The sequence below is a fragment of the Oncorhynchus gorbuscha genome, linkage group LG05 (assembly GCF_021184085.1).
Source record: "Oncorhynchus gorbuscha isolate QuinsamMale2020 ecotype Even-year linkage group LG05, OgorEven_v1.0, whole genome shotgun sequence".
Taxonomy (NCBI): Eukaryota; Metazoa; Chordata; class Actinopteri; order Salmoniformes; family Salmonidae; genus Oncorhynchus; species Oncorhynchus gorbuscha.
The window spans coordinates 53232550-53293497 of NC_060177.1; the positions used below are offsets into that span (position 1 = coordinate 53232550).

Below are 60948 nucleotides of genomic sequence, written 5' to 3' on the forward strand. Positions count from 1 at the left end.
TTTTAAAAACCTTATTTTTGTCTCTGCTCCATGGTATTTACAGGACAAAAACACTTGGCCTTTCTCAGAAGTAATGAGGGCTATGGAATAGGAAAGGGGACTTGGGGGTGGGGGACTAAGGGCTTTGTGTCAATTACATCCAATGGATTATCTTTTTAAAATGTTTAAATGAGAGTTGAGAATCAAAGGATTTCTGCCTTCCAAAGAAGGAGAAAAAAACCAACCAACAAAAGCTGGGAAAAAACCTTTGGACCAAGTGTTGGTGTTGAGAATGCAAAACAGATTGGTGGAATTTTTCCCACTCTGCTTTCTTAAATGTGCCGCTGTTTTGTCGTTCCCCTGTTCCATTTGCACAGGGTGAGGGTGGTGTGGTGGTTTACGGGCCCGCTGGCCGACGCCTCCGTACTATGTGCTCTGTAGCAGTCATTAGCTTCTGTCTATAGACTACCATTGCATAATCAGAGGGCTCTGCTTCAAAGCCCCATGAGACCCACAGAGCCCTCGTTTCAATAGAGCTAACAGCTAACTTTATCTTTTTCTGCTGATTTCACACCTCCGCTGGGTAACCAAGGACCCCTCTGCAACTTGACTTAAATATACAATATGGAGGTGTAGTTGCTAATTGTTTACATTAAATGTTGGCTGTATGGTTATACAGTACACATGATATACATATGATATAATATTAATCAATTTCCTATCTCATGAAAGCACACAAATCCTTAGTTTTAGGCAAACAATACATGATTTTGCTCATGGATTGGAGAGGTGTGCCTCGTTCTGTCCAATTAATTTATGGACAATATTAAAGTTTTGTATAGCATCTTCTATTCATCCTTCTTATCCATCCACTTTTGTTTGGATGCCTGTAAAAAAATCACATAGATCTACATAACTACATAAAAACATCCATAAAATGCATTCATAAGCAGTACAATAATACATTTATGAAACGCTTATCTTCTTCATTCTTCCAGTCCTTATGTAGGTACCTTTCAAATCAAATGTTATTGCCGTGTGCTTGCCTGCAGGGGTGTGCCCGGGGTCAGCTGGACATGGAGGGGGCTCTGACCGCACGGGACCGTGTGGGGATCCAGGACTTTGTCCTGCTGGACTCCCACACAAGCGAGACTGCTTTCCTCGACAACCTGAAGAAACGCTTCAGTGAGGACCTAATCTATGTGAGTTTGGTCGACTTAGTATCAACATTTAAAAACATACATTGCATGATGTATAATGACACCACTTGCAGACCCTGTTTGTTGCAATAGTTGAAGGAAAGATATATTATAAGTAACATTCTGGGAAACATTTAGAGAATATACAGCTATCAACTTACAGATACTAACCACAGATATTAACCAGGTTTTTCTTCACATGAAGACCTATATAGGCACTCTGCTAGTGTCTGTGAACCCCTACAAAGAGTTGGATATCTACAGTAAAAAACAGATGGATATATACATGGGCGTCAACTTTTTTGAGCTTCCACCGCATATGTGAGTGTCATATAATTAACACGCCAATGTGTGTGTGTGTGTGTTTTCGCATGTCTGTTTGCAAATTTTTTTGATTGTCAGTTGTGAGAGGATATGCCATACCACGGGATAATCCCATACATGGTATACTGGTCATTCTACAGAAGTGGTACAAAAAAATCCAGAAAATCACATTGTAGGATTTTTAATGAATTTATTTGAAAATTATGCTGGAAAATAAGTATTTGGTCACCTACAAACAAGCAAAATTTCTGTCTCTCACAGACCTGTAGCTTCTTCTTTAAGAGGCTTCTCTGTCCTCCACTCGTTACCTGTATTAATGGCACCTGTTTGAACTTGTTATCAGTATAAAAGACACCTATCCACAACCTCAAACTGTCACACTCCAAACTCCACTATGGCCAAGACCAAAGAGCTGTCAAAGGACACCAGAAACAAAATTGTAGACCTGCACCAGGCTGGGAAGACTGAATCTGCAATAGCTAAGCAGCTTGGTTTGAAGAAATCAACTGTGGGAGCAATTATTAGGAAATGAAAGACATACAAGACCACTGATAATCTCCCTCGATCTGGGGCTCCACGCAAGATCTCACCCCGTGGGGTCAAAATGATCACAAGAACGGAGAGCAAAAATCCTAGAACCACACGGGGGGACCTAGTGGAATGACCTGCAGAGAGCTGGGACCAAAGTAACAAAGCCTACCATCAGCAAGGGCATTGAAGATGAAACGTGGCTGGGTCTTCCAGCATGACAATGATCCCAAACACACCACCCGAGCAACGAAGGAGTGGCTTCGTAAGAAGCATTTCAAGGTCCTGGAGTGGCCTAGCCAGTCCCCAGATCTCAACCCCATAGAAAATCTTTGGAGGGAGTTGAAAGTCCGTGTTGCCCAGCAACAGCCCCAAAACATCACTGCTCTGGAGGAGATCTGCATGGAGGAATGGGCCAAAATACCAGCAACAGTGTGTGAAAACCTTGTGAAGACTTACTAAAAACGTTTGACCTCTGTCATTGCCAACACAGGGTATATAACAAAGTATTGAGATAAACTTTTGTTATTGACCAAATACTTATTTTCCACCATAATTTGCAAATATATTCATTAAAAATCCTACAATGTGATTTTCTGGATTTTTCTTTCTCATTTTGTCTGTCATAGTTGAAGTGTACCTATAATGAAAATTACAGGCCTCTCTCGTCTTTTTAAGTGGGAGAACTTGCACAATTGGTGGCTGACTAAATACTTTTTTTGCCCCACTGTATATACTACTCACACACTTTGTTTGTATTGCATATTTGAAATATTTACTTGAATTCCATACTACCCCACTAAATTTGTCACTACCGAAACATAATGAAAAATATGCAATGAAGGAGGGAATCATGCACAGCAGCCCCATGACCTTCTATTACAGAGACATTTTTAGAAATGTTATTTACTTAACAAATTTACAAAATAGTGAAAACATAATTTCACAGATTTTCAAAACCTTTAAATAGAATTGATAGAAATATGATTTCTATTGTCGTCTTAAAATGTTCAATGTTGTTTTTATGAATCTGAAACTTGTTGATTGATTGAATTACTTATACATCTAATTAATTATGTTGTTAGATGTTTATCTGTCTTTATTTTGGCAAAATAACATGTGTTTCAGTGTCAAGTGTCAATCAGATAAATGGAGGACTGTAGATGGATATAACACATTTTAGTATAGACATTGTAAATTGAGGGCTTTCACCACTTAAAAGTTATCTACTGGGAGGGAATTCCTATGGCTTGGGAGTGATCAGCCAATGATCAGAGAGCATTGTCTTCTTCAAATTGGGATGCCTATGGTTTGTAAACCAAAGACTAAAGTAATATCCAGAAGCAAAGACCAAGATTTATACCAAAACATTCGTCCCAGATCCAGACCCAGTGAGTTGAGACCATTACAAGTTTTTCTTAAATGTATGTGGTCTCGAGTGGTTTTAAGACGAAGACCAGTAAATCAAGAGTCCATGGGCACTTTCTTCAATTGTAAGAAAGTAAATTAGAGTAAACTCACGTACAGTACAGTAGAGCACAGTACAGTAGAGTAGGGTACAGTACAGTAGAGAAGAACACAGTACAGTAAAGTAGAGTCGAGTACAGTAGATTAGGGTACAGTACAGAACAGTATAGTAGAGCATGCTACAGTAGAGTAGAGTACAGTAGAGAAGGGTACAGTACAGTAGAGTACAGTAGAGTAGGATACAGTACAGTATAGTAGAGTACAGTAAAGTGGAGTACAGTAGAGTAGAGCATGGTACAGTAGAGTACAGTACAGTACATTAGAGTAGGGTACAGTAGAGCATGGTACAGTAGACTACAATACAGTAGAGTACAGTACAGTAGAGCATGGTACAGTAGACTACAATACAGTAGAGTACAGTAGAGTTCAGTACAGTAGAGAAGGGTATAGTACAGTAGAGCACAGTACAGTAGAGTATAGTAGGATACAGTACAGTATAGTAGAACACAGTACAGTAAAGTGGAGTACAGTAGAGTAGAGCATGGTACAGTAGAGTACAGTACAGTACATTAGAGTAGGGTACAGTAGAGCATGGTACAGTAGACTACAATACAGTAGAGTACAGTACAGTAGAGCATGGTACAGTAGACTACAATACAGTAGAGTACAGTAGAGTTCAGTACAGTAGAGAAGGGTATAGTACAGTAGAGCACAGTACAGTAGAGTATAGTAGGATACAGTACAGTATAGTAGAACACAGTACAGTAAAGTGGAGTACAGTAGAGTAGAGCATGGTACAGTAGAGTACAGTACAGTACATTAGAGTAGGGTACAGTAGAGCATGGTACAGTAGACTACAATACAATAGAGTACAGTATAGTACAGTACAGTAGAGTACAGTAGACTAGAGTACAATACAGTAGGGTACAGTAGAGCATGGTACAGTAGAGTACAGTACAATAGAGTAGGGTACAGTAGAGCATGATATAGTACAGTAGAGTACAGTACAGTGGAGTACAGTACAATAGAGTAGGGTACAGTAGAGCATGATATAGTACAGTAGAGTACAGTACAGTGGAGTACAGTAGAGTACAGTAGAGTACAGTACAGTTGAGTACATTAGAGCACAGTACAGTATACCCCATAATATATATCAATGTTTGGGCTCTTGGAAGGCTAGAATCCCCCTGCTGGCTATGCATCTCAAGCCTTGACACTTTTTCCTGAAGTGTACACTTGCCCACTACCCACATGGTGGTCCTCTTTTTTAAATGTATTTTGTAATACCTGTAGCTGAAGAAACAGGAAAAATTATTTGCACACTTCCAGTCAGATGCTAATTTATTAAAATTATAGCTGAGCTTTAATTAAAAGATAGTGGGACAGATAAGGCCACACAGCAAGCTAGATGTAATTGCAGACACCTGTTGTATTCTAAAGTACCCAAAAGGGCCACTGGATGTCATAATATCAGATGAATTACAAGATAGTACAGTACATGTTATAGATTTATTTCTACTATAACAAAACATATTTACACAGGGAATACCCATAGCTAACATATGGCTGACTATCTGGTGGTGGGCATGCTGGAGAGGGGTGCAATCCCGTCACCTGGGGATATTTGAAGGGGTGTGGCTTAAGGTACATTCATTTTACAGTTGAAGTCGGAAGGTTACATACACTTAGGTTGGAGTCATTAAAACTCGTTTTTCAACCACTCCCCAAATTTTTGCAAGTCGGTTAGGACATATACTTTGTGCATGGCACAAGTAATTTTTCCAACAATTGTTTCCAGACAGATTATTTCACTTATAATTCACTGTATCACAATTCCAGTGGGTTAGAAGTTTACATACACTAAGTTGACTGTGCCTTTAAACAGCTTGGAAAATTCCAGAAAATGATGTGATGTCTTTAGAAGCTTCTGATAGGCTAATTGATATAATTTGAGTCAATTGGAGGTGTACCTGTGGATGTATTTCAAGGCCTACCTTCAAACTCAGTGCCTCTTTGCTTGACATCATGGGAAATTCAAAAGAAATCAGCCAAGACCTCAGAAAAAGGTACCATGGGACCACGCAGCTGTCATACCACTCAGGAAGGAGACGCATTCTGTCTCCTAGAGATGAACGTACTTAGGTGCAAAAAAGTGCAAATCAATCCCAGAACAACAGCAAAGGACCTTTTGAACATGCTAGAGGAAACAGGTACAAAAGTATCTATATCCACAGTAAAATGAGTCCTATATCAACATAACCTGAAAGGCCGCTCAGCAAGGAAGAAGCTACCGCTCCAAATCTGCCATAAAAAATACAGACTACGGTTTGCAGCTGCACATGGGGACGAAGATCGTACTTTTTGGAGAAATGTCCTCTGGTCTGATGAAACAAAAATAATATGTTTGGATGAAAAAGGGGGAGGCTTGCAAGCCAAAGAACACCATCCCAACTGTGAAGCACAGGGGTGGCAGCATCATGCTGTGGGGGTGCTTTGCTGCAGAAGGGACTGGTGCACTTCACAAAATAGATAGCATCATCACATTCTTCAAATCAAATGGTGATCCTAACTGAACTAAAATATTTTACTGGGATTAAATGTCAGGAATTGTGAAAAACTGAGTTTAAATGTATTTGGCTAAGGTGTATGTTAACTTCTGACTTCAACTGTACACTATTTTCACGTGTGTTTCGTTAGTGACATTAAAAGGTGGGACGGCATTTTTTGAGAATGATGTTTAAAAATGAACAAAACGACTTATTAGATCAGTATGTTTCAATGTAATAAAATAACAACTCCATATGTTCTACTGAATTAAAAGTGTTAATGTAATTTTTAAATCATTAATAGCTTTATCTTCAAACATGAAGTTTAGGAGCAAGGGATTGGAACAACCTCAACTCATTTGAAATATGTGTATAAACAGTGACTTTGCAATATATTAATTTAATAATATGTTTATTATTGCCTTGGATTGAATTAGAACGTATCGTCATGTAAATACATGTCTGACATTTGGAGACTTAACTGTTGTGTTAAATTTTGCACCACTTCTGCAATTTGCACCACTTCTGTAGAATCATCCATATACAACATGTATACAGTGTTTATACGGCTGTCTGACAAAATACCATAGGTGGGTCCAGGCCTAAAGCATGGGAGCAGCATATACCATCATTATCATCACTGCATCGTTGAAGAAATTTGAAATCTGGAATGTGAATATACATTTCACTTGACACACTATATTTCTGTAGTTTTGCCCTGGCAGACAATGCCTACCACACCATGCTGGCTGAGGCCAACAACCACTTCATCCTCATCTCTGGGGAGAGTGGTGCTGGCAAGACAGAGGCTTCCAAAAAGATCCTGCAGTACTACGCTGTGAGCTGCCCCAGTACCACCCTACTGGACAATGTCAGGGACCGGATGCTGTTGTCCAATCCTGTGCTGGAGGTCTGATCAGACAGTTCCCGTCATTCACTGTTATCACACATCTGGTCAGATCTTGTCCCAGATCTGTTTGTGTTGTCTCGCCATTGTGCTGTGCTATGGTCATTGCCATCATGACTATATCGTATGAACAGATCTGGGACCAGGCTATCACACACCATGGATCACATAGTTTATTTTGGGGTGGCAGGTAGCCTAGTGGTTAACCTCTTAGTGATTAACACCTTTGTGCTTCCTCCACAGGCTTTCGGCAACTCCAAAACACTGAAGAATGACAACTCTAGCCGCTTCGGGAAGTACATGGATATCCAGTTTGACATCCAGGTAAGGATGGATGGGTTTATGTTCTTAAAGTAAGCAGAAGGCATACCAGGGTATTGTTTCTTTCACATATTTTTGCTGTGCTTGATTGCGCATTGAAGAAAAATTGCATCCCCACCCACCTGGCACTCACAGGCTCAAAAGATTAAGAAGAATACCACCCCTATTTCAACCCAGGGCCCATATTCACAAAGCTTGTTAGAGTAGCAGTACTGATCTAGGATTGGTTGGGCCTTTTTATTGAATAAGAGGGGTGACCTGATCCTCGATCAGCACTCCTACTCTGAGACGATTTGTGAATACAGGTCCAGGTCGGGTAAGCAGTTTGTTGAGGCTAATTGGATCATTGATCATTGTCACATGTCTGGCACTCTCAGGGGGATGCCGTGGGGGGGCACATCCTGGGCTACCTGCTGGAGAAGTCCAGAGTGGTCCATCAGAACCACGGAGAGAGGAACTTCCACATCTTCTACCAGCTGGTGAAGGGAGGAGAGGAGGACCTGCTGCATCAGCTAGGCCTCGAGAGCAACTGCCAGCACTACAGCTACCTGGTGCAAGTATGGGCTACCACTGTGGTCAACTGATGTGCTAGCTCGGACTAGGCTAACTGGTGCATGCATGGGCAACCACTGTAGTCCGCTGACGGGCTAGCTAGAGCTAGGCCAACTGGTGGGAGCCATGCATGGGTGCCACTGTAATGTTGACTCCCTCTCTCAAAAAGGGTGAGTGTGCCAACGTGGCCTCAATCAATGACAAGAATGACTGGAAGACAGTGAGAAACGCCCTGTCCGTCATCGACTTTGACGAGAGAGACATACAAGTGAGTTGCTGTCACACTGCTTGTGGACACAGCTTTTGTGATGACATTCATTCAATTGCTTATTGTGCTATACTGTGCCCTACTACGCCGCACATCATTTTAGCTTTACTACTACTCTGGCCACCACCTCAAACCTAACCTTATCCCCCACGTCTCCATTCTCCACAGCACCTGTTAGGGGTCATCGCAAGCGTCCTCCACTTAGGGAACGTGCAGTTTGAGCCTGACAGCAAAGGCTACGCCACGTTGAACAACAGCGCTGAGCTCCTCTGGGTGTCAACAGTAAGCCTTGTTAGTCCTTAGACACTCCACAACAACACCATGCCAATGCCTTGTTAGTCCTTAGACACTCCACAACAACACCATGCCAATGCCTTGCTAGTCTTTAGACACTCCACAACAACACCATGCCAATGCCTTGTTAGTCCTTAGACACTCCACAACAACACCATGCCAATGCCTTGCTAGTCTTTAGACACTCCACAACAACACCATGCCAATGCCTTGTTAGTCCTTAGACACTCCACAACAACACCATGCCAATGCCTTGTTAGTCCTTAGACACTCCACAACAACACCATGCCAATGCCTTGTTAGTCCTTAGACACTCCACAACAACACCATGCCAATGCCTTGCTAGTCTTTAGACACTCCACAACAACACCATGCCAATGTCTTGCTAGTCCTTAGACACTCCACAACAATGCTTTGCAGACCACGGTCCCTGTACTTTGCTGACTTTGTGTTGTGTGTGATCATCTGTAGTTGCTGGGCGTCAATGTTCAAGTGCTGCAGGAGGGGCTGACATCCAGGAAGATTGAGGCCAAAACAGATGAGGTGAGAAGGAGAAGAGGGGTGGTGAATGACTAAATGAATGAATGAATGAATGAATGTCGAGAGAGAAGGCAGGGACTACACTCACTAATAATGGGCATTTCTAACTTAACTCACTCGTCAGGTCAGGTAGTTGTTAATGTGTGCCTTCTTTTTCATCACCATCCAGGTGCTCAGCCCGTTCACAGTAGACCATGCCATCTATGCCAGAGATGCCCTCGCCAAAGCCATCTATGGACGCACCTTCACCTGGCTGGTCAATAAAATCAACGACTCCATGGAAAATAAGGTTAGCAGATACAGTAAGTGAAAAGTACATGTCAAGATAAAACAGGAGCATTGGTGATCCGTGTGAATGACCACAGTTTCCTGACATTTTTTCGACAGGACTCTTCATGTAAGACAGTAATTGGTCTCCTAGACATATATGGCTTTGAAGTTTTCTATGTCAACAGGTAGGTAGACCTAAGTTGTGCAGTACATTGTAGAAAACTATTGCGCTACATTTTAATGTGCACTTCAATTGAAATATGTTGTCTGTCAATTCCAGTTTTGAACAGTTCTGTATAAATTACTGCAACGAGAAACTGCAGCAGCTTTTTATCCAGCTGACCTTGAAGTCGGAGCAGGAGGAGTATGAAGCAGAGAATATTGGGGTAAACGTAATTGATCTATTCTATTCTTTTGGGTTCTATTTGGTTAAGTGTCATGCAGGTGAAAGAGGACCCAAAAGCGACTTGGCGAAAACAGAGTCTTTAATCCAGTAAAGTGAATACAATCAAAAAAACACAACTTTCACTCGAAATGACGAGGACAAACTGGAGACTCGATCTTGAACAGCAGGTGAACAGCAGGTTGCCTCGGGAAGGCACTTGAACCAGACAGACTCAGACACCTGCTCACCACGCAGCATCTGAGGAAAACACGACACGACAGGGCGATACACAAACACAGCACGGTGAAATCTAGACAAGGAACCGACAGGGCAGAAACGAATAACAAGGAGAGAAATAGGGACTCTAATCAGGGAAAAGGATCGGGAACAGGTGTGGGAAGGCTAAATGATGATTAGGGGAATAGGAACAGCTGGGAGCAGGAACGGAACGATAGAGAGAAGAGAGAGCGAGAGAGTGAGAGAGGGAGGGGGAGAGAGAGGGATAGAAAGAGGGAAAGAACCTAATAAGACCAGCAGAGGGAAACGAATAGAATGGGGAGCACAGGGACAAGACATGATAATAAATGACAAAACATGACAGTACCCCCACTCACCGAGCGCCTCCTGGCGCACTCGAGGAGGAATCCTGGCGGCAACGGAGGAAATCATCAATGAGTGAACGGTCCAGCACGTCCCGAGACGGAACCCAACTCCTCTCCTCAGGACCGTAACCCTCCCAATCCACTAAGTATTGGTGACCCCGTCCCCGAGAACGCATGTCCATGATCTTATGTACCTTGTAAATAGGTGCGCTCTCGACAAGGACGGGAGGGGGAGGGAAGACGAACGGGAGTGCGAAGAAAGGGCTTGACACAGGAGACATGAGACAGGATGGACGCGACGAAGATGTCGCGGAAGAAGCAGTTGCACAGCGACAGGATTGACGACCTGGGAGACACGGAACGGACCAATGAACCGCGGAGTCAACTTACGAGAAGCTGTCGTAAGAGGAAGGTTGCGAGTGGAAAGCCACACTCTCTGGCCGCAACAATACCTTGGACTCTTAATCCTGCGTTTATTGGCGGCTCTCACAGTCTGTGCCCTGTAACGGCAAAGTGCAGACCTCACCCTCCTCCAGGTGCGCTCACAACGTTGGACAAACGCTTGAGCGGAGGGAACGCTGGACTCGGCAAGCTGGGATGAGAACAGAGGAGGCTGGTAACCCAGACTACTCTGAAACGGAGATAACCCGGTAGCAGACGAAGGAAGCGAATTGTGAGCGTATTCTGCCCAGGGGAGCTGTTCTGCCCAAGACGCAGGGTTTCTGAAAGAAAGGCTGTGTAGTATGCGACCAATCGTCTGATTGGCCCTCTCTGCTTGACCGTTAGACTGGGGATGAAACCCGGAAGAGAGACTGACGGACGCACCAATCAAACGACAGAACTCCCTCCAAAACTGTGACGTGAATTGCGGACCTCTGTCTGAAACGGCGTCTAACGGGAGGCCATGAATTCTGAATACATTCTCGATAATGATTTGTGCCGTCTCCTTAGCGGAAGGAAGTTTAGCGAGGGGAATGAAATGTGCCGCCTTAGAGAACCTATCGACAACCGTAAGAATCACAGTCTTCCCCGCAGACAAAGGCAGACCGGTAATGAAGTCTAGGGCGATGTGAGACCATGGTCGAGAAGGAATGGGGAGCGGTCTGAGACGACCGGCAGGAGGAGAGTTACCCGACTTAGTCTGCGCGCAGTCCGAACAAGCAGCCACGAAACGGCGCGTGTCACGCTCCTGAGTCGGCCACCAAAAGCGCTGGCGAATAGACGCAAGAGTGCCTCGAACACCGGGATGACCAGCTAACTTGGCAGAGTGAGCCCACTGAAGAACAGCCAGACGAGTGGAAACAGGGACGAAAAGGAGGTTACTAGGACAAGCGCGCGGCGCAGTGTGCGTGAGTGCTTGCTTAACCTGTCTTTCAATTCCCAGACTGTTAACCCGACAACATGCCCATAAGGAAGAATCCCTCGGGATCAGTAGAAGCCACAGAAGAACTAAACAGACGGGATAAGGCATCAGGCTTGGTGTTCTTGCTACCCGGACGGTAAGAAATCACAAACTCGAAACGAGCGAAAAACAACGCCCAACGAGCTTGACGGGCATTAAGTCGTTTGGCAGAACGGATGTACTCAAGGTTCTTATGGTCTGTCCAAACGACAAAAGGAACGGTCGCCCCCTCCAACCACTGTCGCCATTCGCCTAGGGCTAAGCGGATGGCGAGCAGTTCACGGTTACCCACATCATAGTTGCGCTCAGATGGCGACAGGCGATGAGAAAAATAAGCGCAAGGATGAACCTTATCGTCAGACTGGAAGCGCTGGGATAGAATGGCTCCCACGCCTACCTCTGAAGCGTCAACCTCGACAATGAATTGTCTAGTGACGTCAGGAGTAACGAGGATAGGAGCGGACGTAAAACGTTCTTTTAGAAGATCAAAAGCTCCCTGGGCGGAACCGGACCACTTAAAACACGTCTTGACAGAAGTAAGAGCTGTGAGAGGGGCAGCAACTTGACCGAAATTACGAATGAAACGCCGATAGAAATTAGCGAAACCTAAAAAGCGCTGCAACTCGACACGTGACCTTGGAACGGGCCAATCACTGACAGCTTGGACCTTAGCGGAATCCATCTGAATGCCTTCAGCGGAAATAACGGAACCGAGAAAAGTAACGGAGGAGACATGAAAAGAGCACTTCTCAGCCTTTACGTAGAGACAATTCTCTAAAAGGCGCTGTAGAACACGTCGAACGTGCTGAACATGAATCTCGAGTGACGGAGAAAAAATCAGGATATCGTCAAGATAGACAAAAACAAAGATGTTCAGCATGTCTCTCAGAACATCATTAACTAAAGCCTGAAAAACAGCTGGCGCATTGGCGAGACCGAACGGCAGAACCCGGTACTCAAAATGCCCTAACGGAGTGTTAAACGCCGTTTTCCACTCGTCCCCCTCTCTGATGCGCACGAGATGGTAAGCGTTACGAAGGTCCAACTTAGTAAAGCACCTGGCTCCCTGCAGAATCTCGAAGGCTGATGACATAAGGGGGAAGCGGATAACGATTCTTAACCGTTATGTCATTCAGCCCTCGATATCCACGCAGGGGCGCAGAGTACCGTCCTTCTTCTTAACAAAAAAGGACCCCGCCCCGGCCGGAGAGGAAGAAGGCACTATGGTACCGCGTCAAGAGACACAGACAAATAATCCTCGAGAGCCTTACGTTCGGGAGCCGACAGAGAGTATAGTCTACCCCGAGGAGGAGTGGTCCCCGGAAGGAGATCAATACTACAATCATACGACCGGTGAGGAGGAAGGGAGTTGGCTCGGGACCGACTGAAGACCGTGCGCAGATCATGATATTCCTCCGGCACTCCTGTCAAATCGCCAGGTTCCTCCTGAGAAGTAGGGACAGAAGAAATGGGAGGGATGGCAGACATTAAACACTTCACATGACAAGAAACGTTCCAGGATAGGATAGAATTACTAGACCAATTAATAGAAGGATTATGACATACTAGCCAGGGATGACCCAAAACAACAGGTGTAAACGGTCAACGAAAAATCAAAAAAGAAATAGTCTCACTGTGGTTACCAGATACTGTGAGGGTTAAAGGTAGTGTCTCAAATCTGATACTGGGAAGATGACTACCATCTAAGGCGAACATGGGCGTAGGCTTCTCTAACTCTCTGAAAGGAATGTCATGTTTCCGAACCCATGCTTCGTCCATGAAACAACCCTCAGCCCCAGAGTCTATCAAGGCACTACATGTAGCACCCGAACCGGTCCAGCGTAGATGGACCGACAAAGTAGTGCAGGATTTTGATGGAGAGACTTGAGTAGTTGCGCTCACCTGTAGCCCTCCGCTTACAGATGAGCTCTGGCTTTTACTGGACATGAATTAACAAAATGTCCAGCAACTCCGCAATAGAGGCACAGGCGGTTGGTGATCCTCCGTTCCCTCTCCTTAGTCGAGATGCGAATCCCTCCCAGCTGCATGGGCTCAGTCTCTGAGCCAGAGGAGGGAGATGGTTGCGATGCGGAGCAGGGAAACACCGTTGATGCGAGCTCTCTTCCACGAGCCCGGTGACGAAGATCTACCCGTCGTTCTATGCGGATGGCGAGAGCAATCAAAGAGTCCACATCTGAAGGAACCTCCCGGGAGAGAATCTCATCCTTAACCACTGCGTGGAGTCCCTCCAGAAAACGAGCGAGCAGCGCCGGCTCGTTCCACTCACTAGAGGCAGCAAGAGTGCGAAACTCAATAGAATAATCCGTTATGGACCGTTCACCTTGGCATAAGGAAGCCAGGGCCCTAGAAGCCTCCCTACCAAAACTGAACGGTCAAAAACCCGAATCATCTCCTCTTTAAAGTTCTGGAACTTGTTAGAGCAATCAGCCCTTGCCTCCCAGATAGCTGTGCCCCATTCTCGAGCCCGGCCAGTAAGGAGTGAAATGACGTAAGCAACCCGAGCTCTCTCACTAGAGTATGTGTTGGGTTGGAGAGAGAACACAATCTCACACTGCGTGAGAAAGGAGCGGCACTCAGTGGGCTGCCCGGAGTAGCAAGGTGGGTTATTAACCCTAGGTTCTGGAGGCTCGGCAGGCCAGGAAGTAACAGGTGGCACGAGACGTAGACTCTGGAACTGTCCAGAGAGGTCGGAAACCTGAGCGGCCAGGTTCTCCACGGCATGGCGAGCAGCAGACAATTCCTGCTCGTGTCTGCCGAGCATGGCTCCTTGGATCTCGACGGCAGTGTAACGAGCGTCTGAAGTCGCTGGGTCCATTCCTTGGTCGGTTCCTTCTGTCATGCAGGTGAAAGAGGACCCAAAAGCGACTTGGCGAAAACAGAGTCTTTAATCCAGTAAAGTGAATACAATCAAAAAAACACAACTTTCACTCGAAATGACGAGGACAAACTGGAGACTCGATCTTGAACAGCAGGTGAACAGCAGGTTGCCTCGGGAAGGCACTTGAACCAGACAGACTCAGACACCTGCTCACCACGCAGCATCTGAGGAAAACACGACACGACAGGGCGATACACAAACACAGCACGGTGAAATCTAGACAAGGAACCGACAGGGCAGAAACGAATAACAAGGAGAGAAATAGGGACTCTAATCAGGGAAAAGGATCGGGAACAGGTGTGGGAAGGCTAAATGATGATTAGGGGAATAGGAACAGCTGGGAGCAGGAACGGAACGATAGAGAGAAGAGAGAGCGAGAGAGTGAGAGAGGGAGGGGGAGAGAGAGGGATAGAAAGAGGGAAAGAACCTAATAAGACCAGCAGAGGGAAACGAATAGAATGGGGAGCACAGGGACAAGACATGATAATAAATGACAAAACATGACATTAAGTTTAGTCAACACGTGTTATATGGCATTTTTACCTTGTCAAAGTATTACTTTGGCATTATAGGTATTGTTGAATCCTGCAATGCCTCCCCATTGGGAACAAACTGATTAAAACAATGTTGTTTCAACATAATTTATCAATGTATTGTGACGTAGAATCTACGAGGAAAATACATAGGATTTTTTTTAAAGTCATCAACCTGCTGCAGTTTCAACTGTTGTTTTGAAGGTGAAATTTCACCCACAGGATTATGTCATCGGGATAACCAATTTTCAACACAGACAAACTTTGCATAAAATATGTTGAATTTGTACATTTAAAACAACGTCAGATCTTCAACGTAATATCCACTATAAGAAAACAAACTATACTGAGCAGCAACTCCTACTGGGGAGTTGATCCGTCTTTGGTCTCCCATCCAGGGCTTTAACCAAGTCTCCACTTAATAGATTCACTGTTGTTATACAAGACATTCTAAAGGATGGGTTTAACAGAGCAAATGAACCATTTTTCAATGATATATCATCAATGATGCAAATTTAGGCCTATATAGGCCTATATAGCATTTGGGATGTAATCCACAGCTATTGTTTCAATTCAACCCAGGACTCAACTAAAACTAGACAATACATATAGGCCAAGGGTTTCAAGCTTTAGTTGATATCAAATGGAATTCAACAAGTTAATTAAAACAAGACAGTGGCTTCAGAAAGTATTCACACCCCTTGACTTTTTCCACATTTTGCTGTGTTACAAATCGGGATTAAAATGGAACAAATTCAAAAAGAAATTCTCAACAATCTAAATAAAAAACTGTAATGTCAAAGTGGAAGGAACTCCAGTGGTAAGCTACTCCAGTGGAAGGAACTCCAGTGGTAAGCTACTCCAGTGGAAGGAACTCCAGTGTTAAGCTACTCCAGTGGAAGGAACTCCAGTGGTAAGCTACTCCAGTGTGTATTTGGCCTTGAGTTTTAGGTTATTGTCCTGCTAAAGATGAATTTGTCTCCCAGTGTCTGTTGGAAAGCAGACTGAACCAGGTTTTCCTCTAGGACTTTGCCTGTGCTTCGCTCTATTCCATAATTTTTTAACATTTACATACATTTACATTTAAGTCATTTAGCAGACGCTCTTATCCAGAGCGACTTACAAATTGGTGCATTCACCTTATGACATCCAGTGGAACAGCCACTTTACAATAGTGCATCTAAATATTTTAAGGGGGGTGAGAAGGATTACTTTATCCTATCCTAAGTATTCCTTAAAGAGGTGGGGTTTCAGGTGTCTCCGGAAGGTGGTGATTGACTCCGCTGTCCTGGCGTCGTGAGGGAGTTTGTTCCACCATTGGGGAGCCAGAGCAGCGAACAGTTTTGACTGGGCTGAGCGGGAACTGTACTTCCTCAGTGGTAGGGAGGCGAGCAGGCCAGAGGTGGATGAACGCAGTGCTCTTATTTGGGTGTAGGGCCTGATCAGAGCCTGGAGGTACTGAGGTGCCGTTCCCCTCACAGCTCCGTAGGCAAGCACCATGGTCTTGTAGCGGATGCGAGCTTCAACTGGAAGCCAGTGGAGAGAGCGGAGGAGCGGGGTGACGTGAGAGAACTTGGGAAGGTTGAACACTAGACGGGCTGCGGCGTTCTGGATGAGTTGTAGGGGTTTAATGGCACAGGCAGGGAGCCCAGCCAACAGCGAGTTGCAGTAATCCAGACGGGAGATGACAAGTGCCTGGATTAGGACCTGCGCCGCTTCCTGTGTGAGGCAGGGTCATACTCTGCGGATGTTGTAGAGCAGGGGTGTCAAAGTCAAATGGACGGAGGGCCAAATAAAAAATTTAGCTACAAGCCGAGGGCCGGACTGTTCGAATGTTCATTGAAAAAATTTTAAATGACGCATATAGTCTAGTGAACCTAATTGAACCTACTGAAAACCTAACAAATATATTCCAATATGATCAGATAAATAAAGCAATATTTTCTTATGGCTCTGTCAGTAATCTTTAATTTTCAACAGACACAAAAGACAAATGTCCTTTATATAAAAATCCCCATAACATGAACATTAAATGAAAGAAACCGGTATTCAAGGCACCATCAGTAGCCTATATTTTCTATTTTAGCAAAAGTGGGCTAAATTTACTTCAAAGAAAAAAACAATAATAGCAATTTTCTATCATCCACTCAACTGAAATATTTTTAAAATATAATTGGATTGAAATACAATAAAATAAAGTGCAAAAATCTATTAAAAACAAATATTAAACTTTAACTTTTAAACTTGAACTGAGTAAAAACTCTAAATATGTGTTCAGCAGTAAGTCGACTTCTGTGTGATGTTTTGTTCAAGTTCATCAAAGAAAACAGTTGTTCACACAGGTATGTGCTGCCAAACATAGACAACGTTTGAGCAGCCTGGATGCGCAGCTGGGGCATTGTGTCGGGGAGGAAACGGGCGAACTCCGCAGCACCCACTGCCGCATATTTTGCCCTCAGTGCATCATTGCATTGGAGGTCAATCAACTCCATTTGGAGGTTTGGTGGTGAGCTTTCCACGTCAACAGCAAATGGGTTACCGAGCAGTTCCAACCTGCTTTTTTGTGCTTCAAAGTCAGCAAATCGGCGTCGAAAGTCAGCGGCAAGCATACCTATTTTATCAGCCAACTGTGCGCTCGGGAACGCACTGGTAGAGAGCTTCTCTTTCATGGTCTGGCAGCTGGGAAAGTGGCTCAAATTTTCTTTCCGCATCTGCGTCTCCCACAGAGTCAGTTTGGTTTTAAATGCCTTCACTGTACCGTACATATCAGAGATGACACGATCCCGACCCTGCAGCTGCAAGTTCATTGCATTCAGATGACTCGTAATGTCACACAGAAAAGCCATTTCACACAGAAACATTTCGTCTCGGAGTTGTGTTGTGTCTTTCCCTTTGCTGTCCAAGAACAGACAAATCTCCTCACGAAGCTCGAAACATCTTTGAAGCACCTTTCCCTGGCTTAGCCATCGCACCTCTGTGTGATAAGGCAAATCACCATGCTCCGTTTCTAACTCCGTCAGAAATGCCTTGAACTGGCGGTGATTCAAACCTTTGGCTCTGATAAAGTTAACTGTGCGCGTGATGATGCTCATTACATGCTCCATTTTCAAGGCTTTACCGCACAACGCTTCCTGGTGTATGATACAATGATAAGCTGTCAGCTCACCTGTCGCGTTTTCCTCTTGCATCTTTTCCCGTATCTCCGTCACCAGTCCGCTCCTGTGTCCACACATCGCAGGTGCTCCGTCGGTTGTCAAACCCACGAGTTTTTCCCAAGGCAGCTCCATCTCATTTACACATCTTGACACCTCTTCATACAAATCATGCCCCGTAGTTGTGCCATGCATAGGACGTAAAGCCAAAAACTCCTCTGTCACGCTTAGGCTGGAGTCCACTCTGCGGATGAAAATTGACAACTGGGCAATGTCAGAAATGTCGGTGCTCTCATCCACAGCCAAGGAATATGCAATGAAATCTTTTCCCTTTTTCACAAGCTGCTCTTTTAGATTGATGGACAACTGGTCTACTCTCTCGGCAATGGTGTTTCTGCTCAGACTCACATTTAAAAAGAGTTGCCTTTTTTCTGGGCAAACTTCGTCACAAACTTTAATCATGCAGTTTTTGATGAAATCCCCCTCCGTAAATGGCCGGGCTGATTTAGCGATCTCTTCTGCCAAAATAAAACTGGCCTTGACAGCAGCCTGGCCTTGTGATTTGGCTTTTTTGAACAGAGCCTGTCGAGATTTGAGGCCTCGTTTTAATTCCTCTGCCTTTTGTAGCCTTTGTTCCATGTCCATATTCTTGTTTTTGTCCGCGTGTTTCGTTTCATAATGTCGTCTCAGATTATACTCTTTCAGTACCGCCACACTTTCTCCACACAGAAGACACACAGGTTTTCCAGCTACCTCCGTGAACAAATACTCCGACTCCCACCTTGTTTGAAACCCCCGGTTCTCAGTGTCCACCTTCCGTTTTGCCATTTTTGATGGGTATCTGAAAGTTAATTTTACTGTGATGCTGACAACTGCTGTGCCAATAAATATTGAAATGAAGCAGCCTACTGCTCGGTGCGTCACCGTTGCATTGTGGGAAATGTAGTATTGGTGCGTGTAAAAGATCTGCGGGCTGCCGGCTTGCTGCGGTCTGCGGGCCGGTTCTAATAATAAATCAAGATCATCCCAGGGGCCGTAAAAAACCTTCTCGCGGGCCGGATGTGGCCCGCGGGCCTTGACTCTGACATATGTGTTGTAGAGCATGAACCTACACCGCCTTGATGTTAGTTGAGAACGACAGGGTGTTGTCCAGGATCACGCCAAGGTTCTTAGCGCTCTGGGAGGAGGACACAATGGAGTTGTCAACCGTGATGGCGAGATCATGGAACGGGCAGTCCTTCCCCGGGAGGAAGACCAGCTCCGTCTTGCCGAAGTTCAGCTTGAGGTGGTGATCCGTCATCCACACTGATATGTCTGCCAGACATGCAGAGATGCGATTCGCCACCTGGTCATCAGAAGGGGGAAAGGAGAAGATTAATTGTGTGTCGTCTGCATAGCAATGATAGGAGAGACCATGTGAGGTTATGACAGAGCCAAGTGACTTGGTGTATAGCGAGAATAGGAGAGGGCCTAGAACAGAGCCCTGGGGACACCAGTGGTGAGAGCGCGTGGTGAGGAGACAGATTCTCGCCACGCCACCTGGTAGGAGCGACCTGTCAGGTAGGACGCAATCCAAGCGTGGGCCGCGCCGGAGATGCCCAACTCGGAGAGGGTGGAGAGGAGGATCTGATGGTTCACAGTATCGAAGGCAGCCGATAGGTCTAGAAGGATGAGAGCAGAGGAGAGAGAGTTAGCTTTAGCGGTGCGGAGCGCCTCCGTGATACAGAGAAGAGCAGTCTCAGTTGAATGACTAGTCTTGAAACCTGACTGATTTGGATCAAGAAGGTCATTCTGAGAGAGATAGCGGGAGAGCTGACCAAGGACGGCACGTTCAAGAGTTTTGGAGAGAAAAGAAAGAAGGGATACTGGTCTGTAGTTGTTAACATCGGAGGGATCGAGTGTAGGTTTTTTCAGAAGGGGTGCAACTCTCGCTCTCTTGAAGACGGAAGGGACGTAGCCAGCGGTCAGGGATAAGTTGATGAGCGAGGTGAGGTAAGGGAGAAGGTCTCCGGAAATGGTCTGGAGAAGAGAGGAGGGGATAGGGTCGAGCGGGCAGGTTGTTGGGCGGCCGGCCGTCACAAGACGCGAGATTTCATCTGGAGAGAGAGGGGAGAAAGAGGTCAGAGCACAGGGTAGGGCAGTGTGAGCAGAACCAGTGGTGTCGTTTGACTTAGCAAACGAGGATCGGATGTCGTCGACCTTCTTTTCAAAATGGTTGACGAAGTCATCTGCAGAGAAGAAAAAATCAACATTTGAATGAATGAGCAAGATAACAAAATTTGTCTTTTGGAAACAAAGTTGCAAACATTAGAAGATGAATTGGACCAGCAAGAAAATAGAATTAGACGAAACAGCATGAGAATATTGTCCTTACCGGAGGACGAGGAAAAAGGTGACCATACCAGCTATGTGGTCAAACTGATATCAGAGGAACTTCACGTGGCTATATCACCAGAAGATCTGGAATGATGCCACAGGATCGGCATGAAACAAAATGAAGCCAAATACCCAAGCATGGTAACCTTCAAACTGTGGAACTATCAAACCAAAATTAACATTCTGAGGTCACAGGGGGGAAGGAGATCAAAATCCACGGTTGGTCCATCCGATTCGGCCAGGACCTGTCTGCTAAGCTGAAAGAGAGACGCAAGGAATACATTCCAATCAGACAGTTACTGTAGGAAAAGGGGATCGAGCCTCAGCTCTGTTCCCAGCAGTGCAGCGGGTATGGAAGGGAACGCAAAGGATGGAATTCACAAGCGCCAATGAAGCCCTAGTTACAAGAAACCTTCCCAGTTGAAGGAGGAGAGCCCCCTTCTCCGAGAAGTGGACGAAGTAGGAAAAAACAATGAGTGCACTAGGCTACATACAGGGATGCCTAAGACCATCTTATTGTACATTGAGACCATATCCTTTCCCTCTCCCCCCAATACAATCTACAGTAGTGGCCAAAAGTTTTGAGAATGACACAAATATTAATTTTCATAAAGTCTGCTGCCTCAGTATGTATGATGGCAATTTGCATATACTCCAGAATGTTATGACAAGTGATCAGATGAATTGCAATTAATTGCAAAGTCCCTCTTTGCCATGCAAATGAACTGAATCCCTCCAAAACATTTCCACTGCATTTCAGCCCTGCCACAAAAGGACCAGCTGACATCATGTCAGTGATTCTCTCGTTAACAAAGGTGTGAGTTGACGAGGACAAGGTTGGAGATCACTCTGTCATGCTGATTGAGTTAAAAAAAACAGACTGGAAGCTTCAAAAGGAGGGTGGTTCTTCCTCTGTTAATCATGGTTAACTGCAAGGAAACACGTGCCGTCATCATTGTTTTGCACAAAAAGCGCTTCACAGGCAAGGATATTGCTGCCAGTGAGGTTGTACCTAAATCAACGATTTATCGGATCATCAAGAACTTCAAGGAGAGTGGTTCAGTTGTTGTGAAGGAGGCTTCAGGGCGCCCAAGAAAGTCCAGCAAGCGCCAGGGCCGTCTCCTAAAGTTTATTTAGCTGCGGGATCGGGGCACCACCAGTACAGAGCTTGCTCAGGAATGGCAGCAGGCAGGTGTGAGTTCATCTGCACACACAGTGAGGCGAAGACTTTTGGAGGATGGCCTGGGGTCAAGAATGGCAGTAAAGAAGCCACTTCTCTCCAGGAAAAACATCAGGGACAGACTGATATTCTGCAAAAGATACAGGGATTGGACTGCTGGGACTGGTGTAAAGTCATTTTCTCTGATGAATCCCCTTTCCGATTGTTTGGGGCATCCGGAAAAAAGCTTGTCAGGAGAAGACAAGGTGAGCGCTACCATCAGTCCTGTGTCATGCCAACAATAAAGCATCCTGAGACCATTCATGTGTGGTGTTGCTTCTCAGCCAATGGAGTGGACTCACTCACAAATTTTGCCCAAGAACACAGCCATGAATAAAGAATGGTACCAACACATCCTCCGAGAGCAACATCTCCCAACCATCCAGAAACAGTTTGGTGACGAACAATGCCTTTTCCAGGCATAAGGAAAAAGTCATAACTAAGTGGCACGGGGAACAAAACATCAATATTTTGGGTCCATGGCCAGGAAACTCCTGAGACCTTAATCCCATTGAGAACTTGTGGCCAATCCTGAAGAGGCGGGTGGAGAAACAAAAGCATGGCTTGGGTGGGAAAGGATGGAAGGTTGGGACAAGTGTGGCTTGGGTGGGTAAGGATAGGAGGTTGGGACAAGCATGCCTTGGGTGGGGTAAAGGGGCCAGAAAACAGGGAGAGTGAGGTGGAGAGGGATGGGTTTGGCTTGGGAGAGAGAGAAAGAAGGATTTAACAATACTACAATGTACATTTATTTAAAACATTTTGCAAACCTGATGTAAAATGAACAAGATGAATATGAATAAGAGTTCTGGACAGATTAGGAGATGTTGAGAAATTATTATTCCTTGTTTGTCTTTATAGCTCAGTTGGTGGTTGTTGGTGAGAGTGGAGCGGGGCTCTGTCCGAGGGAGGCCTGATTCACGCAGTCTCCTCTGAACAGTTGATGTCGAGATGTGTCTGTTACTTGAAAGCTGTGAAGCATTTATTTGCGCTGCAATCTGAGGTACAGTTAACTCTAATGAACGTATCCTCTGCAGCAGAGGTAACTCTGGGTCTTCCTTTCCTGTGGCGGTCCTCATGAGAGCCAGTTTCATCATTGCGCTTGATGGTTTTTGTGACTGTACTTGAAGAAACTTTCACAGTTCTTGACATTTTCTGGATTGACTGACCTTCATGTCTTAAAGTAATGATGGACTGTCGTTTCTCGTTGATTATTTGAGCTGTTCTTGCCATAATATGGACTTTTAACAAATAGGGCTATCTTCTGTATACCCACCCCTACCTTGTCACAACACAACTGATTGGCTCAAAAGCATTAAGAAGGAAAGAAATTCCACAAATTAACTTTTAACAAGGATCACCTGTTAATTAAAAGCGTTCCAGGTAACTACCTCATTAAGCTGTTTGAGAGAATGCCAAGAGTGTGCAAAGCTATCATCAAGGCAAAGGGTGGCTAGTTTGGAGAATCTCAAATCTATTTTGATTTAAAAAGGCATAGTGCCTCAAACTACAAAGAAGTACGTTGCATTATGTTTTTGTATGTTTTCTGTTAAATGTCCACTCAGCCCTCATGCTCACATGCTTTATGTATGTAATGTATACAATAACTATGTATTCATACTGTGACTCTCCCATATCATGGAATGCCCACCGCCCTCATATGACATGTCGGCCAAAAGGGTTTATCTGGTTCTTTAATGATAGATGGAACAGAGAAGGAAGGTTCAATTTGATTTTATACAGGACCAACAATTTATTGCATGGAATTTGCACGGGCTCCAAAAAAAGAGAGAAGCCTATTGTTCTTGAACACTTAAAGAGGTTGTCAGAAGATGTGGTTTTCCTGAAAATGTTACATTTAAAAAAAAAGGAGGAATTTATTATTTAAAGAGGAGCTGGGTTGGAGAGGCCTATGCTGCCACCTACTGTAGCAACAGCAGAGGTGTAGGCATCCTGATAAATAAGAATACATCCTTTTCCCGTATATCCCAGTACACGGACCAAAAAGGCCATTTTTCTAACATTGAATTGTACCTTATATGGTGAAAAATACACATTGATTCCATTGTATATCCCATCAGGGGCAAATCTTTTTTTTGTTGTTGATAGAATTCAAGCTATATTAGATCAAATCCAGACAGTAACTATTATTTTAGCAGGTGATCTAAAGCATTATGTACATTCGATAAGATTGGCAGACATAGAAATAAAAAAGGCACATTCAAGGGACCTCTAAAGAGGCTGAAAAATTATATCTCTACAAATAATTTACAGGACACCCGGAGATTACTATTCTCAGCTACGAAAGACTACTCCTGTTTTTCTCAAAGTAAAAAAAGCTATTCAAGAATTTACTACATTTCTATTTCCAAAAATGCTCTCAACAACATTCCATGATATAGTGATATTGGATCATTCCATACGCTTTCAAATGAAGGCCAGGCTGTTAGGAAGGGTAATGCAACCCCTGGGCCAGACGGCACTCAAACCATAGGACCTACTGAAGAGATGAGTCTTCAGTAAAGACATAAAGGTAGAGACAGAGTTTGCGTCTCTCACATGGATAGGCAGACCATTCCATAAAAATGGAGCTCTATAGAAGATGACAAGGTAGCTAGCTAACAAGACGAACTAGCTAGCTAGCTTGCTTGCTCACTGCGTTGTTGCTTGCATGAGATTGGCTGTTGTCTTGGGGGTGGCACTCAGCCTGTTAGGCATCATTCAGGACTTAAATGCCCCATGAGGGCTTAGATGCTCCACAAGCTTTTAACTCAAGATAAGTGACATTTAGATTGCTAACATTGTAACTTATAAACTGATAATAAACTCCAAACACAAATGAAAGCATGGCGTTAGCATAAAATGTACCATCGCTTAGCGTAGCAATCAATAAAAACGTATGCGCGGATCCATTGTGGTCTCCGCCGCTTCAGCCATAGTATTATTGTCAATCCATCATCAATACGTCCATACTCCTATTCATAGAGTTTGTTTTGTGATCTTCACAAAATAACTTTTTTATGTCACGATCATGAGATAAATAAGTTGTGATCTCGACATAATGAAGGAATATATTTATTTATTCATAGAATTTTGTATGTTACATTGTTATTACACTGTAATAAGGACCCCTGAAAATGAAGTGTTACCAAACCTTGTTGTGCTTTTAAATGTTTGAAAGCGCAGTGATAAAAAGTTTGGTGACAACCTAACAAAAACTTTGACATTGATTTTCCATAGGAATTTGGTCATTTTTTAGATGGTTGAAAGCATAGTGATAACACATTGGTAATTCAACAAACTTTCGGCTGTCTTTCTGATGTTGTAACAACCAAATATTACCCAATTGTCAATGCTGAAATGACGTGGTGTGCCCAGTGGGTTGTGTATGTTTCTGTTGAGTTTGACTCAGGTAGTATTCCCCTCACTTACCCATGTTTTCCTATCACCTATTTCATTTCCTCTTCAGTGGGAGCCTGTCCAGTTCTTCAACAACAAGATTATCTGTGACCTAGTGGAGGAGAAACACAGGGGCATCATCTCAGTGCTGGTGAGGACACACAAACAGCACCCTATTCCCTATCTAGTGCACTACATTTGATCAGGGCTCTGGGCAAAAGAAGTGCACTACATACGGAATAGGGTGCCATTTTGGACGCCCATAAGACTGAACCCATACAGTAACACGAAGCATCCTATTGGTCTTGGAAAGGACATAGGCTGAAATGAAATGGCGAGCAGTGATAGTCTTGTTGCTTTCTTAGGATGAAGAGTGCCTGAGGCCTGGAGAGGCCACTGACCTCACGTTTCTGGAGAGGCTTGAGGAAAAATTAGACAGTCACCCTCATTTCGTCACGTGAGTGTAGCTACCTCCCCTCCCTCCCCTCCCGGCCCCCCACTCCTGCATACGTACATGTTGACCACGCACAACCCTTCTCAAGGATATACAATGGTGTAACTTTATCCCTTAAGTCAACCTCCCTTATCACTTAAGCTCAAAGCCTTAAACATTTTGCTGATAGACCTATTATTGTCCCACCCTGTGAGTCGACACAATGAGCTAAGGCTCGGTCCTTACATTCCTCTCACACTTCATCCCTCTCTCCATCCCATTGACTGCAGACACAAGCTGGCTGACAAGAAGACACGTAAGACGCTGGAGAGGGGCAACTTTCGCCTTCTGCATTACGCCGGGGAGGTCACCTACTGTGTTGTGGGTAAGGGAAACCATGGTCTCAGGCCCAGTAGGGGCATTACTCTGCTCCTCAATGTCCCTACATGTCCTACTACTAGATTATTCAGGACACTCTCTCACATGTTGTTATTGTTGTTATTTGTGTCATCCCAGGGTTCCTCAACAAAAACAATGACCTGTTATACAGAAACATCAAAGATGTGAGTCTGCAGGTTTCTACTCATGTATTATGTGAGACGAGGAAGGGACTCTTCAATTGGTTCCTTAATTATTTACTCTCCTGTAGACTTATTGTAAATAATAGAGGAGGAGGGGAATTCAGTGAATTTGGCCAAAGGGTTTTGAGTATACACTTGATGGGTGGTGTGTGTGTGTGTATTTATCCCAAAGAGATCCTATTAAATTACTAGAGGGGCAATGTCATAAACCCTCGAAGTTCCAGAATGGGGGGAAAATGGCAGCCATATTGGTCAGGGAGAAATTCAAACTAGTCTAATTGGAATAAATGACAGAAGAAGAATAATCCTAAATTTTATTTATGCAGGAAAATGAAAGTAAAACGTGATATATCAGAAATTGTGTAATATAATTATTGTCAATCTAAAATATTGTAATATAATTATAAATACAGTTTATATGGGTATTATACAAATGTACTATATAAATAGCCTCTATGTATATATGTAAACACACCATAAATGACTACATTTCTGATTTTTTATGATACAATATTAGTACTTGTTGCATTTACAACTTGTAGAAGTCCTATCATCAACTGATTTCAGCTGAGGATTGACTGCATTGTTCGAATGGAATGTTGGCATATTGGCAGTTAATTTAAAAAAAATTATGGAATCATTCCTCTAAAACTGGCTAGCTAACATACAGTGCCGATCAATTCTTCAAATTCTTTATTTTACACAATATCTTATCACAGCACTGGCACCTCCTTGACCAAAAAGGCTGACCTTTCTCCAATCATCAGGTTCATGTCCACTCTGTTATTTTAATTCCTAATTATTTTTGTTTAACCCCCCCCCTCCCTACTCACAGGTGATGCGGCAATCTAAAAATACCATAGTCAGAGAGTGCTTTGCATCAAAGGAGTCGGATGGCAGGCGGCGGCCAGAGACGGTGACAGCTCACTAAGTTTTTCTCCCACCTCTTTCCCATCTGTCCCCCTGAAGTCACGATTACATTGTTTTTTTCCTTGTACATTGCCTCAATAGTATAACATATTAAATATAGTATGGCTGTATGGGGACGTACCGTTTTCAGAATAACCAACAACTAAGAAAAGCAATAGATTGCTCTGTGTTTAAATTAGATTATTTATTGTCCCCTTGAAACAACACTAAATTGTAAAAGCAGTCTGCTAGAACTGACACTGATTCCAGGCCTGTTTCTCTGTAGGTTGCTAGCCAGTTTAAGAGCAGTCTGCTGGGACTGACAGACATCCTCATGTCTAAGGAGCCCTGGTATGTGCGCTGCCTCAAATCTAACGAGTCCCAACAGCCAGGTGAGAGACCCTCTGACCTCCACCACGTGCACCACATCTTCACCAGCTGGTGGCACTTCCAAATTGCAAAACGGCAACCTGTCAACTGTGTTTATGAAGCAATTTCTCCTTCTTTCTTTCTCTTTTGCCCTCTGTCTTTCTCTCCTTTTGTGTGCATGCGCGCACACGCACAACAGGGCAGTTTGACGACGTGCTGGTTCGGCACCAAGTGAAGTACCTGGGGCTGATGGAACACCTTAGGGTCAGACGGGCAGGTTTTGCATACCGATGCCGCTATGACGTTTTTCTGCAGAGGTAGGACAATAGAACTTATTGCTTTAGCAGACCACGTTGATTACATTGTAGAGGGAGGAATTTCAGCCTATGATTTTGCCTTCACATGAGCTGTTGATATTAGGGGCCTGGTCCAAAAATTGCATCCACCTCCCAAACGTAAAATATATTTTCACATGACCCTGCTCTTGTACAGTAAAATAATTTGCACACCACCCCCCCCCCTCATAGAATGAACTCAAAATAAGTCAGATGTTCAACATTGTGATGCCATATTTAAATCAAATCAAATCAAATGTATTTATATAGCCCTTCGTACATCAGCTGATATCTCAAAGTGCTGTACAGAAACATTTACATTACATTTAAGTCATTTAGCAGACGCTCTTATCCAGAGCGACTTACAAATTGGTGCATTCACCTTATGACATCCAGTGGAACAGTCACTTTACAATAGTGCATCTAAATCTTAAAGGGGGGGGGGGGGGGGGAATACTTATCCTATCCTAGGTATTCCTTAAAGAGGTGGGGTTTCAGGTGTCTCCGGAAGGTGGTGATTGACTCCGCTGTCCTGGCGTCGTGAGGGAGTTTGTTCCACCATTGGGGGGCCAGAGCAGTGAACAGTTTTGACTGGGCTGAGCGGGAGCTGTACTTCCTCAGTGGTAGGGAGGCGAGCAGGCCAGAGGTGGATGAACGCAGTGCCCTTGTTTGGGTGTAGGGCCTGATCAGAGCCTGGAGGTACTGAGGTGCCGTTCCCCTCACAGCTCCGTAGGCAAGCACCATGGTCTTGTAGCGGATGCGAGCTTCAACTGGAAGCCAGTGGAGAGAACGGAGGAGCGGGGTGACGTGAGAGAACTTGGGAAGGTTGAACACCAGACGGGCTGCGGCGTTCTGGATGAGTTGAAGGGGTTTAATGGCACAGGCAGGGAGCCCAGCCAACAGCGAGTTGCAGTAATCCAGACGGGAGATGACAAGTGCCTGGATTAGGACCTGCGCCGCTTCCTGTGTGAGGCAGGGTCGTACTCTGCGGATGTTGTAGAGCATGAACCTACAGGAACGGGCCACCGCCTTGATGTTGGTTGAGAACGACAGGGTGTTGTCCAGGATCACACCAAGGTTCTTAGCGCTCTGGGAGGAGGACACAATGGAGTTGTCAACCGTGATGGCGAGATCATGGAACGGGCAGTCCTTCCCCGGGAGGAAGAGCAGCTCCGTCTTGCCGAGGTTCAGCTTGAGGTGGTGATCCGTCATCCACACTGATATGTCTGCCAGACATGCAGAGATGCGATTCGCCACCTGGTCATCAGAAGGCGTAGAAACCCAGCCTAAAACCCCAAACAGCAAGCAATGTAGGCGTAGAAGCACGGTGGCTAGGAAAAACTCCCTAGAAAGGCCAAAACCTAGGAAGAAACTTAGAGAGGAACCAGGCTATGTGGGGTGGCCAGTCCTCTTCTGGCTGTGCCGGATGGAGATTATAACAGAACATGGCCAAGATGTTCAAATGTTCATAAATTACCAGCATGGCCCAATAATAATAAGGCAGAACAGTTGAAACTGGAGCAGCAGCACAGCCAGGTGGACTGGGGACAGCAAGGAGTCATCATGTCAGGTAGCCCTGAGGCATGGTCCTAGGGCTCAGGTCCTCCGAGAGAGAGAAAGAAAGAGAGAAAGAGAGAATTAGAGAGAGCACACTTAAATTCACACATGACACCGAATAGGACAGGAGAAGTACTCCAGATATAACAAACTGACCCTCGCCCCCCCGACACATAAACTACTGCAGCATAAATACTGGAGGCTGAGACAGGAGGGGTCAGGAGACACTGTGGCCCCATCCGAGGACACCCCCGGACAGGGCCAAACAGGAATTATAATTATATATATGCAACAAATCTTCCACCAACAGATTTGTGTGAATGCAGCACACAACCATTAAACAAATCATACTGACTTCGGCAACTTCAATATCATGGTTTGCGTTAACACCACAATAAATAGACTATGTCAATCTTTAACCAACAGAAAATACATCCCTCCCTACCATGTAGGTTCTACCCAGTATTGAATGTCATTGAACATTTTGGTGTTTTGTAACAGATGTCTCTTTCCATTCATCAAATGGCCGCTGCACAGTTTAGATTGATTGAATGGTTATATGTCAGTAAAAAAAAGAAAACTGTTGTGGAAATTACCACCAGGGATACCTGAAGTTAATTGTAACAAGTGCGCTGAGAATCGGGATGCAAGTACAGGGAGCGAGTGTTTTAATAAATAAACAAAACCATAAACACAACAATAAACAACGCAAAACACAAACAACGCATCGGCATGAAACAGAGTCAACTCTAGGCATACTGATGGTTTTGTCACAAAAAATGTTGCGTAAGTATAGCAAATATTCCCACTCTGCTATTAGCATGTGCGTTCTAGTCAACAGCTCTCGCAGATACAGTACGGGTTAGCCTACTACATGATGCGATTATTATGGACAAAAAGTATTTTTATTTTTCAAATGGCAGCCAAACATCAATCATCAGCCACGTCCTCAGAGAATGCGCAGACCAGATGGCTGGAGTGTTTCCGGACATACCCGACACCCTAGCACCACTGCAATTTGCATACCGCCTCAAAAGATCCACGCCCTATCCCATCTGGACAAGAGGAAGACTTATATAAGAATGCTGTTCATTGACTACAGCTCAGCCTTCAACAACATAGTACCCTCCAAGCTCATCATTAAGCTCAGGGACCTGGGTCTGAACCCCACCCTGTGCAACTGTGTCCTGGACTTTCTGACAGGCAGCACCCAGGTGGTGAAGGTAGACAACAACACCAAGGGTGCATGTTCAGCCCTCTCCTGTACTCCCTGTTTACCCATGACTACGTGGCCACGCACACCCGAGCCACGGACCGCCATCATCCAGAAGGCTAGGTCAGTACAGGTGCATCCCGAGAAACTGAAAAACAGCTTCTATCTCAAGGCCATCAGACTGTTAAATAGCCATCACTACCCGGCCTCCACCCAGCACCCTGCCATGAACTTAGTCACTGTCTCTAGATGGCTACCACCCGGTTACTCATCCGTGCACCTTAGAGGCTGCTGCCCTATGTACATAGACATGGGACACAGGTCACTTTAATAATGGAACACTGGTCACTTTAATAATGTTTACATACTGTTTGACCCATTTCATATGTATATACTGTTTTCTAGTCAAGTCCATCCTATTCAACCATTGCTGTACATACAGTGGGGCAAAAAAGTATTTAGTCAGCCACCAATTGTGCAAGTTCTCCCACTTAAAAAGATGAGAGAGGCCTGTAATTTTCATCATAGGTACACTTCAACTATGACAGACAAAATGAGAAAATAAAATCCAGAAATTCACATTGTAGGATTTTAAATTAATTAATTTCCAAATTATGGTGGAAAATAAGTATTTGGTCAATAACAAAAGTTTATCTCAATACTTTGTTATATACCCTTTGTTGGAAATGACAGAGGTCAAACGTTTTCTGTAAGTCTTCACAAGGTTTCCACACACTGTTGCTGGTATTTTGGCCCATTCCTCCATGCAGATCTCCTCTAGAGCAGTGATGTTTTGGGGCTGTTGCTGGGCAACATGGACTTTCAACTCCCTCCAAAGATTTTCTATGGGGTTGAGATCTCGAGACTGACTAGGCCACTCCAGGACCTTGAAATGCGTCTTACGAAGCCACTCCTTTGTTGCACACCGAGCGGTGTGTTTGGGATCATTGTCATGCTGAAAGACCCAGCCACGTTTCATCTTCAATGCCCTTGCTGATGGAAGGAGGTTTTCACTCAAAATCTCACGATACATGGCCCCATTCATTCTTTCCTTTACACGGATCAGTCATCCTGGTCCCTTTGCAGAAAAACAGCCCCAAAGCATGATGTTTCCACCTACATGCTTCACAGTAGGTATGGTGTTCTTTGGATGCAACTCAGCATTCTTTGTCCTCCAAACACGACGAGTTGAGTTTTTACCAAAAAGTTATATTTTGGTTTCATCTGACCATATGACATACTCCCAATCTTCTTCTGGATCATCCAAATGCTCTCTAGCAAACTTCAGATGGGCCTGGACATGTACTGGCTTAAGCAGGGGGACACGTCTGGCACTGCAGGATTTGAGTCCCTGGCGGCGTAGTATGTTACTGATGGTAGGCTTTGTTACTTTGGTCCCAGCTCTCTGCAGGCCATTCACTAGGTCCCCCCGTGTGGTTCTGGGATTTTTGCCCTCCTTTCTTGTGATCATTTTGACCCCATGGGGTGAGATCTTGCATGAAAACCCAAATCGAGGGAGATTATCAGTGGTCTTGTATGTCTTCCATTTCCTAATAATTGCTCCCACAGTTGATTTCTTCAAATCAAGCTGCTTACCCATTGCAGATTCAGTCTTCCCAGCCTGGTGCAGGTCTACAATTTTGTTTCTGGTGTCCTTTGACAGCTCTTTGGTCTTGGCCATAGTGGAGTTTGGAGTGTGACTGTTTGAGGTTGTGGACAGGTGTATTTTATACTGATAACAAGTTCAAACAGGTGCCATTAATACAGGTAACGAGTGGAGGACAGAGGAGCCTCTTAAAGAAGAAGTTACAGGTCTGTGAGAGCCAGAAATCTTGCTTGTTTGTAGGTGACCAAATACTTATTTTCCACCATAATTTGCAAATAAATTCATAAAAATCATAAATTAATTTTGTTTCCTCACTTTGTCTGTCATAGTTGAAGTGTACCTATGATGAAAATTACAGGCCTCTCTCTTTTTTTATGTGGGAGAACTTGCACAATTGGTGGCTGACTAAATACTTTTTTGCCCCACTGTATACTATTCTACACATGTATTCTTCAGATATACTATATATTCTATCCACATGATGGCCATAATGTCTATACATCCCATCACATATACACTGCTCAAAAAAATAAAGGGAACACTTAAACAACACAATGTAACTCCAAGTCAATCACACTTCTGTGAAATCAAACTGATGTACTCGCCAGAGGTAGCCTGACTGCCATTAGGTACCGAGATGAGATCCTCAGACCCCTTGTGAGACCATATGCTGGTGCGGTTGGTCCTGGGTTCCTCCTAATTCAAGACAATGCTAGACCTCATGTGGCTGGAGTGTGTCAGCAGTTCCTGCAAGAGGAAGGCATTGATGCTATGGACTGACCCGCCCGTTCCCCAGACCTGAATCCAATTGAGCACATCATGTCTCGCTCCATCCACCAACTGAGCGTATTCTGCCCAGGGAGCTGTTCTGCCCAAGACGCAGGGTTTCTGAAAGAAAGGTTGCCCTAATCTCTGATGCCACATTGCACCACAGACTGTCCAGGAGTTGGCGGATGCTTTAGTCCAGGTCTGGGAGGAGATCCCTCAGGAGACCATCCGCCACCTCATCAGGAGCATGCCCAGGCATGGTAGGGAGGTCGTACAGGTACGTGGAGGCCACACACACTACTGAGCCTCATTTTGACTTGTTTTAAGGACATTGCATCAAAATTGGATCAGCCTGTAGTGTGGTTTTCCACTTTAATTTGGAGTGTGACTCCAAATCCAGACCTCCATGGGTTGATAAATTTGATTTCCATTGATAAGTTTTGTGTGATTTTGTTGTGAGCATATTCAACTATGTAAAGAAAAAAATATTTAATAAGAATATTTCATTCATTCAGATCTAAGATGTGTTATTTTAGTGTTCCCTTAATTTTTTTGAGCAGTGTATTTACTGTGTGTGTGTATATATATATATATATATATATATATATATATACTCCGGACTCCGACATTGCTCGTCCTAATATTTCTACATTTCTTCTATAACATGTGTATGTGACCAATACAATTTGATTTGATTGGATTTCATTCATGTCGCCTGACTGAACCTTCGATATTTATTGAAAGGAACATAAAGCTCATCACCGTGCACTTTCACCACCTTGTGAAGTTCATCATAACTTAATTAATCTGTAGCCTAAAAAACTGCATGCTTTCCCATGATGTCGTGACATGTTTTATCTACATGTACACTCTTAGACAAAGGGTTCCAAAAGGGTTATTCGGCTGTCCCTATAGGAGAACCCTTTTTGATTCCTGAGAGAACCCTTTCTGATTTCACGTAGAAACCTTTTGGGTTCCATGGAGAAACCTCTGTGGAAAGGGTCCTACAATGGAACTCAAAATGGTTCTACCTGGAACCAAAAAGGGTTCTTCAAAAGGTTTCTCCTATGAGGACAGCCGAAGAACCCTTTTAGGTTCAAGATAGCACCTTTTTTTCTAAGAGTGTACTTTACTCGCATAAAAATGTTGGATGAAACCAGAACATCACTACTCTGAACTAAATGATGAAAAACAGCTGCGTAGTAGCGATCCAGAGAAGAGGAGAGCAGAACCTGAGGGATAGAATTCCACAGTATTTGTGCCCTCCCTTAGCGGAAGGATGGAACCTGGTTAATGTGAAGCCATTTTGAGGATGCTGGAATTATATTTTGGACAAACGCGTGCATGCCTATGGGAGACTTTTGAAGTAGCCTAATCCCTTATCAGATTAAAACATTGTGAATGTTCGTACCACATATAAAAGGCAATACATTTTAAAAGTTAAATTATACTGTAAATATTTAGGCTGTATTAAAGCGTTAGGCCATTCCTCGTGCACCTAGAATCTATGTTCTAGGTGCACGGACGACATGGGAGACTGATGATCTGCAACAGACAGCGCTGTCACGTTCTGACCTTAGTTCTTTTGTTATGTCTTTGTTTTAGTATGGTCAGGGCGTGAGTTGGGTGGGTTGTCTGTTCCTTTTTCTATGTTGTGTTTTGCGTTTGGCCTGGTATGGTTCTCAATCAGAGGCAGGTGTCGTTAGTTGTCTCTGATTGAGAATCATGCTTAGGTAGCCTTTTCCCACCTGTGTTTCGTGGGTGATTATTTTCTTTTATGTGTATGTCACCTTTCAGAACTGTTTCATTTAGTTTCTCCTTTGTTATTTTGTTTAGTGTTCTCGGTTTAATAAATATATGATGAACACTTACCACGCTGCGCTTTGGTCCTCACCTCATTCCAATGACGATCGTCACAAGCGCATCAGTATCAGAATGAAAAATACAGACCTCCATGGGTTGATAAATTTGATTTCCATTGATAAGTTTTGTGTGATTTTGTTGTGAGCATATTCAACTATGTAAAGAAAAAAGTATTTAATAAGAATATTTCATTCATTCAGATCTAAGATGTGTTATTTTAGTGTTCAGGCGATTGGCCTGCTACTGTGTCTTTCTAAACCTTATAAACTGCAGAGAGGAGATCCACAACTGATCCAAATGGAATGAGACATTGAAATCAATGCCTTTGCCAAGTTATATTTTCACTGCAGCCTAGTGTATCATTTTGTACACTTGAAAACAGTAATACAATTATTCATTGCATTGTGGTGTTGTAGGCTAGTCTAGCTAGGATAATTGTATTGTCCCTAAACAAGATCTACAGGGGAGCTTTTTGATCTGCGTGTCTTCACTGTTCTTTCATGCACAATAATGCAGCTGGCCTCTACATTGTCTATCAGCTATTCCTATTTGTTATTGTGGATTCAAATTGAAAACTGATGCTGCTTTGAATGCTTTTATATGTGGTATGATTGCTAGTTAGCCTATTGCATATCTTGACAAACGATCCACCTACAACTACATATGTCACCATGACAGTTAGACGGGAAGACTATTACTGATCTGTGGTACTGTAAAAGTTAGTGTGTAGAAAAGTGTAGTGCATAAGGGAAGTACCAAAACACATTGATATGGTGGAGGCACATGCAAGCAGATAAGGAAATGTGACTTATTTGTAAGAAGTGATATGGTAAAACCTGCTAAAGACCGAATGCAAACGTAAGGGAAAAAATGCACTACCCTCCCCTGTGCCCAACAAAAAAAACACACACAACACTCCCCAAAGTAAAAAAAAAGTTTGACAACCATCCCCTATTTTTAACATTTCTACCTGTCCATTTTAATTGATTTTTTATTGTGTCCCCTTGGGGAAATTTGTCTTGTGTCTCAACACAAACAAGCACAGGTATTACATTCAGTACAACATACTGTAGAGCATTAGGCCTACTCCATCTAGGTGATGTGTGATCCACCTCCAGATACAAGCCCCTATGCCCAGCCACCTGGCCCTATTGGAGAGGAGTGGCTGCAGAAGGAGTGGAAGTGCTGGTGCAGCACCTAGGATACCTGCCAGATGAGTACAAAATGGGCAGGTGAGAGCAGCTAACCAGTGTGGGCAACTCATTTCTCCTTGACTAAATTGGTTCATACAGACCTCTGTTACCTTTCCATTTCACTTTAGAACCAAGATATTTATCCGCCACCCCAGGACACTTTTTGCTACAGAGGATGCCTTTGAGGTCTGCAAACATGATCTTGGTAAGGACAGGAAAACTAAAATAAATCAAGAGGTTGTATTTATTTGCATAGAGATTTTAATATTACTCATTGATATTACAGCATCAAGGATTCAGGCCCAGTACAAGGCATACTGGCAAAAAGGACAATTCAGAAGACAGAAAGAAGCCGGTAAGTGACTGCTAAGCTACATGATGTGGTCCTCTGTAGCCATTGTTGGGGAAGCTACTCGAAAAATATAGTTTACCAAGCTACCAATTACTTTACACTAGAAGACATTAAGCTACACTAAAGCTACCCTTAAAGGGCATGTCCGCCACTTTTCAACCTCATATTCATCATCTCCAGCACCAAACCAGTGTCTACATATGTGAAAACAGTACATTTCTATGATCTGTGGTAAAAAGAAAATATAAGAAGAAATGATTAAAATAAAAAAAACAGGGATTTTCAAAAGCTGCAAGAGTTTCTAGCCAAAGGGAGGGTCTTTTCTTGCTCCTCACATCACTGCGAATCTCATAGTGTTTTAAAATAACTGTTCATCTTTAATGATGTCATCGGGTAGAACTTTTTAACTTTATAACTTCTACAAAACGTAGAACTGTGCTGTTGTGAAAATATGTTGACACTGGTATTGTGCTGGAGGTAATGAAAATGAGGTTGAAAAGTGGTGGAGTTGCGCTTTAAGAACATTTTTGAAAAAGTCATTCACCACATCCAAACTACTCCATCGTGAAAAATGATATATCATAGACTACAAATCGGAAGAACAGATCAATTTAGGTTCATATGTTAGCAGAGGGGTTGGTAGAGCATGGCGCTTGTAACGCCAGGGTAGTGGGTTCAATCCCCGGGACCACCCATACGTAGAATGTATGCACACATGACTGTAAGTCGCTTTGGATAAAAGCGTCTGCTAAATGGCATATATTATTATTATTATTATTATTAACATGGCAAAACAGTAATTGACTACTGAAAAGATTACCTAGATTTGAATTAGGTTCAACTACCACAAAGCTACTGTAAAATGTAGTTAAATTACTAGTTGAACTACATGTAGTTCACTATTCCCTAACACTGCCTGTAGCTCAGTTGGTAGAGCATGGTGCTTGCAACACCAGTATAGTGGGTTTGATTCCCAGGACCATCCACATGTAAAAGAAAAATGGATGCACGCACGACTGTAAGTTACTTTGAATAAAAGTGTCTGCTAAATGGAATATATTTATTAAATATACACTGAACAAAAATATAAAATATAAATGCGACATGTAAAGTGTTGGTCCTGAAATAAAAGATCCCCAAAATTGTCCATATGCACAAAAAGCTTATTTCTCTCAGATTTTGTGCACAAATTTGTTTACATTACTGTTAGTGAGCATTTCTCCTTTGCCAAGATAATACATCCACCTGACAGGTGTGGCATATCAAGAAGCTGATTAAACAGGATGATCATTACACAGGTGCACCATGTGCTGGGGATAATTAAAGGCCACTCTAAATTGTGCAGTTCTGTCACACAACACAATGCCACAGATGTCTCAAGGAGGGAGCGTGCAGTTGGCATGCTGATTGCAGGAATGTCCACCAGAGCTGTTGCCAGAGAACTGAATGTTAATTTCTCTACCGTAAGCCCCCTCCAATGTTGTTTTAGAGAATTTGGCGGTACGTTCAACCAGCCTCACAACCACAGACAAAGTGTATGGCTTCGTATGGGCGAGCGGTTTGCTGATGTCAACGTTGTGAACAGAGTGCCCCATGGTGGCAGTGGGGTAATGGTATGGGTAGGCATAAGCTACGGACAAAGAACGCAATTGCACTTTATCAATGGCAATTTGAATTCACAGAGATACTGTGACGATATCCTGAGGCCCATTGTCATTCCATTCATCTGACACCATCACCTCATGTTTCAGCATGATAATGCCCCATGTCGTAAGGATCTGTACACAATTCATGAAAACTGAAAATGTCCCAGTTCTTCCATAGTCTGCATACTCACCAGACATGTCACTCGTTGAGCACGTTTGGGATGCTCTGTATCGACGTGTACGACAGCGTGTTCCAATTCCCACCAATATCCAGCAACTTCCCACAGCCATTGAAGAGAAGTGGGAAAACATTCCACAGGCCACAATCAACAGCCTGATCAACTCTATGCGAAGGAGATATGTCACGCTGCATGAGGCAAATGGTGGTCACACCAGATACTGACTGGTTTTCTGATCCACGCCCCTACCTTTTTTTAAAAAGGTATCTGCGACCAACAGATGCATATCTGTATTCGCAGTCATGTGAAATCCATAGATTAGGGCCTAATGAATGTATTTAAATTGACTGATTTCCTTATACAATCTGTTACTCAGTAAAATATTTTCAATTGTTGCATGTAGAGTTTCTATTTTTGTTCAGTGTATTATGATGTGTGTAACATGACATAGGATAAATGGTACATTTTTTGGAGAGCAGGAACATTGTAGACAAGCTATATATCAATTTCGCTGGCCATGTAAACAGAATGGAGTAGTCTGAACTAAAACTAAATATACAGAGACATTCAATGAGTTCACTGTTCTCTCCATTTTATTAAGAGACCTGTTGTGTCATGTGATCCTTAGCCACCAAGATTGAGACTTGCTGGCGAGGAGTACAAGCCAGGAAAGCGAAAGGGAGGAGACAATGGGCTGTCAAGGTCATCAAGAAGTAAGATGGAGGACGAGGTTATATCTTCAGGCTCTAGCACTACAATGTTGACCCATCAACCAAAATTACATAACCTCGTTTATACTCTAGACTATGTCATAGTTTAGGTCCATAGTGGATTGAAGCATATCATTTCCTAGCACAGTCACAGAAGATAGAGGGCAGTGTTACAAATACATGACCAATTTGATAATTTTCTATCCCAGGTTTATTAAAGGATACATGGCCAGAGGGGAGGCAAAGACCACCGATAACTCAGAATACCTGGCCTTTGTCAGACAGAACTACCTAAACAGGCTGAAAGACAATCTCCCCAAAATGGTTCTGGATAAAACCAGCTGGCTAACCCCTCCACCGGTATTGACGGAGGTATGTATTGACATTGGAATTCAATTACATTGAATTGAGGATGGCTAATTTGCTTAAAGGGGAAGATCAGTGAAACTTGGCTGTGGAACTGTGCTTGCTCTACTTGTACAGACCTCAGAGATCCTGCGTCAGCTCCACATGCGTCTCATGGTGAGGAAGTATATGAGAGGTATCACTGCACAACAGAAAGCACAGGTAAAACCAGAATTACTCCTTCATTTTCCATTTTTACCCAATGAGTCCCACCATCACGCCGGTCTTGAATTAGGACCAGAAGTTGAAAGAATACTGAAATATCCTACTCAAGTAGATGTACTGTTACTATGTATAATGATAATTTACTTAAGTAGAAGTAAAACTGCTGGTGTGCGACACTGTGGGTTAGCTAAAAAAACTAGCTTGCTAGTTAGCGACATCATGTGCTAGCTATCACACGGTGTTGCTCCGGCCTGTGGTGTACCGGACTAGCTGGCTAAACTAGCACACGGTGTCCTTTGCTCCTGCCGTCGTTAACAGAACTGCAGGAAAATCAAATCAAATCAAAGTTTATTTGTCACGTGCGCCGAATACAACAGGTGTAAACCTTACAGTGAAATGCTTACTTACAGGCTCTAACCAATGGTGCCAAAAAAAAGATGTGTGTGTGTAGGTAAGTAAAGAAATAAAACAACAGTAGAAATACATTTGAAAAAAGAGTAGCAAGGCTATATACACCTGTTAGTCAGGCTTATTGAGGTAGTATGTACATGTAGGTATCGTTAAAGTGACTGTGCATATATGATGAACAGAGAGTAGCAGAAGTGTAAAAAGAGGGGTTGGCGGGTGGTGGGACACAATGCAGATAGCCCAGTTAGCCAATATGCGGGAGCACTGGTTGGTCGGGCCAATTGAGGTAGTATGTACATGGATGTATGGTTAAAGTGACTATGCATATAAGATAAACAGAGAGTAGCAGCAGCGTAAAAGAGGGGTTGGGGGGGGCACACAATGCAAATAGTCCGGGTAAGCATTGGTTACCTGTTCAGGAGTCTTATGGCTTGGGAGTAAAAACTGTTGCGAAGCCTTTTTGTCCTAGACTTGGCACTCCGGTACCACTTGCCATGCGGTAGTAGAGAGAACAGTCTATGACTGGGGTGGCTGGAGTCTTTGACAATTTTTAGGGCCTTCCTCTGACACCGCTTGGTGTAGAGGTCCTGGATGGCCGGCAGCTTTGCCCCAGTGATGTACTGGGCTGTACGCACTACCCTCTGAAGTGTCTTGCGGTCGGAGGCCGAGCAATTGCCGTACCAGGCAGTGATGCAACCAGTCAGGATGCTCTCGATGTTGCAGCTGTAGAACTTTTTGAGGATCTCAGGACCCATGCCAAATCTGTGCCCGACAGGGGGGGACAAAGGTCACTGTCTACCGGTGTACTGCTAGCTAGCTACCGTTGTCCCCCCGCCCTTTCTCCTGTGGGGTTTATCGCGGATGCCATCCAACGCTATTGTGCATTAACGCCACCTACTATACTGGAGCGCCCCCCCCCCCCCGCCTCCCATCTGTCCTAGCATAAACATTTACCAATAGAAGTATAAAGAGGGGTTCCTGCAGATGCAGGAATGCCAACATGCAGGAACGGCCCGAATTGCAGGCCGCAATTGCACCCGTCTCAATCTGGGGAGTGCCAGGGCACACTGGACATACCCAAAATATTTGATGTCAAATTAGCTCTAAAGGCAACAACAGAACCTCTTGGAAATGCAACAAATAACAATTAACCAAAGGCGGTGTGCGCCTGTGACTCTAGTGACGAGGGGAGCAGGGAAGGGGGAGAGAGATAGCAACCAAGTCGACTTGCACTGGTAGATTCTCCACAGTGATTTAACAGTCTTTTTATTTTTATTTATCCTTTATTTAACTAGGCAAGTCAGTTAAGAACAAATTCTTATTTACAATGACGGCCTACCAGAAGGATAAAGGCCCCCGGTGGGATGGGGGCTGGGATATTATTATATATATTTTTAAATATATAAATATAGGACAAAACACACATCACGATAAGAGAGACAACACAACACTACATAAAGAGAGACCTAAGACAACAATGTAGCAAGGCAGCAACACATGACAACACAGCATGGTAGCAACACAACATGACAACAACATGGTAGCATCATAACAGACAACAGCACAGAGGGCAAGAAGATAGAGACAACAATACATCACGCAAAGCAGCCACAACTGTCGGTAAGAGTGTCCATGATTGAGTCTTTGAATGAAGAGATTGAGATAAAAACTGTCCAGTTTGAGTGTTTGTTTCAGCTCGTTCCAGTCGCTAGCTGCAGCAAACTGAAAAGAGGAGCGACCCAGAGATGTGTGTGCTTTGGGGACCTTTAACAGAAAGTGACTGCAGAACGGGTGGAGGATGAGGGCTGCATTAGATATCTCAGATAGGGGGGAGTGAGGCCTAAGAGGGTTTTATAAATAAGCATCAACCAGTGTGTCTTGTGACGGGTATACAGAGATGACCAGTTTACAGAGGAGAATAGAGTGCAGTGATGTGTCCTATAAGGAGCATTGGTAGCAAATCTGATGGTAGAATGATAAAGAACATCTAGCCGCCCGAGAGCACCCTGACCCGCCGATCTATAAATTGTCTCCGTAATTTAGCATGGGTAGGATGGTCATCTGAATCAGTGTTAGTTTGGCAGCTGGGTTGACAGAGGAGCGAATGCGATAGAGGAAATCAAGTCTAGATTTAACTTTAGCCTGCAGCTCTGATATGTGCTGAGAGAAGGACAGTGTACCATCTAGCCATACTCTCGAGTGCTTGTATGAGGTGACTACCTCAAGCTCTAAACCCTCAGAGGTAGTAATCACACCTGTGGGGAGAGGGGCATTCTTCTTACCAAACCACATGACATTTGAAACCACATGACACCGTTTAACACAAAATCCGGGGAGGTGACAGCTGTGTATAAGACTGTATCATCTGCATATAAATGGATGAGAGAGCTTCCTACTGCCTGAGCTATGTTGTTGATGTAAATTGAGAAGAGCGTGGGGCCTAGGATCGAGCCTTGGGGTACACCCTTGGTGATAGGCAGTGGCTGAGACAGCAGATGTTCTAACTTTATACACCGCACTCTTTGAGGCAGTTAGCAAACCAGGCCAAAGACCCCCTCAGAGATACCAATACTCCGTAGCCGGCCCACAAGAATGGAATGGTCTACCGTATCAAAAGCTTTGGCCAAGTCAATAAAAATAGCAGCACAACATTGATTAGAATCAAGGGCAATGGTGACATCATTGAGGACCTTTAAGGTTCCAGTGACACATCCATAACCTGAGCGGAAACCAGAGTGCATACTAGAGAGAATACTATAGACATCAAGAAAGCCAGTCAGTTGATTATTGACAAGTTTTCCCAACACTTTTGATAGACAAGGCAAAATATAAATAGGCCTATAATGCAATTGTCAAATGAAATTCTTGAGGTGGAGTAACTCTGCAAGATCAAGGTCGAATTATGGGCGGAACCTGTGTTTTGTTCTCATTTTCTTTATGGGGGTGTGTTTGATAACAATAACACTGATAATATCAAAAAAGAAAGTCCAAGTGTCTTCAACAGAGGGGATGAAGCTGACTCTATATCATTTTAGAGGCCAGTTCATGAAGGAAGACTTGCTCATTAATGTTTTTTAGCAAGCATCTATGACAAATCAGGACATGTCATTTCACTGAGCAGCCATTACAAACAAAGGCTGTAAAACAGTGATCACTAAGGTCATTACTGAAAACACCAGACTGATAACTGTCAGGATTATTTGTGAGGGTAACATTGAGGAGAGTAGCCTTTTCTGGATGTTTGGAGTCATACCTTGTGGGATTGGTAATCATCTGAAAAAGATTTAGGGAGTCCCATTGCTTTAGGACTTGGTCAGGTGGATTTAAGTATGTCCCAGTTCAGGTCACCTAACATGACAAATTCAGACTTAGTGTAAGGGGCCAGGAGAGAGTTTAGGGTAGGTAGGGTACAGGCCGGTGCTGATGGAGGACGATAGCACCCAGCAATAGTCAACAAAGAGCTATTTGAAAGTTTAATGCTTAGAATCAAATTGTTTGGGGATAGACTTGTTGGAGACAACCGAGGACTGAAGGTGATCCTTGGTAAAGAGTACCACTCCCCCACATTTGGAAGATCTGTCTTGCCGAAAAAGGTTATAACCAGAAAGGTTAACATCAGTGTTCAAAACACTTCCTTAACAATTTGTAAGTCGCTCTGGATAAGAGCGTCTGCTAAATGACTTAAATGTAAAAGTAAATGTTAACTACGTCTCAGTAATGACCAACACATCTGGATTGGAGCTGTGAACCCATACTTTCAATTGATCCATTTTAGGTAATAAGCTTCTAGTGTTAACGTGCAGAAAACCCAGGCTTTTACGAGAGCAGAATCAGTGAAGCATATTTCAGAGCACAAGTCAGAATTGGGTCTTACAGCAGTAGATGGGCCAGGGTGTACATGCATATTTCCAGATATCATCAGCAGTAATACAATCAAGGCACGGCAGAAGACACGGAGACCTATGCAGCGCTTAATTATCTGAATGTGCATTAGATGGCAACAAGATCATATTGTACAGCAATTTCATCAGGTAACATGAATACAAAGCTGGCGAGAGGTGGTTAGAATAGGAGCTATGGAGTGTTCCAAAGATTCTTCTGCACAAAAGTATGTAGAACTTCAGAGCTACACAAGCAAAGCTCCGTTGGATCCGTCACGGATCCGTTGACTGTGTGGAGCCCTTAATTTATGGTTAGATATTTATAATCTCATCTGAGGAGAGAGTAACAGTCTTGACCAATTGATAGGCTAATTGAGACTAGCTACATCATTTTAATTGCGTGCTTTCTCCACTCCATTCAGATTATTAAGTAGCAGCCCATTGTTGGCTCTTGGTGTGGTAGCCATTCCTTATCATTTAACTTTTAGTTCTGTTATTATATTTCCATCTTCCATTGATTAGCCTAGATATCTAATAAATTGCTACATGGAGGCTCTAGCTCTATAGACAGGTTAGCTTACAACGTCACGAAAACAATGCTTCAATGGGGCAGAAATCCTGTGTTGTTGTGATTCTTGGTGGCCAGATAGCTAGCAACAATGACAACAAGCTGCCATGTGGGGAATGGTAGGTGGATAGTTTCAGTTAGTTTGATCTTGTTCTTGATACCATGTCTTGTTTTGAGGTGTTTCGACACATCTACACTAATATTATTAAAATTAGCTAGGTAGCTAACCAACAACTGTAACGATGTACAGTACCAGTCAATACTTTGGACAAGCCTACTCATTCAAGGATTTTTCTTTATTTGTACTATTTTCTACATTGTAGAATAACAGTGAAGACAACAAAACTATGAAATAACACATATGGAATGATGTAGTAACCAAAAAAGTGATAAACAAATCAAAATATATTTGAGATTCTTCAAAGTAGCCACTCTTTGCCTTGATGACAGCGTTGCACACTATTTTTCTGCCTGTTTTGCATGTTATTTTGGCATTAATACGTGTCATATCAGTTTACAAACAATGTAAAATAATATATATCATTCAGTTAATAAAGCTGCGTACACACATATTCTCTTTTTTGTTTTCTTGAGTAAGGCAGCTCTGAAATGCAGGTGTTTCAGCCTAGCTCAGTGCTTTCTGTGGTGGTTGGCCGAGCCAGCAGAAAATAGGAGCATTATTGTAGCCATCCAAAATTTCAGCCCTTTGGGTCCTGCAATAGAGTTATATTACAAGTGCCCTTCCAAGAAGGCTCAAGGTCATTAGCCCCATATGAATAGAAATAATGAAGAGAAAATGTAGATAAAACGCATCGGTGCTCATCGGCCATTGGGCATAAAGATTACACAAGAAGTTGGAAATCGCAAATTCAACAATGAGTCGTTTGGAAGGAAAGAGTGGCTAACTACAAGCATTGCAATGCAACCACTAACGTTAGCCTGCTATTCAATGGAGTGGCTCTGTGTTTTTCCCACCGAGTTCCCACTATAAATCCAGAGAATGCCAGACTTTGATGACAAAATTAGCCAACAAAAGGCCGCCACGCCACCTTCACAAGGTGAGTCCAAAAATTTATTGTGTGCTGCTGCATAAATTATGTAATATGCCAGTGTTCAATGTGCCCTACCCTAATAATTTGGTCTATATTCACCGTTCTGTTCTAACTTGGTTGTGCACATGTATCCTATAACCTGTTTCAGAGAAATGCAATCATCGAATATTGTAAGAGCTTTCATTGTCTGTTTATATGTCCCCTTTATTTATCCTACGGTTCTGACTTGTACAGGGAGTACACTGTAAAAACGGCCCATGTTCTGAATTCTGTCACTGTACATTTCAAAAGTGCTGAACAAATAGTTATATTGACTAGATAGGTGGTCGTTCGCTCGTTCATTGTCTTAATCGAAAATACAGATTGCCTCTTATCCGCTTGTCGTCCAGAAACCACATTTGTTTAAGCAAGTCAGCCATATCAGCTACTGTATGTTTTTTTTAAAGGCAGTAAATGAGGCTGAATGAACTGTTTCGCTGCCAGACAAGGCTCTGCTGAAAGCCAGGTGTAGCAGTGGTAAGGTGTTGGGACTGCTGTTGGGACAGCTTTATGTAGGCCCTAACAGTTTGTGGGCACCGTTTGTCACTGTTATATTGAAATAAGTGTATTGTTTAGTGTTGTGTTGTGTAGTGGCTTTGCTGGAATGCATCCCACTTTTAGTTTTTTGCCCCACCAACATTTACATGCTAAAATCACTGCTTATTATTCTCAAGATACTGAGACTGTAATGAGTCTGTCAGATGTTCTCTGACCTAAAAAGTTGCTTAATGAGATGAGCCTATGTCTAGCTGTAGCTATTGTGTTGACACACACAGTTATATGCAAGATGCATTAATGTATTGCTCTCTCTCACTTCACATGCAGACACACACTCAATGAAATGAGATTGATGTGTAGACAATACATTATTTGTGAGAAACACTGATGTTGAATGAATACATCAATCATTAAGGTTAATGTAATGAATGATAGGCCTACTTCAACTCTCATTAATGTGTAATGAACGGCTGCACATTTTATGTGATTGAATGATGTCATACTTGGCTATTCTATGCTTTCATACATCATCTGAGTGATCTAACCAAATATAGTTAACGAATGACGAATAATGCATAAAAGAATAATGAAACTTGACACATTCTATTTTATACTTACTGAGTCTGGCTTTTAGATTAACATTATCCTAATTTGCACATGACTAAGTACATCAGATAGCTAAAAATCCTAAATCTCTCGAAATATGTCATGATCAAGCAAGCTAATGGTAGCTAAATAGCTAGCTAGCTAGTTCACTTGTTTTTGATGTTAGTCTCGCTAATGTTGTTCCCTAGCCCACCATACATAGTGACAATGACGTGCTAGCCACAATAACGGCTAATATTTTCGAGTGCTGGTTAGCCATGCAGCTAGCTAGCTAACTTACTGTAGCTGCAAGGATGGCCTCTCCTGTACTTGAAGGAGAACTGGTCACTGAAATGCAACCATTGATTCTCCTCCTTGTGTTTTCCAGAAGACACAGACACTGGGTATGTGTCTGGATTGTCTCCTGACTCTCCTCAGTCATTGTTTTTCACACACACCGCTTTGATAAAAAAAAAACTTTTACTCTCTTTCATGACAAGTCAGACTAACAAAGTTATTTTCACGTTTTTGAAAATCTGCCTACTGTTAGATTTGCGTCAATTCGAATCTGGTATCAGGATAAATATGACAATGAGTCAACGATTGTATACTATGTATTTTTTATTAGCTCAGCAAAAAGTGGTAAATGCAATTTTCATATATATACGGGCTCTCTGTCCCACCTCGCAGGGCAAACAGAGAACTGACTTGTTCCTGACAAAGATATTATAATATACCCTGATGACAGTAGTAGTTCCTGCTTCCGAGCAGGCCTGTCAGAGTAGAGACTGGGTGTGGTTTAAACTCACCCAGCCTATCGTTGATTGTTGGCGCAGAGGCTGGTCCCAGCCCCCTTCGCGCTTCAGTTGATAGATGTAACTGTTGCTGTGAAGAATATCTATGCGCTCATGCTCGATACCGTTATCTCGCACCTGGCTCCTGTTATCTAACAAAAGACCGTTTGTTCTCGCAACACTACGTTCTGAATGTGCCCCCCCCCAACTCATTGCACAGTTCCTGTCTTCATGTTATTCTGTATTTTTCCATCATGAGAAAGGCCCATGGCCCTGAAACTGTTAACAATGTTTCAAGTCAGCTATGTTGCAAAACACGTACATACATCCACACAAGCCAACAGCCGATAATATTCAATCACATATATGGTAACGGGCTATAGTGCATAACACAGAATCCTCATACTACCATCATCGTTCAGTCTGCGTGCACGGCGCAACATTTTATTTGAGGGGCCCCAGCCCATGCAACATCATGATAAACTATGGATAGCCTACAAAATTGTAGTCTGTAATTCATGGCTTTAAAAAGGTAGTGAAATACAATAATTAAATCAAAACATACTTAAGTCAAAATGTAATTACTGACTTAGAAAAATACTCAAAGTACTGGGGAAAACTACTCAATTACAGTAACACTATTATTTGTAATTAGTTACTTCCACCCGTTTAGGACTTTTAAAACACAAAGTGTGTTTGAGCTACAGACTTCTGGGTTGTACCATTGGAGTTGTCTATTTTTTCTGCATCCATACCAATCATTCGTTTGTGTGATTAACGGGGGCTGAGCTAGAGCAGTGTTTGTGAGACAAGAGCAGATCCCAAAGAGGCTCCGGGCTGGGTATTTTTTACGAAAACATCCGAATGGTTAAGCTACTAAAAACGATTAAAAGCTATCTATGAAAAGATGAGACTCATGTACACGCTCTAGCTACACAAGAGTTTTTAGAAGGTAAGGGGTTCTTTTACGTAGAAGATCGTAGGAAATCCCAGAACATAGTGTCTATAGTACAGTAATAAGCTCACATAGTTGCTCTCACTCCAAATTCCTGACAGTTGTCACTGACGAGTTGGATATTAATTTCTCCCTGAGCAAACCATTTCTGTACTTACAGCTTCATATAAATTCATTCTGATCAGGTTTTTGTTTTGGCGGACCGTATTTTCTTTAAATTGACACTTGCGAATCAAACTCATGAAATCAACTGTTTATGTGAAATTGTTGTTAAATAAATGGAAGTCAGATAAATAAAAACTAGATTTTTGCTATCCATTACGTCATGGATATAGTAGGCAACAGACTTTTGTTGTAGTACTGTACATGTTTTATTTGATTTACTGTGTTGTAGGCATAGGGGCCTAAAAGGTTAGGATTTGAAACCTTGTATAACCTGTATAGCCTATGCAGATGTTTGTGATCACATGAATGTGTAATTCCGTCTTTGTGATGTTTATTAATTGTGTTTCCCTCCCAGCTTCAACTCAAGGGGATCACCAGTATCATCTTCAAGGGCAAGAAGGACAGCTACCCACAGAGTGTCTCCCAACCCTATGTGGACACCAGGATCAGTCAGTATATAGTAGCACAGCGGTTCCCAAACTAGGGATCGCAACCCCATGTGGGCTCGCAGGAGGGGACCTGATATGGGGGTCGCAGGAGAATTTCCAAAATCCTGAGAATAAAATATGATATACAACTATATATATCAACAAAATATACAGTGTGTATGTATGTGTATATATATATATATATATATATATAGATACAGTACCAGTCAAAAGTTTGGACACACCTACTTATTTAAGGGTTTTTCATAATTTTTGACTATTTTCTACATTGTAGAATAATAGTGACGACATCAGAACTATGAAATAACACGTATGGAATCATGTATTATGTATTTGGCATGAAGAGATTCAGGAGACAGGCGCAGGAATGCGTAATATTTTTTTTTATTATGCCCAAATTACGGCGTGCTGTGTTAAGGCACAAGGACAAAGACCAAACAAACACGTAACAAAAACACAGGGTTGAAACTCAAACAAAAGAGCGAGGAGTACCTCGAATAAATAACACACGCACACAATGATTATCGCACGGGACAAGACCCGTAATCATCTGCACAATCCATAACACACAGCACAGGTACTCACACGCACCAACAGACGTAGTAACAATAATCGACAGCACCATGGTGAACAAAGGGGACATTATACAAATACAATCAGTGGGAATAGGGGCCAGGTGTGCGCTATGAAAGTTCCAGAGGGATCCATGACAGTAACCAAAAAAGTGTTAAACAAATCAAAACATATTTTAGATTCTTCAAAGTAGACACCTTTTACCTTGACGACAGCTTGAAGGAGTTCCCACATATGCTGAGCCCTCGTTTGCTGCTTTTCCTTCACTCTGCGGTCCAACTCATCCCAAACCATCTCAATTGGGTTGAGATTGGGTGATAGTGGAGGCCAGGTCATCTGATGCAACACTCCGTCACTCTCCTTCTTGGTCAAATAGCCCTTACACAGCCTAGAGGTGTGTGTTTGGGTCATTGTCCTGTTGAAAAACAAATGATAGTCCCACTATGCGGCAGGTAGCCTAGTGGTTAGAGCATTGGGCCAGTAACCGAAAGGTTGCTAGATCGAATCCTCGAGCTGACAAGGTAAAAATAATATATAATAATCATAATATATGCCATTTAGCAGACGCTTTTATCCAAAGCGACTTACAGTCATGTGTGCATACATTCTACAAAATCTGTTGTTCTGCCCCTGAACAAGGCAGTTAACCCACTGTCCCTAGGCTGTCATCGTGAATAAGAATTTGACACAGCATCGGTAAAGTGTCCGACACGATTGATGCCTGCTCACCTCCAACACTTGGAAGAGCACATAATGACCTACAGCGGCAAGAACAAGTATGTGAACCCTTTGGAATTGTCTGGATTTCTGCATAAATTGGTCATCAATTTAGATCTGATCTTCATCTAAGTTGCAACAACAGACAAACAGTCTGCTTAAACTAATAACACACAAATGATTGTATTTTTCTTGTCTATATTGAATAGATCATTTAAACATTCACTGTGTTTGTTGATAAAAAGTATGTGAACCCCTAGGGTAACGACTTCTCCATTAGCTAATTGGAGTCAGGAGTCAGCTAACCTGGAGTACAATCATTGAGACGAGATTGGAGATATTGGTTAGAGCTGCCCTGCCCTATAAAAAACACTCACAAAATTTGAGTTTACTATTCACACGAAGCATTGGCTGATGCCAATGAACCATGCCTCGAACAAAAGAGATCTCAGAAGACCCAAGATTAAGAATTGTTGACTTGCATAAAGCTGGAAAGGGTTACAAAAGTATCTCTAAAAGCCTTGATGTTCATCAGTCCATGGTAAGACAAGTTGTCTATAAATGGAGAAAGTTCAACACTGTTGCTACTCTCTCTAGGAGTGGCCGTCCTGCAAAGATGACTGCAAGAGCACAGCGCAGAATGCTCAATGAGGTGAAGAAGAATCTTAGAGTGTCAGCTAGTTTAAAGAAATCTCTGGGACATGCTAACATCTCTTGACGAGTCTACGATAACGTAAAACACTAAACAAGAATGGTGTTCATGGGAGGACACCACGGAAGAAGCCAAGTGTCCCAAAATTCATAGTGCTGCACGTCTGAAGTTCGCAAAAGAGCATCTGGATGTTCCACAGCGCTACTGGCATAAATATTCTGTGGACAGATTAAACTGAGTTGTTTGGAAGGAACACACAACACTATGTGTGGAGAGAAAAAGGCACAGCACACTAGCATCAAAACTAACATCATCCCAACTGTAAAGTATTGTGAAGGGAGCATCATGGTTTGGAGCTGCTTTGCTGCCTCAGGGCCTGGACAGCTTGCTATCATCGATGGAAATATGAATCCCCAAGTTTTTCAAGACATTTTGCAGGAGAATGTAAGGCTATCTGTCCGCCAATTGAAGCTCAACAGAAGTTGGATGACGCAACAGGACAATGACTCAAAACGCAGAAGTAAATCAACAACAGAATGGCTTCAACAGAAGAAAATACGACTTCTGGATTGGCCCAGTCAGAGTTGTGTCATCAACCCGATTGAGAGGCTATGGCGTGACCTCAAGAGAGCGGTTCACACCAGACATCCCAAGAATATTGCAGTTGAATTCCTCCTGACCGTTGTGCAGGTGTGATGCGCAACTACTCTGAGCATTTATGTCGCATTCAAAATAACTGGGAACTCTGAAATCTCTGACTTCAGTGCGTTCAAGACAACTGGAAACTCGGAAAGAAATGGTCATCCAACTCGGAATTCCAACTCGGGACCTCGGGCCTCTTTCCAGAGCTCCGGCTTTCCGACCTGAAGATCACTGACGTCATAATTTGACCTTGAGTTCCCAGTTGTCTTAAAAACACCATAAAACTTGTGGTAGGCTACCCTTCACCAGCTCATATCTGTGTGAAGCTGGATTCAGTGCTCTCTCCTGCATTAAACCAAATATTGATCCAGTTTGGATGTGACCTCAGAGATGAGGTGCGCACTGTTGACCACGCCCCTTGACTTTGAGAAGCTCCGACACGACATGCATCAAGCACACCCATCAAGCACACCCATCTCGTTAGTGGTGGTAAGATAAGAGACTACGTCAGACTAATTTGCAATTGACTGTCATAGCCCCACATTAAAATGTGCTGGTGAGTTAAAAAGACAATCAGAAACACTGTTAGAATGTTTTTCAATTGACTGCCACAGCCCCAAATAAACAAGTTAACATCGGCTGTTAATTACATATTTTTGTTCACCAGGTTGGGGTCGCAGGATTTTTCAGATATCCAAATGGGGTTGTGGGACAAAAATGTTTGGAAACCCCTGCAGTAGTGAATAGTATCTGTGTATTATGTGGTGTCTTACTTAAACCCGTATTTTAGGGTCAAATGCCACATCTTACACTATGTTATTTTTTCAGGTGAACAGGACATAAATATGAAGGTCCTGCAGATGATTCGCCATGAAGGAATCAAGGTAATCAAGACACTTGTGTTGCAGTGTGTCCCTTGACACTTAAAACTCATAGAAAGATTGTTTCAATCGTTTAAAAATATTTCTCTCTTTTTCTCTCCTGCTCCCTCTCTCACTCTCGTACTCTTACACCATCTCTCTTCCCTCTCGCTCTCTCTCGCCCCTCTCTCCCACCATCTTTCTTTTCTCTCTCTCTTTGCAGTACAGCATACCAATAGTGAAGTACGACAGGAATGGATTTAAAGCCCGACCTCGGCAGCTCATCCTCACACAGACTGCTGCCTATGTGGTGGATGATGCCAAGATCAAGCAGAGAGTGTTGTACACTACTCTGAAAGGTGAGCATCCAGCATGCTGTGGATGGGATGGATGGGATTCTAGCTTGTCTGATCTCTCTTGCAAAATAGATTTGATCTCAATGAGACAAATCTTAACTTCCATTTAAGTCACATTTTCACAATGGATTACTAGGTCAAAATTCTACTTAAGGGGAAGTTCGGATTCTCCCCAATGGGACTAATGTGGATAAATAATGGTTGATAGAATAGATTTGGTTTTAAAGTGTACTGATCTGTGTGAGTGCTGCTTACCCGATTACAGGTGTGTCGGTCAGTACCTTGAGTGATGGCATCATCATTTTCCATATTCCAAGTGAAGACGATAAGCAGAAGGTAGGAGGACACGGTCTCCACACCCTCACACAACATATAGAATAATAGCCTGGTAATGTCCATGTAGTGCCTCTGTTATTCAAGTGATTCTAACCAGGAACTGCTCAAAATGGAATCCGATGTGCATCCAAAATGGCTCCCTATTACATATAGTCCACTACGTGCCCTGGTCAAAAGTATTGCACTATACAGGGAATATAATGCCATTTCAGACACAGTCCTAAGGCTATCCAATGTGTCTTGACCTCGTGTGCCCAGGGGGACCTAATCATGCAGTGTGACCACCTGTTTGAAGCGTTGACCAAACTCAGCGTGGTTGCCAACAAGCAGAGCGCCATCAACGTGGTCCAGGGCAGGTAAGGCTGTGGCTGACAGGATTGATTCTGGGAGTTCTAGTCCGATGGATCAAGAGGCCAGATGAGCTTACTTATGAATGTTATTTTATTTAGGATAGTCCACTCAGTAACAATTGCCAGTGTTTTCCAAGGAGTTCTGGGTGAATATGACTATGATATGTGGTTATTTTTTAGCATCAAGTTTCAGATGAAGGCGGGGAAAGAGGGCATTGTGGAATTCAGCAGTGGCCAGGAGTCCATGGTGTACAAGGACAAGAATGGACATCTCATGGTGGTGAGTGATGCTGTTACTGCTGCTGAGAGGGGCCTGGTTGCCTGTTCCCAGACCTGTTTGTACTGTCTTGGCCAACTCCTATGGCCATTGCCACATAATTTGCCTCAGATCTGGGACCAGGCTCGTGCACAGCTGGTTAGAATCATATGCTTTCTGCTGACTTTTATTTTAGCTGCTAGAAGAATGTCACGGCTTCAATAAGTAGTGAGTGCAGGAGTCAGGCGCAGAGAGCAGGGTAGTTCAAAAGATGTGGATCTTTAATATTCCCAAAAACCAGAGAGACGGTCACGCCACACACACAAGGGCGTGTAAAGTCCCAGTCCAAACAAACAGGACGAAACTGATCGGAAAAAAGAAACCACAAGAATAATCAAACACCATAACCAGAAAAACAAGCCCGCATAAAAGCCGGCGGGCCGACTGGGTTTAAATAGCCCACAACCAAACCTAAACACCAAACAGGTGCAACAAATCAGATACGACTAAATGAAACAGAAAAGGGGATCGGTGGCAGCTAGTAGGCCTGGCGACGACGACCGCCGAGTGCCGCCCGAACAGGAAGAGGCACCATCTTCGGCGGGATTCGTGAAAAAGAAGACATTTATTTTTATTGTCCACACAAAGTAGAATGTTTCCTTTGGCTTCCCAGTGGCATTATACACAGAACAGACAAAAAAAATATTGAAATGACTGTGATCTCATTGATATGATATCAAACATAGGAAACGTTAACAAATGTTTGGAGTAAGATGCAGTTATTGTATGGTTTTTTACGAGGGCATGCACTACCTTGGGTTATGGACATACTGTGAACCATACAAAAAGGAATGAGGAGTCCTTTTTGCAGCAGGCAGCTCCAGGATCTCGTTCATTTGGCACCAAACGGAAGAAAATGGACTGAAACAAAGAGGGACTACAGTGTCCAATAGGAATCTTTCATTTAATTGCAAGGGTTTTCAAATGTTTTCTGTTACGTCCCCTAATTAACACAATGCAGGTGATCAACACATGCAGACTGAACGAATGACATATTTGTCACTCTAGGTTTCCACTCGGACCAGGGCTCGATGACCTGTGCAGGACATAGAGACACACTAAGGAGAGAATGGACAGGCACCCAGGAGACAGACACATCATCTGGATTAGACCAAGAATTTTGCTATTGTATTGCCTGATTCCAGATCTGTTTGTGTTGTACACAAACTCAATAGCCAGTTGCAAGACCCCACAAACAAATCTGGGATCAGGCTGGTTTTTGTTAGAGATGAACACCCCAAAAATACCTACAGCTGTTGCTTTCAGAAAACCCGAAACTGCAAATGTACAAACCATTGAATCAATCAATGTATTTAATGTCAATCAGGCAATCTCTTAAGAAAATATATTTCAGTTCTTCTTATGCACCAATCCTGTGTGATAGAATTGACTGGAGCCAACCAAGTGTTCATTTAAAGACATACTCCGGTACTTTGACGACTAAAAAATATTTTTTAAACCTCCCACATTGGGCTGAATGTGTCAATTTGTAGTTCATACTATTGTAGTTCATACTATGAATAATCTATGAGCAGAATTAGTCTTACCTCAATTAGCAAAGAAATTCCTAGTTTGAAAGCGACTTTTCTTGAAGCTGTGCTGCGCTATTTTCCCTAAATTTAACCTCACGTGGCCAGCCACCTAGCAATTTGAGTTCTAGCCAATGAGCTTGCATTTGAGTGACAGTGTTATCCAACAAAGTTGCAGGGCCCAACGGCTCAGTGGACACAGCAGAGAGAGAAATGACGTCGTGCACATACAGTATGTGACGTGACATATTATGCCATTTTCAGGGACCACTTTTGGCTCATGAGCGCTACTTTCATAACTACTGACTAATAAGTATACAAAAGTACCGGAGAATCTCTTTAAGGGACCCAAGAAAAGCACAAACATGTGTCATGTCTATGATCTACCACACACTTGTATATTTCAATTCATTTCTGTTTGTGAATTCAAGGCTAAGGGAGCCTTATGTCTCTGCTGGTTTAGTATTTCAGATGTAAGCACTATATTCACATTACGGTGTTGTTGAATTCAGAGCAAAGTGTACTTACTCTCTAAAATAGTACATTATATATTTTTGTACTATAGCAACCGTCAGGATAGGAATCATTGATTTTGCAACAAAGTCATGTGTATCATAATTTTGTATTTCAACCAACATTCAAATGAAATTAGAAAAATAAAATCACAACATTGTAGAAATCTTTAATTTATTTGATAAGGTATCTATAAACATGTAAAACATTTAAATGTTAAATCTGTAGACAGATATCTTCACAAGTATGGTTTCCTAGAAGAGAACACATGTGGACATACAGTTACATTCCCTGATGAGGGCCAGGTCTAAATGATCTGCCTGTTAAAAGCTTGTAGGAGAGAGCTCTCCTCCTTGGGGGAGGGGGGGGGTAGAGCTTTAGTTTCAATCATTCTTTTCAGCCTTGGAGCTCCATCATTCAATCTTCAATCAACCTGGATAACACGTCGCAGGTCAAGTTCTTCCCTTGTAAGTAATCACTTACATGGCAAGAAGGGACAATGGGTTAAATGGGAAATCCTATTAATTAAAAAGTGGTTGTGGGAGAGTAGAGGTACTCTATTGTATGATATTGTTTTAATCAACTAAATGTTGACTGATATTCAATAGGGTGAATTTAAAAAATGCAAAAAAATCGTTGGAAATTGATAGAACATGAAAGGCTGCGAGCAGCGACACTGTCTCAGACACAATGTGATCATCTGATTCAATACTGCCCCCTAGTGGGATTTTATTGTAGAACACCTGATTGACAGCCATCATACAGCTTCTTCAAACACTTAGAAGACTTTTCTTTCAACACATCCAAAAACTCAGTGACAAACGTTGCATGATTCTTGTTCTTCTGGATTGCATTATAGCAAGGACCAAAGAACACGATGCTGACATTGCAATTCCCTCCAGTATAACAACTGACATTTTCATTCCACACATTTCCAGTCCCATTAACAATCCTATTTACAGTCACGCACAGTAGAAAAACAAATCATCACCTCCAAACTCTGCAACCGCCAACCGAGAAAAAGAAAACTAAAAATCCTCAGAGCACTACACACAACAAGATGAACACACGTGAATCAACTTCACCACATCACACTACGCTTCAACTCGTCTCTCATCCTCAGCAGTGAGCTCCTGTGTGAGAGTAGGAGTGGGGAAGAAGAGGGAGAAGGAGAGGCACTGGAAGTAAGGCACAGAAGAGTTCCACTGAGTCCCCAGGGTCAGACATTTAGGGCCGGGCTTTGGAAGGTCGAGGTGGTGGTGTGTGCGGTCGTCAGGCCGCTTGACGTGGACCCTGCGCACCCTGTCAACGCGCTCCTCGTCTTCGTCCAGGTGGTGCGATTGGCCGGCGGCACCCTCTGTGGCCTCCAGCAGAGCGTTGTCAGGACCCCTCCCGTCCTGGGACTCGTACAGCAGGATGTTGAGGGGCTACTCGTAGATCCACGCCTCAGGGAACTCCACCTGGAACGGTAGGGGAGTGGATATATATGCATTTATGTATGTCTGTCTGCCTGGGTATTATGTTATCTGAACGTAAAGTACGCCTGTACTTTGTTAAAAAACAAAAGTCACAACGGCATATTAAAGTATTCTATTTTATGCTAACAGAAGGATAGAGACAACCAACTCATAAATTGAAATAATTTACTAAAGAGGATGAATCAGTTCTGTCATCAGAGATGGAAGCCAGATACATGATGTACTTGCCTAGTTTGTGCTGATTAAAATATCTTAATGACGACATCCCACTATAAGCCGTCCCAGAGTATGATTCACTTGCGTTACCTTGGTCTGCTTCTTCTCGGTGGCATAGACGATAGAGGTGCAGCACACCTCGGCGATCTTGCGGCCCTGGCCATATAAGGACCAGCAGCAGATCTCGTCGCCGATCACGTCCTTGTTAAGGACAGCTTGTTAAACAGCTCGATGTTCTTCGACATGTTGTCGTCAGAGTTACTGAGTCCTATATCGACAGCTCAGCAATGAAGAAGCCACTGCGCCAAAACCGCCAGAAAAAAGACAGACTACAGTTTGCAACTGCACATGGGGACAAAGATCATACATTTTGGAGAAATGTCCACTGGTCTGATGAAACAAAAATATAACTGTTTGGCCATAATGACCATAGTTATGTGTGGAAGGAAAAGGGGGATGCTTGCAACCCAAAGAACACCATCCCAAATGTGAAGCACGGCGGTGGCAGCATCATGTTGTGGGGGTGCTTTGCTATTTTGTGAAGTGGCATCATGAGGATGGAAAATTATGTGGATATATTGAAGCAACATCTCAAGACATCAGTCAGGAAGTTAAAGCAAGGTCGAAAATAAATGGGTCTTCCAAATGGACAATGACCCAACCATACTTCCAAAGTTGTGGAAAAATGGCTTAAGGACAAAAAAAAAATCAGGGTATTGGAGTAGCCATCACAAAGAAGTCAATCCCATAGAACATTTGTGGGCAGAACTGGAAAAGCATGTGCGAGCAAGGAGGCTACAAACCTGACTCAGTTACACCAGCTCTATCAGGAGGAATGGTCCAAAATTCACCCAACTTATTGTGGGAAGCTTGTGGAAGGCTACCCAAAAAGTTTGACCCAAGTTCAACAATTTAAAGACAATGCTACCAAATACTAATTGAGTGTATGTAAACTTCTGACCCACTGGGAATGTGATGAAAGAAATAAAAGCTGAAATAAATAATTCTCTACCATTATTCTGACATTACACATTCTTAAAATAAAGTAGTGATCCTAACTGACCTAAGACAGGGAATATTTACTGGGTTTAAATGTCAGGAATTGTGAAAACTGAGTTGAAATGTATTTGGCTAAGGTGTATGTAAACTTCAGACTTCAACGGAACCATAATTCACTGCCAATTTGTCTTTATAGACGTAAGAGTCTCACCTGGTGTAGGAGTATTTATCGTTGCTTTTGTTGTGTAACAGTTTGACAGTAGGCTGTGTAGAGACAAAACAACAGAGGAAGATGCCAGTAAATATTCAATATGTGAGACTAGATCTTCCCTAGTAAAGTCATTCACTCTGATGCCTGACTCAGTCAACGATACCTTATTAGAGGTGGCAATGAGTCTGTGATCTTCCGTCGATGATGTCACCAGGGGAAGTTTACAGAACGGCTCGTACGACTCTTTGTTCTAGAACACCAATAAAAAGATGAGACGTTGACAGATTTTGTCCAGAATCAATATGAATTTCCTATAACAGATTGGGTGGGTTGGCTGGGCCAGTAATGATATATTTGTAGGAGGTAGAGGCAGTGGGAGGAAGTAGAGCTATACAAAGGCAGAGTGTGGGTGCAGGGATGAGACTTAAACTATTTCACACCATTGTGCCGACCAAAACCGTACTGGCTCTAATATTTTCATTTTGACATGGTCCTTTCCAACACGATTCAAGCGACTATGGTGGCTGCATAACCAAATCAGTGCAGCTTGGCTCAGCTCAGTAGTGTGAAAAGGGTGTAAAGAGGTGTGACAGGAGAAAAGACCAGTCTTGAGGGTGAGGGGTTACCTGAAGGGCAGCCTGACACTCATCAGCCAGGCCCTGGACCAGATAGTACTTGGACTCAGCCAGCATCTCCTCAGTCTCCTGACGACTCTCTGGGAGTGGCACCACTCCATCTCTTAAGGTAGTTCAGAATTGTCCCAAAGTGTTTCCCACACCGGTCAATCAAGATCCAGCCTAGAAAGGGACAAGCACCAGATTAGAGACCACTTTCATTTGTAATTAGTGTATGGGGGCAATTCCATGGTAGTGATGCTAAGACTCAAGAGTTCTCGCTTTAAAAATGTATCCCCCCAAAAAATAATGTTTTCTATGTTAAATAAACCATACAATTCTATGCACAAGGATGACTTTGAAAAATTTCCACAGAAAATTTTACCAACACATTTACTTAAAGAACAGTGCAGATGCAAAGTTTGATAACAGAATGATGGCACCAACAGCACAAACCATCACTGTTTTTGAAGTAAACGTTTTTATTTAATTTTAATGTCTGTGGAAATGGTTAAAAGTAGTCATTGTGCATAAAGTTCTATGGTTTGTTTAACTCTGCAATCATTGATTTTTGTTTCACATACATTTTTAAAGTGAAAAAGATGAGATTTAGCATCACTCTGTTCCTGAAGAATTGCCCATAGCCAATTCCTAGGCTCGTTGTCATGCTCGTCTTGACAATGGATATTTAGGAGTTGGCAAGACAGCACAGACAGACCTCGGACCAGGATAGCAAAATACAGAAGCATGTTACAAAGACTCCTCACTCAGACACTCTGGATCCCTCCAACCATGCGTTCTGGTGCCACTGATGTCTGACAGATACAGTACCTTCACTGTCTGTGAGGACCTCCATCTTGCTGCTGAACATGGCCTTGAACACGGTGTCCTGCTTGGTGTGGGTCTGCGTGGTGGTGTAGTAGAGCGCCCCGCCCACGTTCAGCTTCACATACTTGGAGCTGGATCACTTGAAGGAGGTGGTCCGGGTTGTAGCCGCCGGCACTGCCGAACTCACCACGCTCTCTCCTGACATCTCTTCCTGTAACGGTTGTGCCTACAACATCACCAAGTCAAGTGTCAAGACGACAAACAAGACAATGAGCCGCATGGACAGGTTGGCTTTGGAAAACCAGTCCATTCAAACCCATATTGACCCCAAGCTTCAAGACTTGAGATCTGAAAGGATGAGCTAGATACAGTAGGTAGGACCTGCTATGGCCTAACCCAAAACCAATTTGATTCTCAATTCTCACAGTTGGTCATCTTCCCCAGTTAGTTGCCCTGCAACGTACCCTCCGCTCACCGAATGGCAGCTAACTTTTGTTTTGGCCACAGGTCACATACATAACCAGAGCTTTATATTCTAGACATAACTAGACTCCCCCCAGTTAACTATAGGATAACCCATTCATAGCGCCTATTGACGATAATACCTTCTGACCGGGGTTGGCCGCAGGAGTGTTGTTAAAAGAGCCCAAACGTTCGTTCTGAACGTTAAAACGCATCGCTTGCGGTACGGTTTGGGAAACACAAGGAACGTATCTTTAAAAATCAGCGACAAATAATTTTCTAAAAAGTTTAAATTAGTACACACCTTTATAGGTTTAGAGTTCCCACACGGCCATATTTCCATGTTACAGTGGAAGACACTGGACGACCTGTTCTAACTAACTTCGCTATCTGCATCTCCGAACACCTTTGTGTAAATGGAATAGAAGCCACTGAAAAATACTGTCAGCTTTAACTGTT

The 60948-nt window shown here is 43.2% G+C and overlaps 1 protein-coding gene and 1 pseudogene across 1 annotated transcript; one reads left to right on the top strand and one right to left on the bottom strand.

Moving 5' to 3' along the window:
• The first annotated feature begins 1052 nt into the window (after positions 1-1052).
• Positions 1053-55814, top strand: LOC124035150 (unconventional myosin-Ih-like). Its single transcript, XM_046348569.1, has 31 exons — positions 1053-1181; positions 1384-1499; positions 6755-6953; positions 7194-7274; positions 7649-7828; positions 7993-8091; positions 8260-8373; positions 8857-8928; positions 9095-9214; positions 9313-9380; positions 9476-9581; positions 25230-25310; positions 25525-25616; positions 25883-25977; positions 26109-26155; positions 27009-27089; positions 27369-27474; positions 27651-27768; positions 35912-36025; positions 36115-36191; positions 36273-36341; positions 38792-38876; positions 39083-39245; positions 39357-39440; positions 48744-48837; positions 52250-52305; positions 52505-52640; positions 52903-52973; positions 53232-53329; positions 53504-53603; positions 54648-55814. Exons 1-31 carry the CDS (start codon positions 1056-1058, stop codon positions 54672-54674), a joined length of 3075 nt encoding a protein of 1024 aa, XP_046204525.1. The 5' UTR covers positions 1053-1055; the 3' UTR covers positions 54675-55814.
• A 961-nt stretch (positions 55815-56775) lies between these two features.
• LOC124034894 lies at positions 56776-60704 on the bottom strand (annotated as a pseudogene).
• Between the last annotated feature and the right edge of the window lie 244 nt (positions 60705-60948).

Bases quoted from the DNA above. Each gene is read 5' to 3' on its own strand.
- LOC124035150 (XM_046348569.1), top strand. From the start codon at position 1,056: ATGGAGGGGGCTCTGACCGCACGGGACCGTGTGGGGATCCAGGACTTT. The intron at 8,929-9,094 runs GTGAGAAGGAGA...ATCACCATCCAG, and splicing joins TTGAGGCCAAAACAGATGAG to GTGCTCAGCCCGTTCACAGT. The intron at 9,381-9,475 runs GTAGGTAGACCT...TGTCAATTCCAG, and splicing joins GAAGTTTTCTATGTCAACAG to TTTTGAACAGTTCTGTATAA.